At 40.7% G+C, this 72,089-nt stretch overlaps 2 protein-coding genes across 2 annotated transcripts; one reads left to right on the top strand and one right to left on the bottom strand.

Moving 5' to 3' along the window:
* The first annotated feature begins 32,175 nt into the window (after positions 1 to 32,175).
* Positions 32,176 to 33,048, top strand: LOC149256404 (uncharacterized). The gene has a single exon (XM_089455356.1). The coding sequence runs from the start codon at positions 32,176 to 32,178 to the stop codon at positions 33,046 to 33,048; it is 873 nt and encodes a 290-aa protein (XP_089311482.1).
* Positions 33,049 to 40,278: 7,230 nt separating this feature from the next.
* Positions 40,279 to 40,719, bottom strand: LOC149256403 (histone H3.2-like). The gene has a single exon (XM_089457417.1). The coding sequence runs from the start codon at positions 40,680 to 40,682 to the stop codon at positions 40,371 to 40,373; it is 312 nt and encodes a 103-aa protein (XP_089313543.1). The 5' UTR covers positions 40,683 to 40,719; the 3' UTR covers positions 40,279 to 40,370.
* Between the last annotated feature and the right edge of the window lie 31,370 nt (positions 40,720 to 72,089).

Here is a 72,089-nt window from a genome sequence, read left to right as displayed (position 1 = left end):
TAGAATGAAACAACAGGCAGATCAACATCGCAGTGAAAGAAGTTTTGATGTAGGTGATTGGGTATTCCTACGGCTACAACCATATAAGCAAATGTCCCTAAAGCAAGCTAAGAAGGATAATAAATTATCACCAAAGTATTATGGTCCGTACAAGGTGTTGGAAAAGATTGGTACTATGGCATACAAATTGGAGCTTCCTGCAGCTTCTCGATTGCACCCAGTTTTCCATGTTTCATGTTTAAAGAAGGTTATAGGCGACAAGCTCCCAGTTCAAACAATATTGCCAGAACTTGACGAGGAAGGAAAAATTATATTGGAACCGGAAGCAGTCACAGAAACAAGAACTCGACAGCTACGAAATCGATCAATTTCAGAGTATCTTATCAAGTGGAAGAACTTATCCGCTGAAGATTCCACATGGGAGGATGAGAATTTTATGCAGAAGTATCCAGAACTGCTCAAGCGTTGAGGACAACACTTTTTTGAAGGAGAGGGGCATGTTGGGTCCCTATAATACTAGTGATTACCCCATTACTATTGTAGTTATACCCCTTATTTATATTGTTGGGCCCCTATTACCCCCATATTGTTATTTTTGTGCCCCATAGAATCCCTCTATTGTTATTTTTGTGGCTTTATATTATTATTGTTAGGTCGGCTGGATTATATTGTGACTCCTTAGACTCCTATATATAGAAAGGAGGTTTTGTCATTTGTATCATCCAAGAATTGTTCATTTATGTAATGTAAAGGAGGTTTCCCCCTCGAAGAGGCTGAATTCTAAGGCGTGGATCTCTCTTTTCTATCTTTCTGTGAGCTGGTTTCATAACATCCCCCCCGTCATTATATCCTAGATCATGGGTTATATCTCTTCTGTCTCTTTCGCTATTCTAATTAATGGATCAGCCACTTCATCTTTCAATATAGACAGAGGAATCAGGCAGGGCTGCCCTCTATCACCACTCCTTTTCTTGCTAGTCATGGAAGGACTTAGCAGACTTATAGCAACTGCAAAAAGGAGCGGGGGTATCAGTGGGCTAAAGATCATGGAGCACTTTTATCTTACACATTTACTTTTCGTAGATGACATACTGATATTCTTGAATGGGAGTGTCCGGGACACCACCTCCCTGAATGAAATTCTGAGTCTTTTTTGTAGAGCTACAGGGATGGAAATAAACAGAGAAAAATCTACCATCTCCCTATCTGATTGCACGCCACAGGAATCTCTCCTTGCCAATCAAAAATTTATCTTCCAAGAAACAGACCTGTTGGAGGGAATCAAATACCTGGGATTCAGGCTCAAACCTGATGGATACAAGATTGCAAACTGGACCTGGCTTATCACAAAAGTGGAAAAAAGAATCAGCTGCTGGTGTCATAGACTACTTTCTAGAGCGGGCAGACTCATCCTGATTAAATCGGTTCTCGAAGCCACCCCGGTGTACTGGATGTCACTAGCCTGGATACCAAGAGGTATCCTCCACAGAATCCAACAAATCTGCTGCAAGTTCCTATGGAATGGAAAGAAGGAGGGCAAGACTTTTGCCTGGGTCAAATGGACCAAAATTGCTACTCCAAAGAAATGGGGAGGATGGGGACTTAAATTACTCCCAGCATTCGCACAAGCTTTGGCTGCCAAACAAGGATGGCTCCTTCTAAAGCAAAACAGTCTATGGGCGGAGGTTATTCATCACAAATATATCTGGCCACTGACCATCACTGACTGGATCAGAAAACCGAACTGGAGCAGAAAAGGTATATCGGGAATTTGGAGAGCCATACTCAATTCTATGTCCATTATAAAAGAAGGCTTACTTTGGCAAATTGGAAATGGCGCATCTGTGCGCATTGGCATCGACCCATGGTCGGGCTGTGGAAACTCACATTTATTACCAGAGGGGTTGGTACATCATCTAAATAACAGCGGCATAAAGTTTCTTGCTCAGATTGGAGACCAACAGAATTCTGACCTTTTTTCACAAGCCTGGTTGAGTGAACAACACTTGAATATCCCTATTGAATGGAGTGGCGCTTGGCAGAACTACATACAGGGCCTTATAGAATCACATGTCAGGTTAAGGATGGCAGAAGACGAACTTATATGGGCACTTTCTAAATCTGGTCAATATACACCGAAATTGGGTTATGACAAAATCATTGAAGATAAAAAACCTGCGGTCATCAAAGACTGGTGGGTGTCTCTATGGAAATTAAAAGCCCCTCCTCGCACTAGATTACTGATGTGGAACATTTTGGCAAACAAGATCCCTACCGCTGCCTATCTTAAAAAAAGGGCTTTCTCAGGACCATCCCGTTGTGTGCTATGCCTACAGGACGAGGAATCGACCCACCATCTCTTCCTCTCTTGTCCCACCACCAGGAATATCTGGTCACAGGTCATTCAAACTTTAAACTTGAATATGAACTGGCAGGGGGAGGATATTATCGCAGCTTGGGAACTCTGGTGGTGCACCTCGGCGGAGGAAAGACCCCGAAACCTTCCACTCCTTATCTCATGGCACATATGGATCAAGAGGAATTCTATCATTTTTGAAGATAGACAAGTCAACTGGAATCTACTCCATCCTATCATCTGCGCAGCCTATGCGGAACTACCAATTGAAAACAGACAGGACAAGCCTAGGATCATCCGACAGGAGCATATAAACAAGGAATTGTCGTGGGCCTATTTTGATGGAGCCACCCAACAGCAGGGTTGTGGGGGCGGCATTCTATTCCACCTATCGGAATCCCATTACTTTCAGATTAGCATGGGTCTAGGACTGGGTACAAACAACCATGCGGAGCTGATATCACTTCGACATCTTTTATATTTTGCCATTAACAAAAACTGCCGAAATTTGCAAATCTTTGGCGACTCAAAGAATGTTATTGATTGGTTTAACAACAATGCTGTCTGTTCTGCATACTCATTGAAGAATATCTTGGAAGAAATTGTTTTTTTCAAAACATTTTTTGATCAGATAACTGTTTCCCACATCTACAGGGAGAGGAATGGAACTGCTGACCGGCTATCGAAGGAAGCGACGCATCGTCCTCTAGGCGAGTGGATGATCTCTGAATTCTCCCCAGCAGGGACATACCAGTACTTTCACAGGCCCTACATTGATGGGGCAATCCAGTGAGGCAGCAGCCTCAATTGCACAGTTTTTGATCATGAACTTTTTGACTATGTTTATTGTATATAATCAGTAATTTTGCTTATATTAGGACATCTTCTGTATATAGCCGATACTATCTGAACTCTTATTTATCTTTTGATGGTCTCTGCACCAATACTGTACACCCTCTGGGTTATTTTCTGAACTGGTTACTAGACAGTGGACGAGTGCCACAGTTATCGCATATGCCTTCGGGCATCTACAGCATGTAATTTCTCCTTGAAATTATGAATTTTCTTTTTTGGAAAAAAAATTGACACCACTAAATTTGAGTTCAAATATAGTCTAAATCATTCAGATGAATTTTCCATTTCCATAATTCAAAAATAAAGGCACAACAAATATTTACATTATCACCATTTTTATATATATAGATAAACATTTCCATAAATTGCAAAATAAAATTTTTAATTGTTTTTAACAATCAGAAATTTCAAACTTTTAAATAAAATTCAAAATTGTTTTCAATGTCACGTTGTGTTATGACTAATAAATAAAATGTATTTTTCTCACTAGTTATATAGTTTCAAGTAAGATTGTGATTCTAGTTATTTAAAATACAATTTTTAATGCATAAATGAATTCAACATCTTAGTCCTCGGCTATTAGAATTTTCTAGATTGAACCTCTTAAACTCTAAGCTTTTTAAAATATCTATGAAATATTTCATCAAAATTGATAGAAAAAATATTTAGGAAAAAGTTATTTCATCCACTGGTTAGTGAGACTGTGCTATTTTTAATAGGTTAAAAGTTCTTTTTTTAAACACGGTATATATTTTTTTAAATCACTAATAATCTAAAACATTTACTACAAACTATCTTGAATAGTTTATTTTTTAATAAAAAATAGTAATTATTTAATATACATTAAATACTATTAATTAATAAAAGAAACTTTGTAAGTTTGGCAAGACTACATTTTCAATGTGTCCAATATATCACCCCGATAGGGTGGGGAATTGAACCAGTAACTTCACATCAAGGAGTGCCTTCACAAAGCATCAATCATCATTTATCCAAGAGCCCTTGAACAATAATTAATAACAATAATAGTTATTAATAATTATAATTAAATTTAAATTATCTTTATATCCATCATACTATTAAATCTATGAAACAGATTTAACTTAATAGTTGGGGTCGGCCAAATCTATTCAAAAAAGTTTTTTGTAACCTCACCGAGAGCCCTACTCCCAACTACTTGAATTGGTCGAGGGGTCGAGGGGTCGATGATGATTATTTTAAAAAGCATGATGAGTATTTCATTATTATTTTCTTCTTTCTATTTGACACTAATTTTAAAGCAATGTAGTATACATGAATAGGTAAAAATTAAAGTCTTATTATTTAATAAATAGTAATAACAAATATTAACACAATTAAATATGGATTAAACTTGATGGTCAAATATGTTATAATTTTACCCTTGATCGGGGTGGGTCCCCGAGGATGCAGGATAGATATGGTTGTTAGGACAACTAAAGGCCGGGTACAGCGCATCCCAGCCCACACGCTCATGGAGATGGGTGCGGTGGCCTCCTGCATGACAATGTAAAAAGGGGAACGGAGAAGTGGCAGCTAGTGCCAGGGTAGTGATGGAGGTGGGAAGGACATGACAGGAGGATGGATGGGAAAGAGAAGGAAGGAAGGGGATTATGAAGGAATGAAGGGTGATGGGGAGAGCATAGCTATGGAGGAGAGATGGAGAAACGACAAGAAATATCAGCCCAGAGACTTGCAATGACACCTTTGAAGCAACACCGGGTATGTTATCTGGCTCTACTCGTCTATTGCAATGTTTTCTGTGAGTTTCCATGGAGGGGGAATGAGGGATCAGACCAGAGAGGGGTGTAGGGAAATAGGTGGGAGAGACCTGGGCATGTTGGGAGGGAAGGGGACTGGGGTCAAACCTGTAAATGGAAAAGAGAGAGACCATCAGGGACGAGACCATGAGGAAACACCCGCAATTAAGCTGGCCTGCCAGATTACCAGTGAAGAAGGAGAGCAAGTAGATAAGCAAGTGCGAGGGAGGGTAATTGGGAGTGGCAGAGAGGAGCGGAAGATGCATGGGCCAGAGGGGCGAGGGAAGGGGAGGAAAATGGTTGTAGTGGCTATCTGGTTTGAGGGGAGGGTGGTCAGTGCTGTAAGTTTCATTTGAATTGGGCACCAGGACACTACCCCCGGGAGTAGAGCAGAGAGAGGCAAACACCAAAAAGGTGGAGAGGCTATTGCTTGGCAGGGGAGAGGCATTGATAATCCTGGTAGAGGAGAGGCACTACAGCCTTGGGCAGAGGGGCACCGGGGCAGAGACGAGTGTGGCAGGAAATGCGAGGAGAGGGGAAGCGGCAACATTGTGGAAAGTCTGGAACTTACTATCTGTGATCTAATCCGAAATGTATGTGAACAGGTTCGCACAGTAGGAGAAATGGCTAGACTAGCCCGTGGAAGAGGATGAGGCAGAAGGGGAAGGGAGCTGCCTCGTGCAGCTGACCCAGGCACCTCGGATCCCAGACATGGAAGAAAGCCAGTAGAAAGGCTTATCAATGAAGCGGCAACAACGTACAAGGTAGGGATGGATGCAGGCATCCAGAAGATCTTAGAAGATTGGGAGGCACAGATAAAAGAGGAGGCGGATTCAGAAGAGGAAATGGAGGCCTGGCGTGAGGTAATCCCAGACCCAGGGAACACTAGGGGAAGACTCACACAATTTAAGCAGACTCTATACTTGTATTGGCTCATGAAGAGCCTCATGGGGAAGGCAATGGAGCAATTATCAATGGGGATGGCAATGACCCTCCAGGACATGCCAAACTACAAGAAAGACATGCAGACCATCCAGTTCTAGTTGTGCAAGCAGGACATTCACCTAGATCGTATTCAAAGGCATATCCCTTGTATTATTGAGCTGGCAGATGCACCAAGAGACTCAGCTAAAGACCCGGCCCCGATTGACTCAGCCTCAAAGGATCAAAAGAAATAGTCAAGTTCCTAAATGTTTTTTGGTTTTTAGCAGATAGCATTTACTTTTACTAATGTATGCTTATGATAGACAGAAACTCAGACTCTTATCATGATATAGATGTATATATAGCTTGGGTAGATCACCTTAAACTATATTATTTTTGGATGGCTTATAACGAGGATAGGTGGCCAGCAAACTTGGTTTCCCATTGAGCAAGTTGAGGCTAGCTGTCTCATCTATGTGGTGTAAACTTGTCTTTTATAAATAGAAAATAGAAGGTCCTACCAAGCTTTACAAAAAAAAATATGTTATGATTTTAATTTTTAATACTTTGTCCCACAAACAAGGGGGTTTCATACACCAATTTGGTGTCTCGCTTGGCCATGACCTTAAAATTGGATAATAATAATAATTTTTAATATTATATCCTCCTTAACAATGAAAACTTTAAAGGTCTCATGTGATGGTAGATGGGGAAATGAAATTCGATGAGAGACCTAGTAGGGATCCATCTCATAGTTGGAGTTGATCTCTTCCTGTCAGTTGTCAAGTGAAACTCTTGGGTCGAGGCTGATCTCATAGCCGAAATAAAATTCCATTAGATACGTTTCCAAAACCTCTTTTGTCTAAGTCACAAGTGTTTAATATATTCCACTTACTAGTTATTGGATGCACTATTAGGTTATTAACACCCAGTAAATTTGATCTCAAATATAGTCTAAATCATTCATATGAATTTTCCATTTCCATAATTAAAAAATAAAGGCAAAACAAATATTTCACTATTACACTTTCTATATATTTCCAATTTAATTATATATATATAAACATTTTCATGGCCAAAAAGAGAGGTAAGAGTTAAATTATAATTTTAAATTGCAAAATAAAATTTTAAATTGTTTTTAACAATTAGAAATTTCAAACTTTTAAATAAAATTCAAAATTGTTTTTAATGGCACCGTATTTTATGACTAATAAATAAAATGCATTTTTTCACTAGTTATTAGGTTCCCCAATTTGATGTGTAATTTTGTCCATCCCTCATCAAAGTTGAAATTTTGTTCATGTCGGCCCAAATATAAATTTTAAAAAAAGTTAAAAATAAAAGAAAATTAAAGCATAAAAAAATTGCACGTGAAGAAATTGGATCCCTCTCGGCTCATGTTAGATCTGTATTTAAGATGGATCTATGCTGGTATAGTTTCAAGTAAGAGTGTGATTTCTCGTTATTTAAAATACAGTTTTTAATGCATAAATGAAGTCAGTACCTTAGACCTGGACTATTAGAATTTTCTAGATTGAACTTCATAAACTCTGTGCGAAATATTTTATCAAAATTGGTAGAAAGAATATTTAGAACAAAGTTATTTCATCCATTGGTTAGTTAGACTATGCTATTTTTAATTGATAAAAAATTATTTTTTTAAACACAATAATCTTTGAAAAAATTAACTAATAATTTAAAAATTTTACTACAAAATTATCTTGAATAGTTTATTTTTTATTTATAAATAATAGTAATTATTTAATATACATTCAATATATACATATATATATATATATATATATATATATATATATATATATATATATATATTTCATCCATTGGTTAGTTAGACTATGTTATTTTTAATTGATAAAAAAATCTTTTTTTTTGAACACAATAATCTTTGAAAAAATTAACTAATAATTTAAAAATTTTACTACAAATTTATCTTGAATACTTTATTTTTTATTATTATAAATAACAATGTGTGTGTGTGTGTATATATATATCTAAAAGTTTGGAAAAACTACATTTTCAACATGTCCAATATATCACTTTACATCAAGGAGTGCCTTCATAAAGTATTTGATCACCATCTATCCAAGATCCCGTGAACATTAATTATTAATCATTATAATTTAGTTTAATTATCTTTATATCTATCATACTATTAAATCTATGAAATATATTTAAATTAATAGTCGAGTCGGCCAAATCGATTCCAAAAAGTTTTGGTAAGCTCGCAGAGAGTCTACCTGAATTGGTCCAGTGGTCATGGATGATGATTATTTCATTATTGTTTTCCCTTTGGCACTAATTTTAAAAAAATGTATCATACATGAATATGTATATTAATTTCATAGCAATAAAATTTGAATGAGAGAGGAGATATAACATTATTTTACACAAGGAAAAAAATTAAAGTCTTACTATGGAGTAAATAGTAATAATAATTATTAACGCAATTAAATATGCATTAAACTTAATGGTGAAATATGTTATAATTTTAATTTTTAATACTATATCCTCTTTAACAATTAAAACTTTAAAGGTCTTATGGTAGATGGGGAGATGTCCTGACCTCTGACTACGGGTTGGGGCTGACCTCATAGTCAGGATAGAGTTCCATTAGATATGTTTATTCAATTTGTTTTTTCTAAGTCATAAGTGTTTGAAATATCCCTCTTACGAGTTATTGGATGCACTATTAAGTTATTGACACCCAGTGAATTTGATGTCAAATATAGTCTAAATCATTCTCATAAATTTTCAATTTACATAATTAAAAAATAAAGGCAAAACAAATATTTTCACTGTCACACTTTATATATATTTTCAATTTAACTATATATATATATAAACATTTTCATAGCCAAAAAGAGAGGTAAGAGTAAAATTATAATTTTAAATTGCAAAATAAAATTTTAAATTGTTTTTAACAATTAGAAATTTCAAACTTTTAAATAAAATTCAAAATTGTTTTTAGTGGCACGGTTTGTTATTACTAATAAATAAAATGTATTCTTTCACTGGTTATATAGTTTTAAGTAAGGTTGTGACAAGACTACGTTTTCAATGTGTCATCAAGGAGTAACTTCACAATAGCCGATCACCATCTATCCAAAACCCTCTAAACATTAGTTAATAACAGTTATAATTATTAATAATTATAATTATAATTATCTTTATATCTATCATACTATTAAATCTATGAAATAGCTTAAATTAGCAAAGTGAATTTCAAACAATTAAACTGAAGCAACGTGGACTTGTTTACTATGATTTATGTCCTCCAATATGTCACGCTTTAATCCTACTTTCTCGTGAATTTAAACAAACTCATTAAATAAAATTCCACCAAAATTATTAGACTAAGACTGTGATTTCTCATTATTTAAAACATAGTTTTTAATGCATAAATGAATTCAGCGGGCTATTACAATTTTCTAGATTGAACCTCTTAAACTCTAAGCTTTTAAAAATTGGTAGAAAATTTTGAAAACAACAAGAAGAAATGATAAAAATAGAATCCAAAAATTCCAGTTTAAATTAAAATCGAATTCTATTCTCATAGCACCTTGTAATAATTAACTAGAGTGAGTTGACTTAGTTAGCTTAGGAATTTGGAGTTGGAAATATTTTTGAAGGCATGTATATGTTCGATTGAATTCAGCAGGGATAGGTTGAGCTAGGGTTACAGGCTTTTGCAGAGTTTGTTCTCCATGGAAGGGCGCAAAGGAGGGAGCTCCACTCCCTCCTACAAGCAAGCGGTGGCCAGCAGAGGTAAAAAACCAATAGAATATGATAGAGGTCCTTCAGATGGAAGGCAAAGAAACAGCGAAGAGGAGCAAGATGGTTCAAAATCCAGGGAGAATAACAGCACTAGAGAAAATGAGGAAGCAGACAAGGACCAGGGAACAAAAGACAAAGCACAAAAGGGACCATGCAAACCCAAAACTACGATCACACCCAGAGTAGTTTTAAATGATCCTGCAATGCAGGCGCATAGGGACCACATGCAGACATATGCAATCATTTGTAAATTCATGGGTTTATGGCCCAATGAAAAGGCTTTACAAACTTGGATTAAATACCACTGGAAACCAAAAGGAGGCATAGACCTACATCTTGGGTCAAAGGGATTCTTTACTATGGTCTTTGCTAACATTGAAGATAAGGACAGAGTGTTTGAAGGAGGGCCCTACTTTTACGTAGCTACAGGCCTGTATATGCGACCTTGGGTTATGAATTTTGTCCTAGAATGTGGGACTTTAACCTCAGTCCCAGTTTGCGTTAGACTCTACTCTTTACCTCTGGACTATTGGCAAACGGAATCCTTATCTGCCATAGGAAACAAGTTAGGGTGTTTCGTCAAAGCTTCTGAGACCACTAGAAGGGGAAAATATACATCCTTTGCAATAATATGTGTGGAGATGGATCTTTCTGGAGCTCTACTGGATGAGGTAATCTTGGAAGTGTTTAATGAAGAATGGGTGCAAACAGTGGATTATGAACATATTCCATTCAGATGTCGTAAATGCCATGAGCATGGGCATCTATTTAGAGATTGTCCTCTCAGTAAAATAGAAAACAAGAGTAAAGATAACACCATGAAAGATACTGAAAGCTTTCACAAAGTGGTACAGAAAGGAAAAGGAAGCAAAAGGGGGCGAAGCTACATCAAACAGAAAGGCAACAGGCCAGTCAAAATAGGTTTCAAGTTCTAGAAGATGAAGAGGTGATAGCAAAAGCAGATCAGGCTAAGGGAGGAAGTACAGTGGAGGAGGAGAATGAAGAAGATGGTGAACAAACACAAAACATTAATAAACAGAAAGAAGAAATGATGAGTGACACAGAACTGGAAATGGACCAAGAAATGACCCAGAGTGAGATGGAGATGGAAGACCACGAACTACAGGAGATTCTTGATAAAGAGAATCTAGATCTAGAAGGATTCTTGAAACAAGGAACCAGGGAGGGGGTGGATTCGTTACCTCCAGAGGAGTTCAATAAAGTTTAGCAGCTGTTTATATGGAAAAATTAGACCATAGGGCTGGAGAAGCAAAGGAACAATGAAGGGCAGGGCAGCGAAGGTGTGAAAACTATGAAAACCACACCAAGTTTAACACCTAGAAACCCAGGAAAGAAAAGAGGAAGGAAAAAGCAGAATGAGCTTTTGATGGAATGTGGAAAGCTAATGATAGACTCAGGTAAGATGAAAGATCTAACCAACTACTCCTTTACAAATCTTTAATAATGAAGTTCACTTCTTGGAATATTAGGGGTCTAGGTAGTAAAAGAAAACAAAGATTACTTAGTAATAGAATGAAACAAGCAGCACCAGATGTGATCTTCATCCAGGAAACTAAATGTTCCATTCAAAAAATAAAAGAGATTCATGGCAAATGGCTCAATAGATTTGAGTTTCTGGAAGTCAAAACAGAGAATACTGCAGGTAACATTCTCACGCTTTGGAACCCCCAAAAAATTGGCATTATAGATGCAGTGGCATCTAGGGATTATTTATCAGTGGTCATTTAGCCTATGGGAGATAAGGAAACCTACCTGGTCACAAACGTGTATGGTCCCCAAAGAATGGATGGTAAACTCAAGTTTCTAGATTCTCTGGAGGATCTCAGAGATAGACATGCAGGAATACCTTGGATCTTGGGGGGTGATTTCAATATGATCAAATCACTTTTGGAGAAAAAAGGGGGAACCAAAACTCTAAATAAAGACTCTTGGGCATTTCAAACTTTCATAGATAATATGAAGCTAGTGGACATTGTAATGAGTAATGGTTTTTAATTGGAACAATAAAAGAGGAGGAGAGTCTCAGGTGGCCTCCAAATTAGATAGATTCATAATCTCAGAGGATCTTATGCTCAAGGACAAGGAAATAGTAGCAAGAGTTCTCCCCTTTGGAGGCTTCGATCACTGGCCAGTTCAACTGGAGATTCAGGGCATTGGTACCCCCAGGAATAGACCTTTTAGATTTGAAAATATCTGGCTCTCCCACCCAGATTTCATCAACAACATAGCCAACTAGTGGTAAGAAGATTTGAATATTTAGGGCACAAGAATGTTCCTTCTTCAAAAAATACTAAAACATATCAAGCTCAGACTCAAAGAGTGCAACAAGAATGAATATGGAAATATTTTTGAAGCAAAAAAATATGTTGAAGGAAAAATGTAGGAACTCAACCAAACCCTTATCACGAAGGGTTTTGATAAAGATAGAAGTGATCAAGCCACCAAATATCACCAAGAATGGGAGAACTTATGTAAACAAGAGGAGATATTTTGGAGACAAAAATCTAGAGTTCAATGGCTAAAAGAAGGAGAACGTAACACCAGATTTTTCCACAGATCCACTATGGCGAATAGAGCTCACAATAGGATTTCTTTGATCAAGGATGAGGAAGGTAACCTTCTCAATTCTCATGAAGAAATAGAGGCAGTGCTAATTTAGCACTTTCGTGGTATTGCAAAGGAAACCTGTTCAGATAGAGAACACTACATCAGGGATTTAACAAGACATATACCTAAGCTGGTATCCAGAGAGGACAATTTCAACCTCAATAGACCAGTGACTGAAGAGGAGGTTAGTGAGGTCCTAAAAGAAATGCAAAATGGTAAGGCACCAGGCCCGGATGGATTTAATGTAGATTTCTTTAAAGCTTGTTGGAATATAGTCAAACAGGACATTCTAAATGTAGTTGAAGATTCCAGGAGGGATAGAACCATTTTGAAGGTGCTTAATACCACCTTTATCTCCCTGATCCCTAAACAGGAATTGGCTCAAACTCCTGACAAGTTTATACCCATAGCCTTGTGCAATGTGGTCTACAAGATAATATCCAAAGTTGTGGCCAATAGACTCAAACCTCTTCTTCCTACCCTGGTGTCGGTGGAACAATCTGGATATGTGGAAGGTAGGAAAATCCTCAACAACATCATTCAAGCTCATGAGGTGGTGCACTCATTGACTATCAATAGGAAGGCTGGAATGATCATGCAATTGGATATAGCCAAAGCTTATGATAAGTTGAATTGGACTTATATCAGGAAAGTTCTCATTGCTTTTGGGTTTGATCACAACTGGATCAGATGGGTAATGGCCCTAGTTACTTCTCCCAGCTTTTCAATTCTTGTTAATGGTTCTCCCTCGGAGACTTTTATTCCTTCAAGAGGCCTCAGGCAGGGAGATCCACTCTCTCCCTTTCTCTTTATACTCATGATGGAAGGGTTGGGTCAATCTATCAAGCATTCTAAAGTAGTTGGTAAAGTCAAAGGTCTCCAACTTTCTGAAAATGGACATGCATTGACTCATCAACAATTTGTTGATGATACCATGCTGCAGGGAATCCCCATGGTCAAAGAAGCTCTTGCTTACAAACAAATCCTGAGAGACTTTGCCATGGCTTCAGGTATGGAAGTTAATCTCTCCAAATCTAAGATTTTTTTCTTTAATACTCATATTGCTATTTAGAGAAATATATCCAGAATTTTGGGCTTTCAAAGCGAGATCCTCCCTTCAAAATATTTGGGAGTTCCTCTAACTGCCAAACCTTCCCACAAGAGCATCTGGGAGCCAGTGATTAATAAATTACAAGATAATATTAGGAAATGGACTATTAGATCTTTAAACTTGGCTGGTAGGTTGGTGCTCACCAAGGTTGTCCTGCAATCAATCCCAATCTTCATGCTTTCAGCTCTCCCAACACCAAAAGGAGTCCTGAAACAATTCAGAACCATACAAAGAGACTTTCTTTGGGGCAAGGGGGGAGAAAGAAAGAAATGGGCCTTGGTAGCAAGGGAAAAAATCTACAAACCTAAAAACCATGGTGGGCATGGATTGGATTATCCTGGGATTATAAGCAAGGTTTTAGGAGCAAAATTATGGTGGCAATGGGTAAAAGACTCAGAGGCTCAATGGGCTATTATTTGGAAAGAAAAATATGCCAACACTTGGAAAAATAATGATCTCATAAGGATGTCTGGAAATATAAAGGGCTCACACATTTGGAATAAGGCCTGGGAGAACCGGGGCTTAATTCAAGAAAATAGCTTCTGGGAAATCAGAGAGGGAGACCTAGCTCTATTCTGGGAGGATAAATGGCAACAAGAACCTATATTGTTAAGAGAAGACTTGAGGGACCTCAAGGAAGAGACAGATACTAAAGGGTTATCTAAAGTAAAGGACTTTTGGGACCAAACCAACAGCATGGGAAAATGGAGAACCTGGAGGAACTTTGATTTTAGGGATGATAGCCCCCTGAAAGCTAAAGCAGAGACACTAATAAAAATGTTAGATCAAAGGAAGATTTTGATGTCAGAGGGGCAAGACCAACTGAGATGGGGCAACAATAATGAGGGTACCTTTAATCTTAAGGAGGAAAAACTCATTCTCCTTAACCTGATTTCCCAGGCTCCGGATAGGATTTGGCAAGACCTATGGAGACATCAAGGCTGGATAAAAATTAAACTCTTCATGTGGCTGGTTCAGCATAGGAAAATTCTGACCTGGGATAATATTAGGAAGAGGGGTGTCCTGGGGCCTTCCAGATGTCAGCTCTGTGAAGCCCAAGAGGAAACAATGGAGCACCTTCTCAACAATTTCACTTTCACCTCCAGACTGTGGGATTCTTTTGCCACCATTTTCCAACAGACTGATAGGGACAAAGGGAGTATCATCAACACCCTAAACAAATGGAGAAGAAACTTTTCAGATTATGAAGTTCTTGGCTCAGCATGGGCTATCACGCCAAGCTTCATTATTTGGAATGTCTGGAAAGAAAGGAACAATAGAATCTTCAAGAATGAAAAGAGGCCATCCCAATGCCTTTTTGAGCAGATCTTAAAACAGCTCAAGGAAATGGTCGGCACTATTGTGTGTAATCTCCCTAAGAACCCACCTTCTACAGCAGAATTGAGAATTCTCAGAGAGTTGGGTTTGCAGGGACTTATTCCTCAGGGACTGGATAGGAGGGTAATATCCATGGAATCTGAGCAAGATTTCTGGCATCCTCCCCCTAAGGGTTTTTTGAAATACAACATTGATGGGGCTTCAAAAGGCAACCCGGGCACTGCTGGTTATGGAGGGGTGTTAAGGGATGAGAATGGAAGTATCCTTTTCATCTTCTATTGTCATTTAGGAAGAGCCACCAACAACATGGTAGAATTGATGGCTATGGAGCAGTGTTTAGAATTACTGGTACAGAATAACCGCCAAAATGTGATTGTTGAAGCTGATTCTGAGTTAATCATCAAATCGGTTAAGAGAATCAGCTGGGGAACAAAGCCGGAAAAAGTCGCAAGAAATTGGAGGCTGATCCAGGGCTTTCAAAGGATTTAGCATCACCTCCAGAGCCTTCGCACAGTTAGTTTTAAACATGTACGAAGAACGGCCAATAAATTGGTGGATCTTCTGGCCAATCAAGGAGTGATCAGCACAGAGAATAGGGTTGCGATGAGCTGGCAAGAGCTGCCTCAGAGCAGGTTAAAGGCAAATTTTCATGACCAGGAAGATGAAGATAGGATCACATTTCGGAGCAGAGTCATGGTGACGGAGTCCAGTTGAATCAGATGCTTGATGTTTATCGGTTTTTCCAATATCAGGTCTTTAGTGGGTTGCAGGCCAATACCGAACTTTATTACCCGGGTTATTACTTTTTTAGCGGATCCTAGTGGTAGCCGATCGGGTGGCTCTGGTTCTTGGAAGAGAGGCAGGATGGCGGGAGTTTCTTCTTTCTTAGGTTATGGAGGAAAAGACACAGCGAAAGGTCGGAATCCAGGCACTCTCGGTGGCCTCGAAACCATGGGTTTTCTGGCTTTGATCAATTTACCGAGTTTGGGGCGGTTTTCCGGTGATCGGGGGCTTTGAAAGCGGAAATGGTTTTTCCGAATTTGAAGCGATTCCATTCAGCGGGCTACATGTGGCAGTGGGGTCGGCTAGAATACCACCCTCATCGCACGCTATTGTTTGGTGATGTTGGCCGGTGCGATATGATCCTCAGCCGTAGGATCAAGCGAGGCAGATCTATGGCTGGGATCGATCGAGCATGTTGGTGGTCCATGTGGGTAAGCGTCGCGCTTCTTAGTATTGCGAAACTGGCCACAGCCGTTGGATCGGGGGAGGAGGTTCAACGGTGGAGATTAAAGATGCAAGTCAGGAAGATGGCGGGAGACGCTAATGCCTTTTATTCTTGGCAGGATGCAAAAAGTTCTAGGCGGGATGCAAAATGTTTTGGGTCGCTCTGCAGATTCGCGGGTTTGTGGGTTTTTTCGGACTTGATTTCCGTATAGACCGGTACTTTTGTTCCTCTTCGGGTCCGTTGCCGGCTTCAACTTTGTCTTGTTTTTAAGAGTTTAGAGGTTTGGTTTGTAGGGGTAGGGGCTTTTGCCTCGGGCCCGTTTCCTGTTGGTTTTTGGGTTTCTTCCTTGGTCCACAGCTTCTCGTGGAATGATGTAAATTATGTATTTTATTAATGAAAAAGAAGGTCTGACTCTTGCATTAGCAAAAAAAAAGGCATGTATATGTTCTCCCTATATTATAGGAGTCCACGATGAGTTAATTGTGAGTTGTAATTTTACTGAGTTAAGTTTAGTTAAATTAGTTCCAAATTGTTTGGGGAACTAATAGTGAGTTAACATTTAGTTGGTGCACTAATGCATTAACTATTGCTACTCTAGTTAACTGAAGATTCCCTCATCAGAAACTCATGCATGTCGATTCTGAGAAAGACCCAGTTGATGTTGGAAATAATACTGAGAGGGGGGGGTGAATCAGTATTATTAGATCAATATAACTTTTTCTCTTTCCATATTAAGATTCATATCTGATGCAACAAGTATATATCCATTAAACATATGATTCAGTTAGTTGATCTCTAGTGAGTGCATCAGAACATTATTAACCATATGAGCAGTAAACTAGAGCAGTAAAATAGAACAGATCATCACACACAAGAAGCACACATGAACACCATGATGTAAGGTGGAAACCCAATGTGGGTGAAAACCACCTGCTGCAAGTCGTCTCAATCTTCTTTAATAAGAAATACCTTTTACAATAGTTCTTTACTGGTGCAGACTTATACCAGTACACAGGCTTCTACCTGCAGAAGGCTACAACCTTCTCTTGTTCTCCAGACTCTCCTGGAAGGGAGCTACAACCCCCTTTGCGCAGGCTGCTACTTGTTGAGATGCTCCAACCTTTACTTGTTTTCCAACTGCTACTAGAAGGGAGCTACCACCCCCTTGGCTCTTGTACTAGCTGATGTACTAGTACGTAGGTGCGGACCTACCGAAGGCTACAACCTTCTCTTTCTTCCTCCAGGTACCACGTTTCATACATTTTCATACTGGATACTCCTGAAGCACAACACATAATCTGAAAGGCCACGTTTCATCCAATTTTCATACTGGACCCATTAATATCATTGAAGCACATAATCAATCAATCTTCTGAATCACCCAAACACCAGATCAATACATATACAAGGATAATATATGTGTTAGCACCCAGATCTAGTCCATCAGATCACATAAATATGAGTCATTATGATCCTGATCCAATATTAGTTCTCATCCATCAATACTGAAGCTAAACCCAATCAACCAAACAGGATATGCAGAATACTGACACCTTTAAACTGTCATCAGAACCCATCAACAACTAGAACCACCCGTGACTTCAAATATCATAGCTCAAATTGTATACGCTACTACAATGAACCAAACCTGCATGTATACGCGCTTACACCGAAGCCAACCCACATACAGATCTATAAATATTCAAACATGACTTGCAGCGATTTCAAACTTAAGTTATACCCAGTTCAGATCATTTTCAATATACAGATCTAGAATAAGCATAATCAAATATATAGAGATAGTTCATTTCAAACCATTTGATCCCGATCTATCCTTAGATCTTGTTCTCCATCAACCGGTGAGATCCCTCTTTAGCTCAGATCCAGATCTGCACCATAACCCAATCACAGTATTCCAGATCTAGCACTTTATCAAATATTCAATAATTCAGATGATGCTTTGTCAAATGATCTCCTTCCTCTTTTATAGCCTTAGTCCTTTCTCAATACCACAGTCCAAAACCATAGGATCAAAAAACTGTTGGACTAATACCATGAACCAACCATGAAAGTGCGTGAGATCAACACTTTTGGATGCAATACCACGGGCCAAAACCATAGGATCAAAAACTGTCGAACTAATACCATGAACCAACCATGAAAGTGCGTGAGATCAACACTTTTGGATGCAATACCACGGGCCAAAACCATAGGATCAAAAACTATCGGACTAATACCATGAACCAACCATGAAAGTGCGTGAGATCAACACTTCTGACGAGGTACCATGGTCCAAAACCATAGGTTCAAATACCAAGGACTAACTACCATGGACCAAAGGTAAGTTCTCCAACATATACACGCTTTTCCTTGCATGAAAGTGCGTGAGATCAACACTTCTGACGAGGTACCATGGTCCAAAACCATAGGTTCAAATACCAAGGACTAACTACCATGGACCAAAGGTAAGTTCTCCAACATATACGTGCTTTTCCTTGCATGAAATACCAAGGACTAACTACCATGGACCAAAGGTAAGTTCTCCAACATATACACGCTTTTCCTTGCATGAAAGTGTGTGAGATCAACACTTCTGACGAGGTACCATGGTCCAAAACCATAGGTTCAAATACCAAGGACTAACTACCATGGACCAAAGGTAAGTTCTCCAACATATACGCGCTTTTCCTTGCATGAAAGTGCGTGAACTTTTTCTCTACATGAAATAAACTTTTCTCTGCATAAAAGTGCGTGAACTTTTCTCTACATGAAATAAACTTTCTAACTACCATGGACCAAAGGTAAGTTCTCCAACATATACGCGCTTTTCCTTGCATGAAAGTGCGTGAACTTTTTCTCTACATGAAATAAACTTTTCTCTGCATAAAAGTGCGTGAACTTTTCTCTACATGGAATAAACTTTTCTCTGCATAAAAGTGCGTGAACTTTTCTCTACATGGAATAAACTTTTCTCTGCATAAAAGTGTGTGAACTTTTCTCTACATGGAATAAACTTTTCTCTGCATAAAAGTGCGTGAACTTTTCTCTACATGAAGGAAACTTTGTTGCACTATAATTTATCAAATAAATTTGCTGCACTATAATTTATCATTTGTGTGATTTGCCATCAAGGACAACACTTGTCTCATAATGCCAACAATCTCCCCCTTTGGACTTGTCATACTGAGAATTGTCATCTGATATCTCTTCCGTAGATTCATCTAGATATATATAAGTGAGTTGATCTTCTATGAGTTGTTTGCCATCAAGTACAACACATGCATCATAATGCCAACAGTTGAGACTAAAGTGCAAGGATGATGTATTATCAGTTGTATAATTTTTTGAGTTGTACAGATGGTGCATGCAATCAGGAATTGAACCTTGAAGGGATTGTGCAGTTTTGGATGCACTGGTTTCCCTTTAAGATGGGCTAATCATTCATAGGAATTGTGCAAGGAAATAGGGACTTGGAGAGCTGTAGAATTGGCTAAGTGTTGGCCAAGAGCTTGCTTGTGAGTAGTGAGATTGATCATACTGAGTCTTGGGATTGTTCTTGTGAGGACAAGCATTGTATTATCATCTTGGATTTTTTATTTAATGCAATACAGATAGTGGGGTTTTGAGTTGTGTCCTTCCCTCGGAAAACTTATTATGTTATGTGTCATTGATTTGTCTTCCTCTTGTCGATCTCTGTTTTCATCGATCTATTAGCTTCCGCTGGTTGAAAGTAGAAGTAGATTCTTGTCCTGTGCTTTAGTAAATTTCATGAGCTTGTGAATCTACATGATTTTCTACATGGTATCGGAGCTGAGAACAATATACTAGAGGAGATTTCAAAGTTTTGAGTTCAGGATAACAAGTGAAATTTGAATTTGCAATACATACTTCAGGATCGACATATGGCGTTCTACGGTTTGCAGCTCGAGTATGCCTTGGATGGAAGTTCAAATTATATAGCCTAGAAGGATAAGATGGAGGCCATGTTGGAGGATAATGGCTTGAAGGAATTCATTTATTAGGACATTCCTAAGCCATCAGCATTAGATGCTCAGAATCTAGCCGAATGGAAGAAGTGTGTGGCAAGGGTGAGGCGGATAATCCTTGTGGGAGTTCGAGACCACATTTTCTCGAGTCTCCATCAGAAGGAAACTCTGCATGTTGTGTGGAAAGAATTGAAGGACCTTTTCCAGAACAACAGTGACCAAAGGAAGTCGGCACTGAAAGATAAACTTCAAAAAATCAAGATGGAGGCAAGTGACTCAATTCCAAATTACTTGACCAAGTTCACTCAATGCCATGATGAACTTGGAAGTGCTAGAATCATGGTTTCTAAGGATGATATGGTGAGTCTTGCTCTTCTAGGACTCCCAAAGAGTTGGCATAGTTATTAGGAATCTGTCAATGGTCTGGGGAAGCTGCCAGATTGGGAACGACTCTAGTCGGATTTGATGCAAGAGGAGATTAGGAGGAACACCAAAGATGGTACCTCTTCCAAGGAAGTGGAAGATGATTTTTCCTTAGCGAGTAAGGCAAAGAAGGCAAAGGGAAAGAAGTCCCAAGGTGAGGAGGGTGGAAAGAAGATGGACTTGATGAAAGTCAAGTGTTTTCACTGTCATGAGCACGGGCACTATGCCAAGAACTGCCCACAGAAGAAAGCAAGCAAGAAGGAGCCGACAATAGTGGTAGCAGGTGAAGCTCTAGCTTCACAATTCGAACTTGATTTCACTCTCATTGCATGCATGGTCAACAATGTCATGGGAGGCGTGTGGTATCTTGATAGTGGTGCCTCATTCCATATGACGGGGAATAGAGATATCTTTAGTGATTTTGAGGAGAAAGACCTCAAGAAGAGCATAGAGTTTGGAGATGAAGAGAGGTATAGAGCTACCAGGATCAGTACGGTTACCTTTCAGAGGGAATCTATCTCCCCTCTTAGGATCACAGATGTGATGTATGTTCCAGGACTAAAGAAGAATCTTGTTTCAGTCGCGATATTGGAAGACCGTGGCTATGATGTGGTTTTTAGTAAGGGAAAGGTTTTCCTTAGACACATCACCACGAGACAGGTGAAACATATTGATTCATGGGTCAAGAACTTGTATGCTCTTGAGGTTCAAGATGCATGTAAAGCATTGAGGAGCAAGGCAAAGGTTAGTGACTTGGTGGTTAAGAGGGAGAGTAAATTACCTCTTAACATGCATCCCTATATGAAGCTTATGAAGTAGCTTCAGGAAGTTGTGGAGCAGCCACAACTAGAGAATCTGAGAGGATACCAAGTGGACAGTTCCACTCAAGTAGAGAAGAAGTGGTCTCAGAAAATTGTGGAGTAGCCACAAGTGGAGAAGCAGAGATGAGACCGAGTGGAGGCATCCACTTATGTAGAGACCCCCAATAGGGGGGAATTTCAAGCTAGGTAGGTAGAGGGATCACATACATCCATACCTCCGGGTGTGAGGTGGTGCAATGTGAAGTGATAGTCCCAAGAGGGCTGAAATTGGGCAGGATCCATTGAGAGGTTTCATCTCATGGATCGTACCTTTCTATGGGAGCCCAAAGTACATAGTAGCGGGAGGAATCAGTGGGATTGATGCAGTCAAAGATTAAAGTGACAGAGGCTAGAGCAGTCAGATATTAAAGAGCGTTGAGAAGGGTTGACAACAGTGCAGAAAAGCAGAGTCAACAAAAGCATAGAGTTTTCAGTTGACAAAGGCAACAGTAGTCAGAGACTTTGATGACAAAGGCATCATTTTGATTCAGTTTGGAAGTCTTTTTTGTTTCTGGAGTTGCTGGAGCAACAACACTAGAGAGAAGTGTTGCATGCAAAACATTCCAAAGGTTCAAGATCGGGATTGAGTTGAATTCCCTTCCTGTTGAGAGGGAGTGTTGAAAATAGCAACAAGAAATGATAAAAATAGAATCCAAAAATTCTAGTTTAATTTGTCCTTGAATTAAACTGAGAATTAAAATCGAATTCTATTCTCATAGCAACTTGTAATAGTTAAATACAGTGAGTTGACTTAGTTAGCTTAGGAATTCGAGTTAGAAGTATTTCTGAAGTCATATATATGTTCTCCCTATATTATAGGGGTTCAGGATGAGTTAATTGTGAGTTGTAATTAGATAACTCAGTTTACTGAGTTAATTTCAATTAAATTAGTTCCAAATATTTTGAGGAACTAATAGTGAGTTAACAGTCAGTTGGTGCAGTAATGCATTAACTAGTGCTACTCTAGTTAATTGAATATTCCCTCATTGGAAACACATGCATGTCAATTCTGAGAAACACACAGTTGAGACTAGAGTGCAGGGACAGTGTACTATTAGTTGTATAATTTTCTGAGTTGTACAAACACTGCATGCAATCAGGAACTGAACCTTGAAGGGATTGCGTAGTTTTGGATGCACTAGTTTCCCATTAAAATGGGTTAATCATCCATAGGAATTGTGCAAGGAAATAGGGACTTAGAGAGCTGCAGAATTGGCTAATTGTTGGCCAAGAGCTTGCTTGTGAGCACGAAGATTGATCATACTGAGTGTTGGGATTGTTCTTGTGAGGACAAGCATTGTATTATCATCTTGGATTTATGATTTAATGCAATACAGATAGTGGGGTTTTGAGCTGTGGTTTTCCTCGGAAAAACTTATTGTGTTATGTGCCATTGATTTGCCTTCCTCTTGTCAATTACTATTTTCATCGATCTATTGGCTTCTGTTGGTTGAAAGTAGAAGTAGATTCTTGTCTTGTGCTTTAGTAAATTGCACGAGCTTGTGAATCTATATGATTTTCTACAGAAAAAAATATTTAGGACAAAGTTATTTAATCCATTGGTTAGTTAGACTATGCTATTTTTAATTGATAAAAAATTCTTTTTTTTAAACACGGTAACCTTGAAAAAATTAACTAAATCTTAAAAACTTACTATAAAATTATCTTTAATAGTTTATTTTTTTATAAATAAGAGCAATTATTTAATATACATTAAATTATATATATATATATATATATATTTCCCATGGGAAAATCATAATTTTCATTGATATATAAAATTACACATTGAATATGTTTGATAGCATATGAAATATCTATGGTCTGGCCACTATCTGTATTGTTTTGTCTCAAAAATATGTGTCAATCCCATCTAAGGGAGACAACTATGAATAAGTACATATGTAATGTTCATATATATATATATATAGACATAGACATATATATATGTCTATATCTATATAGACATAGACATATATATATATGTCTATGTCTATATAGATATAGACATATATATATGTCTATGTCTATATATATATAGACATAGACATATATATATATATATAATTCAAATATTTACATCAAAATTGTGCCATAAAATACTCATAAATCAGGGCCCCTAGCCCTGTCAAAATTGCTCATCCATGAATGGGTGATGGTAGTAGTTGTAAGAGTCCAAATCCTGTTGTTCTTGGATCAACCAGACCCCCCTTGGCAAGTGCGAGGCTTCCTTGGATAGCATGTCAGAAACTTGGTTGCGCTCCCTGTATATATGATGACAAGAAGAAGTGTCAAAATATGATCTCAGTCTCAATGCATCATCCAATATGTGACAGAGTGTGTGTGTGTGACAAACAGTTTGTTGATTAAACCATTTAATAATGATATGTGAGTCTCCAAATATCTGCAATTTGTTACATCCTTTGACAAGAGCAAAGTATAATAAATGTCAGAGGGATATAAGTTCTGCAAAGTTATTTGTCCCCCCCCCCAATCCCATTTGAATCTTGTAAAAGTGGGAGTGTGTGATATGAAGGAGTATGCCTCCACCACAACCATGTTGTTGTGCCGAGCCATCAAAATAAGCCCATGGGGTATCATAATCTATGTTTTCAACAAGGATGTTGCGAGCAGGTGGTTCTCGGGTTTCCTCCGGTAAGCATTGGAAAGTTGTGATGAGGTGAGAAATGGCAAGGGCCCAACATGGTGCACTGTCTATGAATATTATCTTGTTCCGTTGTAACCAGATGCACCAACTGATCATAACAGGTAGGTTCCGACACCTGTGAGAGTGTGTATTTGACCACCAGCAGTGCCATGCCTCCCAAATGTCTGGCCCCTGCCAATTGTTCTGTATCTGTAGTTGAGCAGTGACCTCAATCCAAATGGAAATAGTGGTAGTGAAATTTAGGAATAGATGATCACATGTTTCCATATCCTCTTTGCATAATACGCACCATGATGGGCCATGAAAGGTACGTTTTTGTAAATTGTCTGCAGTAGGAACCTTATTCCGGAGGATGCACCACATAAACAGTTTAGCCCTAGGAGTGGCCTTCAGCTTCCAAAGTACATCCCACCACCATTCCATAGCGAGGGGTCTGTGATCTGCATTAATATGGAGGTATCCGTATTTGGGGGAGTATTTCCCATTTGGTGAGTAAGACCAATTAAGTTCATCCTCCCTCTCAGTTACCTGAACATGTGATTCCTTTAATGCTATAATATAATTCTGCCAATTGTCCTGCCAGCGTGGGGGAATGCCCAGTGTGTTGGTATTTTTCCATGCCTGTCGGAACATATCAGTATGCTCCAGGTCTGCGATATGTGCCAGGTTGGTGTATCTTGTATCCGAAAGATGTTGTATCAACCCTTGTGGTAGTAGATGAGCATTCCCACATCCTATCCAAGGGTCCATTCCTATCCGAACTGAACTTCCATTGCCGATCTTCCAAGTCAATCCATCCCTAACGTAGTCCAATGTATTGAGGACCGCCCTCCAGACTGTTGATATGTTGGTCCTGTCCCATGTAGGAAGCCTAATCCAGTCATGTAGATGTAGGGGAGAGATGTATTTCTGATAAATAACATCTGCCCAAAGATTCTTTGATGATAGAACATTCCATCCCATCTTTGCTGCCAGAGCACATGCAAAGGAATCTAGATTTTTCAATCCCCATCCCCCCCATTTCTTTGGAAGTGCGATTTTGTCCCAGCTGGCCCAGGAAAATAAGTGACCTGCTTGTTTTCCCCTCCAAAGAAATCTACAACATAGTTGTTGTATTCTTCTAATAATACCCTTCGGGATCCAGGCCAGTGACATCCAGTAAACCGGGGTGGCCTCCAGGACTGATTTGATGAGTATCAGTCTCCCCGCCCTGGAAAACCACCTGTGATGCCATATATTTAATCTTCTTTCAATTTTGGCAACTAACCATACCCAGTCTGCAATCCGATAGTTGGATGGTTTTAACCTGTATCCCAGGTATTTGAGTCCCTCCTCAATCTGTAAAGTGATAAATGGGAAATACTGTAGTGCCATATGAATCTCATAAGGGTTACAACCAAAGGCGGATAGAGTGGATTTATGGTTGTTGCATTGCATACCAGTAGCGAAACAGAATAATCGAAATGCAGCTGCAAAGGTAGTGGAATCCCCCAATGTTCCATTCAGAAATATGAGAATGTCATCCACGAATAGAAAGTGTGTGAGGGTGCAATTGTTTATGATCTTGATACCCCTCTGTCTGCCTTGCATTCGTTCCACCGAGATGAGCTTGCTCAAACCTTCCATGATCAATAGAAATAGTAGGGGGGAAAGGGGGCATCCTTGTCTCAGACCTCTTTCTACATGGAAAAAGGAAGATGTCGATCCATTGATCAATACACTATAGGATACATTGGATATGCAGCACATAATCCATTGGATGAAAGATAGAGGAAATCCAAGATGGGTCAATAGCATTCGAATGTAGAGCCAGTTGGTTCGATCAAAAGCTTTTGCCAAGTCAATCTTGAGAATCATGCCTTTGAGGTTCTTGGATTTGATGGAATGGAGGGCCTCTTGTGTTGTGCCCACTGCTTCATGAATTTGACGATGATCAAGGAATGCAAATTGCTCTGATGATATATGTTCAGATAATATGGGCTTAAGACAGTTTGCAATAATCTTGGCTATAATCTTGTATATACAATTACAGAGGGATATGGGTCTGTAATCATTGAAGGTATGAGGGTCATCAGCCTTGGGTATAAGAGCAATAAATGTAGAGTTGAATGCATCATACATCCACCCACTAGTCCGGCACTCTTCAATGATCTGGAGGAGCTCCTGCCCAATTATGTCAAAAAAGGCTATGTAAAATTCAATCGACCATCCATCTGGTCCAGGGCTCTTGTCCCTCTTGAACCACTTTATAGTGGCCTCTAATTCCCCCATGGTTATTGGAGTAAGTAATCCATCTCCAGTATCTTGGTCCACAAATCTGGGGAAGTGTCCTGCTACCCTGATGATCTCAGCAAGGTTAGCCTCCAGAGGAGCACTGAATAATCTTCCAAAATGAGAAATACCAAGGTTGGCCAATTGATGGAATGTCTTAGCATGAGTTCCATCATCATCTGCAAGTTTCCAGATGGTATTAATATCCCGTCGCCCATTAGCTACATTGTGGTAAAACTTGGTGTTCTCATCCCCTTCCTTTAACTAGGTAGCCCTGCTGCAGAGTCGCCATGTTTCCTCCCTGTCTTTCAAGATCCTATTCCGCTCAATCTCGAGTCTGAAAAATATTTCTTTAGCATCAACAGAAATAAAACCTCAACTTTCCTTGCCACCCAAGTGTTCAATTTCCAGTTCTGTGTTCCTTAGGATCTGCTCATCTTTTATCCTCTTGTCCTTTGCCCAATCAATTGATTTTTGTTTCAGGGATAGCATTTTATATGCAAATTCAGTAGAGGCCGATTGTCCTTGTTGTGCATTACAGGTCTTCCAATGCTTAGTGACCATCTGTATATAACTATCATCTTTAAGCCAAGTAGAATTAAACTTAAATGGTGCCTTGGGCTTACGTTCTCCGCCTGCAATCTCAAGGTAGATGGGCATGTGATCTGACAAACCCCCTGATCCCACCCATTGTCGATAAAGGGGCAATTGATCCAATAAGGTCTCCTTAACCAGAAAACGATCCAATCTTCTAGCAAGTGTAGCATCACCGATCCTCTGATTTCACCAGGTGGGTTTTAGGCAGGGCATGGGTATATCAATCAGATGATGATCCTCCAATAGAGTCAGGATCCCATCCGATAGAGAGTCAATCTGAGCATTCATGCCCCAGGATTCAACATGTCCAAGGGAGAAATTGAGATCCCCCCATAATAATGTTCTCTGCTTGAAAGTAGTCATAATCAAGTAACTTATGCCAGAAAGTGATCCTGTTGATACAAGGCCCATAGACATTAATAATCCTCAGCTCCCTTCCAATTTCTGTTGAGTAAATATCAGCACCTATGAACCCTTCCCTCCCCAGGAGTTCAGTAATCTTATGGACCTGGGATCATATCCCAAAATCAAACCACCAGATCGCCCACGTGCATCCAGTGCAATGAAAAGCCATCCAAGAGAGATGGCTTCGAGGATGGGAATAATTTGTGAATCGGCTGCAAGTGTCTCCTGTAGAAATATAATGTTAACCGATTCCAATTCCATCATCCGACAGAAGGCTAATTTCTTAGCAGGGCTAGCCAAATCCTGACAGTTGTAGGAGATCCACTTCATGGGGGACCAGGGGGAAGGGAGGTCAATGCTCTAAGGACCTTGTCAATGGGTTGTTGCCGACCTTGTGCCACATCCAGTCCAGCCTAGAAAATGGCTTTAGACATGTTGGATTGTCTACCCCTGGAAGACTTGGAATGCAAAGGCAAGGGTGTAATACCTATTCCACTACCATCCCCCGGTGTTATGCGGGTCAAAGACCAAAGATTATAACTGTGACCCTTACTAGATTCAGAGGAAGGCTCCGCAGGAGAGAGTGGATCCGGTATTCCAGTGATGGTAGGAGGAGTGGGGGAAAAAATGGGTGCAGATGGGGCCAATGTGAAAACAATAGAGGGGGAACAATGCACAGGAACAACATTACAAAACGAAGAGCAAGGAAAAAAAGCAGATGATAATAAAGGGAGAGATGGAGGGTTAGTGAGGGTACCCGCAATAGAGGCAGTCATCATCGCAGCTGCACGAGATCTGGTGATATGTGGGGATGGGGGACGAATATGCTCCTTGCGAGTGCCATGAGCTGCCTGTGAGTCCATAAGCGGATTCCCCTCGAGATGAATAGGTGCCTTCCCATGCTGATCAGAATTTGGGTTAACAGTCGCTTGTTCAGGCCGAGCAACCAAAGCAGAGCTTGATGCAAGTAGAGGGAAATATTTATATAGATGTCCAATCTTATGACACCTCCTGCAACGATAAGGCACCCCCTCATAGTCCAATATTTGTACCCTGTAGGTGTCCCTCCAATGTAGTTGCATATTTTCCTCCAGACCCTCCCTGGTGTCAAGATGTACAAGAATACGAGCCATGGACATATTCCCTGTTAACATATAAGTCTTGTCATAATCCATGTATCTACCAAGGGAATTCCCAATCCGCTTGAAAACATCTTCCGACCAGAAGTGTAGGGGTAAACCAGGCAATCTAACCCAGATGGGCCCAGCCCCAAGGTGTTCTCTCTCGGGATCAAAGAGGGGACTCCATTGTTTGAGTAGTACCGGAGCCATTTCGATGTGCCAGTGCTTTGAGAGTACCCATGGAATAAATTTAGGCCACTGAAATCGAAGAGCGAACCATCCACGAGAAAGAGTGACAACCAACGACAATTCGGTGAGGACCTGCCCCCAAATCTCCAAGACCCACTGTCTCAAGCGCGCAGCCGAATATGCCCTACCCCTGACTCGGCCCACCAAAACACGGTCAGAGGTATCGATAACATCCCCCATTTGTATGTCATCTCCAAAAGTGAGAGAGATCTTCTTTGTACCTGCCTTCACCCCTTTGAATCTCTTGGATGGACGCCATGGTCGATTAGGGGGTGGTCTGCTCTGTGGAATGGTAGAAGGAATCGCGTCCGCCTCCGAATGGGGAATCTCGGTTAATCCTGGGTGTGGAGGGGATGTATCCGCAAAACAACTGGAGGTGGGAGGGATGGGAGAGAGCGGAGGGGGAATGGGTGCTACGGGGTCCCGTGAATGGGACGGGTAGATATGTGATGCCGTAGGGAGAGGGATGTGTGAAGTAGCTGGGGGAAAAGCTGGAGGGGGATTCATAGGGTTCAGTGGAGCAGGAGGATCTAGGCAGGAAGAAATAAACTATAAGGAAGCAAGGGAGAGCGGGGGTAGGTCGGGTCAGGATGATTTTAGACCATTTTCGGGAAGCCAGGAAACGAAAGCAAGGTTGAAGAAAAATCGAACAAAAGGTGAGGCTAATGTGTAAGATTTGTGAAGGCTGGGTAGTCCAGCATCATGTAAACCCCGGGAGCACCGACTAGGTTTGCGGGGATGTCTAGAGAAATGTTCGTGGAGGAGACCGGAAATTACGGAGAGAAAATTGACCAGTTGGGGTCCAGTTCAAATGGATCCTCAGAATAATCAACAATGTCACCCTCCATGCTAACCGACAACAAATGGTAACCGTCCCAAGATAACCCTCAGTTGACAGATGCCGAGTCAGATAGGTGTATAGTGCAAGTCACCGATAACGGACCGACTGGGTGAGAACAGAGCAGGGTGGGCGAAGTGCGGGAGGGTATCGCCCGAGAAGAGGGAATGAGAGAGTGGTTACTTCACCAAACCAGGCCGATGCGCTAGCCACCATCGCCAAATCTCCAAAAACCTCATATATATATTTCACGTGGGGAAATTGAACTAATAACTTCACACCAAGGAGTCCCTTCTTAGAGCACCCGATCACCATCTATCCAAGGCCCTGTGAACATTAATTAATAATAATTATACTTATTAATAATTATAATTAAATTTAAATTATATTTATATTTATATCTATCATACTAGTAAACCTATGAAATATGTTTAAATAAATAGTCGGGGTCGGCCAAATCCATTCCAAAAAGTTTTAATAAGCTCGCAGAGTTACAAAGTCCAACTGCCGACTACCTGAATTATTCCAGGGGTTGATGATGATTATTTCATTATTATTTTCTATTTGACGCTAATTTTAAAGCAATGTATCATACATGAATATGTATATTAATTTCATAGCAATAAAGTTTGAATGAGGGTGGATATATAACATTATTTTAAACAAGGAAAAGATTAAAGTCTTATTACTGAGTAAATGGTAAAAATAAATATTAGCACAATTAAATATGTATTAAACAATATTAACACAATTAAATATGGATTAAACTTAACGGTGAAATATGTTATAATTTTAATTTTTAATACTATATCCTCTTTAACAATGAAAACTTTAAAGGTCCCATGTGATGGCAAGTGAGCGGGCAAGGTGTGTTTATATTCCTCCCTATAACTATTGCAAGAATTGCTGGCATGATCTGCACGTATGCCCATGAGCTTATATATATCGTTGGTCTCATTTGCACTGCTCATTACTATTAATATTTGCTTCTATGTGAAAATTGATCGAAAGCACGAGCGCGGCGCAGCGTCCTAGGGTTTCTGCAACCTCTGCAATGGCAGACCTTTTCAGACATCTGTAGACCTGCCCACAACGACAACAATACGTCCATTTGACTCCAACAGAGCAGTCTCGAACATCATGAATTCCCCCCAGGGGGAGGACACAATGCCTCCCCCCAATGAAAATGAAGAGCAGCAAAAGAATGGGGATGTCGACAAACCAGGGGATCAAAATGAGGATAGCACGGATCTAAACTCACAACAAACCAAAAAAGATGATACAGAACATCCCAAAGTCACCTCGACCACATGCAAGCCAGTGGCAACCGAACGTCCGAAGGTAGAACTCCCAAGTCACCGAATCAATGCTCAGATACAGTATATGAAAGACCATGCACTGATAGGCAAGTTCATAGGACTATGGCTGACTGAGAAAGCGTTGCGTGGCTGGATAGCAGCTAAATGGAACCCAAAAGGACACATCACCCTACAGCTGGGACCTAAAGGGTTCTTCACAACCATTTTTAACTGCTTAGAGGACCGGAACAGGGTTCTGGATGGAGGGCCGTATTTTTTCAATGCTGTCGGCCTGTATCTCAGGGGATGGGTAGAGCGTTTCAACCCTGATAAAGAGGACCTCAGCTGGGCTCCAGTCTGGATCCGTCTTTACTCGCTGCCCATGGAATACTGGGAAGAAGCTTCTCTTCAAGAAATTGGGAATGTACTGGGCGAATTCATCAAAACTGCAGAGGAAACAAAACTCCGAAGATACACCTCTTACGCACGAATCTGTGTCTACATGCACCTCAGCAAGGCACTTCCGGATGCGGTAAGTATATTCCATGATGATGTTGAATGGGTTCAGTTAATTGACTATGAACATGTACCGTTTAGATGCAGAAGATGTCATGCCTTGGGTCACTTATTTAGGGACTGTCCTTTAAATCAAAAACCCTCATCCCCATCTGCACCAGATAAGCCTGAGTCTGATGGCTTCACCAAAGTAGCCAGTCGTAGGAAAAATCACAAGAAACCGGCTTCAAATCCTAAGATGCCTCAAGCCAGCTCTTCCAAGCCTTCCACGAGCAACAACTTTGAAGCATTGGCCCGACAAAATGATCTTAACTCTGATAATCCCGCTTCCCCAGGGAGGGAGGCAAAGAAGGACAAGCAATCTGCTCATGAAGACCCCAAGACACTCCAAGAAGATCCCCTGCTCAAAGATCCTTTCCCCTCAGCTAAGCATAAAGTCCCAGCATGGAATATTCAAGGAATGGAGGTAGACAATATACAATCTGAGTCCAGAATAGCAACAGAAACAACTGATGAATTAAATGAATCTCAGCACATGGAAGAGGAACCAGAAAGTATAGATATTGGGGATCTAGACATTCCAGGCCTAGAGCAGGCATGTAAAACAAAAACTTATGACAAAATTCCAGAACGACAACTAGAGAATCTGGAGGTGATCCTCGCAAGGGCACAAAGACAAAAATCACTAGGTATTCAGACTGGCAGCCTTTGGGATGGAAAACCTATTACCAAAGATAACAAAAAACGTGGAAGGAAAACAGATCTCCAACGAACAATCCGAATTGGAGAAATGTTAGTGGAGTCAGGCAGGTACTCCAAGCTTACAAAGTACTATAACTCCCTCCACAACACTTCCCAATGAAGTTAATATCATGGAATATCAGAGGGCTCAATGGCCCAGGGAAAGGTAGATTACTCAAAAATATGATAATGCAAGAAAGACCACAAATCCTATTCCTGCAAGAAACCAAATGCAATTCAATCGCTTTGGAAAGAATTGCCGCAAAAGCCTGGCCAGGATGTCTCACAGCAGTAGTGGATGTCGCTGGGGCGTCTGGAGGCTTAGCAGTTATATGGGACGCTCGTACCATTATGCTCAATAACATCCATGCTAGCAAGAATTTCATTCAAGCAACGTTTCATATCACAGGGACCAATATACATGGGCATCTAACCAATGTGTATTTTCCCCAGGAGGCCATGCACAAGATAGAAATCCTGAACACCCTTTCAGCAATCAACACTGATAGGCTGCATCCTCTGTGGATTACTGGGGGCGATTTCAACATGATCACCAGGTTGGAAGAAAAAAGGGGAGGCAGGAACAGATGGGATAAGGAAGGGAATAACCTAAAAGATTTTATTCAGAACAACTGGCTTATTGACATGCCATTCAATAATGGACTTTTTACCTGGAATAACAAAAGAGCAGGGTTGCATCAGATTGCATCTCGTCTGGACAGATTTTTACTATCAGACAACGCAATACATATAGGAGGAGACTTTTCCGCTTCTATCTTGCCGCTCTCAGGGTCAGATCACTGGCCAATCTCTCTTCAATGGACTCGTCCTGGCAACACAATCCGAAGACCATTTCGCTTTGAGGCTTTCTGGATGTCTCATCCGGATTTCAACAACCTAATCAACACAGAATGGAACAATTTTTCTCCTCCAAATGGTACAAAAATGTTTCAATTTCAGCAGAAGCTTAAGCACCTCAAGGGCAAGATCAAACAATGGAACCATTCTTCTTTTGGCAATATTTTCCAGGCTCAGAGTACCCTCGATCAAGATATGAAATGACTGCAGCAGAGGATTATAATAGAAGGCCGTTCAGATGACCTGTCAGAACAGGAAAAGCATCTTGAGTCGCAGATCTTAGAGAGGGAAAAACAGGCAGAAACACTATGGAGGCAAAAATCGAGAATAAGATGGCTTAAGGATGGAGAAAAAAACACAAAATTTTTTCACAGAACCACCATCCAACGTAGAATGAATAACAACATCACTCATATTCAAAATGAGCAGGGGGTAAAGGTGGAAACTCATGAAGAAATTGAAAGCGAACTTCTAAACTATTTCAAGCAAGCTCATCATGAGCCACAAATAGACAGATCGCATGCCATAGAAAAAATTACAAGGAATATCCCTAAAGTTATTACAGAGGAGCATAACCAACTACTTCTCAGGCCTGTCGACTTATAGGAGGTGGAAACGATAGTTCGTCAACTGAAGGATGGGAAGGCGCCTAGCCCGGACGGATTCACCTCAAATTTTTTCCACAATTTTTGGGAGCTGATTAAAATGGAAGTCTGGCAGGTTGTTGAGGAATCAAGAACCTTGAGATGGATGTTTCCAGGAATGAATGCTACATTCATTGCCCTTATTCCCAAGGAAGCTCAACCCAGCACCCCTGACAAATATAGGCCTATTGCCCTGTGCAACATAATCTACAAGATTGTCTCCAAAATCATTGCCTCCAGACTCAAACTGCTACTCCCTCTCATCATTTCGCCTGAGCAATCTGGATATGTCGAAGGCAGGCAGATTACGGATGGCATCATCCTAACTCATGAAATTATCCACTCCCTGAAGCACTCCAAAAAGTCAGGTATGCTCCTTAAAATAGATCTTTCTAAAGCATTTGATAGCTTAAGCTGGCAATACATCAAAAATACTCTTATTGCTTTTGGTTTTGCCCCTCCCTGGGTAAGGTGGGTCATGAGTCTTATATCCTCCTTCTTTTCTGTACTGATCAATGGCATTCCCTCCTCCCCCTTTCATCCTTCTCAGGGAATTAGACAGGGAGACCCTCTCTCCCCCTTTCTTTTCGTTATTATGGCAGAAGGGTTGGGCCGCAGCATTAAAAAAGCTCAACAATCACAGCTCCTAAGAGGTTTGTCTTTTCATAACTCTTCCGCCTTTACTCACCAGCAATTTGTTGATGACAACATGCTTTTTGGTCATCCATCCGTCCAGGAAGCTCGCCAACTCAAAATGTTACTGACGGATTTCTCGAAAGCATTAGGTGCCTCTATCAACAAAGCCAAATCCCAAATCTTCTTTTTTCATACCCCTGTGACTACCCAAGCAGCCATAGCCCGCATTCTTGGATTTTCTATTGCTGTCCTCCCTTCCAAATATTTAGGAGCTCCCTTGAATGCCTCGGCCTTGAAGCACTCCTCCCTCTATCAAAAAATCCAAATCCCAAATCTTCTTTTTTCATACCCCTGTGACTACCCAAGCAGCCATAGCAACATATTATTGCCCATCCTAAAATCTTTGTCACTTTCATATAAGTGCCAACATCCGCCACTTCCAGGCTAGTGTCGAGTGAGTGCTCAACCACAAACCCTGTACCTAAAAAATCTTAAGACCAGGCTTGAGAGCTTCCTTGAAAGACTTAAACGTAGTAACATAAGTAGCCGCTCTCTTCGCTCCCCCTTTCAGCTCTACAATGAGGGATATTGAAGCCTCATGCCATAATTACTTAGAGATAATTCCTCTCTTAGTATCATGCTTTTGTGTAAATGTGTTAGAAAACTTGCATAGATGAATCTAGCTAGTAAAGGTTGAACACACAGCTTTGCAGAGCAAAAACACTAAAAGAAAATCGAAAGAACAAAAAGAATGATTCAATTAGAAAATAGGTTACAATTCTCATGATATAGCATTACTGGGTGAAGATCCCAAGGTAATGCACCATAGTGGTGATCAGTGAGAAGACTCAACACCTACAACAAGTTCCGGAGAGAACTAGCCAGTTGCAGAGTGAAAGGAGAAGCAAATCATTGAGTAAATCACGCAGAAGAACTAGCTAGTTGCGAAGTTAAAAAAGGAGCAAATCAGGGAGTAAATCATGAAGAAGAACTAGCCAGTTGCGGAGTTAAAGAAGGAACAAATCAGGGAGTAAATCATGCAGAAAGGATCTTGCATGTAGTCCCATGCTCTAACTAAGTGTCTGCATGTGCTAGTAATGAAGGTCCTAGGTGTGTAGTACCTCCAACACCCCCCCTGAACACCATTATGGGGAAAAATAGAAAATGGGCCCTGGAAACTAAGGCCAAAGGTCACCCAAAATACAGTGCAACTTGTACTAAAATTGAGAAAAGAGGGAAAACCACGTGGGACAACCCCCCCCCCCCCCTCAAAATACAATGTAATAAAAAAAAAAGAGGAAGAAAAGACAGTTGCTAAGCAATTGTGTCCTTCACTCCAAGACGATCGCACAGAGAGCGAAACTTCTGCTTAGTGAATGTCTTGGTGAAGATGTCTGCAGTCTGTTCTACTGAAGGACAAAATTGCAAATCAATGACTCGATCATGTACTAAGTCTCTGATGTAGTGCATATGGATCTCTATGTGCTTCGTCCGCTGCCGCTGTACTAGATCCCTGCAAAATTTGAGAGTGCTCTAGTTGTCACACCAGATGACAGTGGGTTGGTGGAACTAGATGCCCAACTCAGTGAGGAAGTGTTGTAGCCACACAACCTGAATGGTGATGTTGACTACTCCTCTGTACTCGGGCTCAGCTGAAGAGAGAGCAATAACAACCTACTTCTTGCTCGACAAACAGATAGGGCCAGACCCTAGACTGAGTGAATATCCGTAGGTGGACTTGCGATCAATGTTGTCGCCCACCCAATCAGAATCTGTGAAGCCAAGGAGATTCAATGCAGTGCCTGTTGCATAGTGAATCCCGAAGGTGATGGTGCCCTGCACATATTGGAGGATGCACTTGGCAGCATTCCAGTGTAGCTCATGCGGCTCCTGCATGTATCTGGAAATTGCCCCTACAGCATATGAGAGATTTGGTCTGGAGTGGGTGAGGTACAGTGAGCTCCCCACTAGTTGTCGGTAGAGAATACTGTCAACTAATGGAGTGTCACCTCCATCCTCAAGGCAGACCCTAGACAGAAAAGGAGTCGGTGCTGGCTTGCAGTTAGTCATGTGTAATCATTTGAGGAGATCCCGTGCATACTTAGCCTGAGACAGTTTGATACCTGTGACATCTTGGCTGATCTCAAGACCAAGAAAGAAGTGTAATGGACCCATGTCCGTCATCAAGAACCTATCGTGCAAGGCCCTCTTGACTGCAGCAATGGCTGAAGCCGAGCTGCTGATGATTAGGAGATCATCTACATACAGAACTAAGATAAGAAGAGAATCATGTGTCTTAAGCATGCAAACATTCGGATCAGACTTACATCTTTTGAAGTTTTGTGATAAGAGAAAAGAATCCATCTTCGCATACCAAGCTCTCGGGGCCTGCTTAAGGCTGTAGAGCGACTTCTTTAGTCTGCAGACCAAAGATGAATCCTAAATGAAACCATGTGGTTGTTCCATGTAGATCTCCTCAGATAGGTTTCCATGAAGAAAGGCATTTTTCACATCCATCTGATGTACTTCCCACCCCTGAGCAGCCGTAATGGCAAGTGCAAGGCGTATGGAATCCATCTTTGCTACTAGAGTAAAGGTCTCATCATAATCAATGCCATGCACTTGCTGGAAGCCTTTGGCTACAAGCCTAGCTTTCTGTCTGGTGATTTTCCCATCTGCAGCACTCTTGGTCCTGTAGACCCATTTACATCGGACAAGTTTCCTTCCTGAAGGAAGGGGGACCAGATCCCAGGTCTGGTTCTCGAGGAGGGAGTTATACTCCTCCATGGCGAACTCCCAAGAGGGATGCCTAGCAGCCTCAACATAAGACTGCAGATCAGAAGACTGAACCAAATGACAATGCCAGGATGGCGTTGGTTCAGTGGTAGTGAGGGCAAGAGGAGGCTCAATAAACTTTGAGCTAGTCCTCCACGGATCATAATTATCCCCCACAAGACCATTTCTAGCAGCTGGGTGGTCTTGTGCATATATCTCACGTAAGCTCCTTGTTCTCTGATTTATGACAGGGGAAGTTGATTCATTATTGGAAGCCCGATCTGGGCTTGGATGTGGATCATCATATGCATGCACTAGATTTGTATCTGAAGACTCTGTCTCTGCATCTGCATGCTCTACCTCGGCATCTGCATGCTCTGTATCTGCATCTGAGTGTACTGAGTCATCATCTCGGACATGAGGTAGATAAAAGGTGTCTGCATGTGGCGATTGAGGTGCATGCGAGAGACTTTCCTCAAATTTGACACTTTTCTCAATGATGAGCTTGTCCGTAGAGGAAATCAGGAGTCGGTATCCCTTCACACCATCAGGGTATCCAACAAAGATGCACTCAATGCTCTGTGGATCAAGAGCTTTCCTCTTTTCAGAGGGGATCCTGGCCCATGCTCGGGAGCCGAAAACACGGAAGTGGGTGACCTCCGGTTTAATGCCGCTCCAAGCCTCAAAGGGAGTCTGATCCTTGACAGACCTATGAGGAGATCTGTTCTGGATGTAATTAGCACAATTAAGTGCTTCAGCCCATAGCTTATGAGGCAGTGACTTAGCATGCAGCATGCAGGAAGCCATCTCTTTGAGAGATCAGTTCTTTCTCTTAACAACTCCGTTCTTCTGCGAAGTGTATGGAACTATGTACTACAACTATATGTCGGACTCAAGGCAAAGGTTCTAAAGTGCTGTGTTAACATATTCCCCCCCATTGTCTGTACGGAGGGCTTTCATCTTTCTCTCTGACTGTGTCTCAGCTAGTGCTTTGAAATCTTCAAAGTGCGCAAAAACTTCAGATTTGTTCCTGAGAAGATACACCCAAGTATACCGTGAAAAATCATCAATAAATGTAAGCACATACCTTGCTTTGTTGATGGAAGGATGAGGAAAAGGCCCCGTGAGATCACTATGGATCAAATCTAGAGGAGAGGATGCTCTATGAGTCTTGCCAGTGTCAAACTTTTCTCTAGGATGTTTGCCAAGGACACACCCTTCACAAACTCCTTTGGAGAAACTGATATTTGGCAAGCCTTCCACCATCTCATGCTTGCTTAGCTGCTGCATATCCCTGTAATCTAAGTGACCAAACCTCTCGTGCCAAAGCCTACTATTATCAGCAACATGTGTAAGCAATAAGGAGGATTCAGATTCAATAAATTCAAAAAATGTATACAGTCTAGTTCCATTGTTTACCTCGTCGGTTGCAATTTTGGAGCTGCTATGTCGATCATATATGTTCACTACATCTCGAGTGAATTCCACTCTCTTTCCGGTGCTGGAATGAGTGATTTGATAAACTGAAAGCAGGTTTACCGAAAGTTTTGGAACATGAAGCACATCTTCAAAGCTTCCGTGTAAAAGTTCCACTCTACCTTTTCCGGTGACCTCAATAGGTGAGTCATCTACCATGAGGATGGGAGGTTCTTTGCATGCATCCAAAGAGGAATAGACTTCCTTTGCAGCAGCCATATGATGTGATGCACCAGAATCTATAATCCATGCATCAAGGAAAGAATTAATTGCAACTAAAGCATGAAAATTGTTACCTTTCCCGTGTGGCGGATCCTCAGTTTTCTTCTTGGCGCCTTGAGGGATGTGGTCCCCAAGGTTGTGCTTCTGAAGGAATTTTGCCATTTGGTCAATTTGTTTCTTCATGCAGGAGGATTCCGGATGGAATCCTCGGTGACAGTAAGTGCATTTGTCTCCTTTCTTCCTTTTCTCATTTCTGGAGCCGGAGGAGTCATTGAAGGGCTTGGTGTACCCTTCCTTCTTTGGATGGGATGCGCTTTTCCCTTGTCTTTTTGCTGCTGATTTTTCTGATTTGAATCAGATTTGTGATTTTTATTGTGGCTGTCATCATGCACAGCGAGTGCATGCGCTTTTGGAGGTTTGATTTTCCCCATGCCAAGGAATTTATCTTGCTCAAAAGTAAGGGACTCCATGAACTCTTTGAGAGAAGGCATAGTGTAGGATTTACCTGTTGCGAGCCTAATTGAATGAAATGTAGACACAAAGACGGAGTATTTTGGTCTGAACTTTGACATAATAAAGAGAACTTGGCGACTCTCCTCCTTGGATTTGTCAATTCCACAACCCTTGAGTTGCAACAATAGATCATTATATTTGGTGAAGAAGTCTTGAATTCTGTCATAGTTCTGTGGATCCAATGACAGCAACTCCACTTCAAGTAGATATTCTTTCATCTCATCCTGTTTCCCGTAGAGTTCTTCAACCTTTTTCCAAATCTCATTGGGAGTATTGCAGGCAAATAGATGAAACTGCAATTCTGGGGAAATGCACATGCATATGGATCCGTAGGTCTCATCCATGCGGTTGAGGTATTTGGATTTCTCTATGGCTGAAGTGGGTTCCACTTCTGCAGCCATGGTAATCCTGTACAACCCTTTCTGACGAAGGTATCGAGCCATTTGGTCCTTCCATTCGTGATAGTTGTACGGTGTTAGGATCGATGCTTTGGCAAACTCCATTTTTCTGTCGATCTTCAATCTCTAAGCAGTAATACCTGCAAAATAAAGCACTGGTGTGCCTTTTATCTAGCAACCTGTGGGTTCTGATACCATGTAAATGTGTTAGAAAACCTGCACAGATGAATCTAGCTAGTAAAGGTTGAACACACAGCTTTGCAGAGCAAAGTACACTAAAAGAAAATTGAAAGAACAAAAAAAATTATTCAATTAAAAAAATGTTACAATGCTCATGATATAGCATTACTGGATGAAGATCCCAAGGTAATGCACCATAGTGGTGATCAATGAGAGGACTCAACACCTACAACAAGTTCCGAAGAGAATTACCCAGTGGTAGAGTGAAAGGAGAAGCAAATCATGGAGTAAATCATGCAGAAGAATTAGTCAGTTGTGGAGTTAAAGAAGGAGCAAATCAGAAAGTAAATCATAAAGAAGAACTAACTACTTGCAGAGTTAAAGAAGGAGCAAATCAGAGAATAAATCATACAAAAAAGATCTTGCATGTAGTCCCATGCTCTAACTAAGTGTAGTACCGGTAATGAAGGTCCTAAGTGTGTAGTACCTCCAACACTTTGTACAAAAGCCTTAAAAGCGCAGCAGGAATTCCTATGTGGTCCTAGAGTTTGGTACCAAGCTTTGCTACCGAGTGACAGATGCATGCCTATCGTCTTCATCATCATGGTGAATTTTTTTTACAAACATATTGCAAACGTCCACATATCGTTCAGACATTAGCAACCAAAGAACCCTGGATGCCTCATAGGTTTGTGTCTTCAAACAACCCATCAGGGTATGCCTCAGCCGCTTCCTGCAGAGCCGCCACAGCAGATGATGGGAATCTCAAAACCGTCTTGAATTCGTGAGCGCCTTGGTAAGACGCCAGAGTGCTCTTATGATATGTTCGAATCTCACGGAGGGCAACAGAATCCCACCTAAATCTGTGGGGTTTTTTCACTCCGCTAGTCGCAGCTTCCCGCAGAAGCTTTTCTGTACGCTCAAATCCAAGTTTCCAATCATTGCAGGCGGTGTTCGAACTGTCATTGTTAAAACCTCGTCCTTCTACTCGCATTAACGTTTTTACTCTATACAGAGATTTGGACAAGCCCTATTTTCGAACAACGTATTCAACCTAGTCGCACTTCAATGGCATTTAAAACTTCATTTTAAAAATAAATGCTTTCTAAATATGAGTTGTCATGCGTGTCCTTTCATTTCCTAATTTTAATCATGGTTATTTGAGTTGTGGGCATGTTTCTAGACAAACGTTTATTGTATCACGTTGTTAAATGGAAAATTAAAAAATTATAAACAATTAATTTTTTAAACTTATATAAAATAATAAATTTGATTTTGGAATAACAAAATGGTTTTCGTTTATAACAAAATTATCATTTTATTTTAATTTTTAAGGGAGGTTTTCTTTTTTATAATAAAAATATCTTTTAGGTTAATTTTTAAGGGAGAAGTTTCAAAAAATTCAAATTTTGAAAATTTATTATTAGTTATTAACCAACCATTTAAAGTTGTATATTGCTTTCTACGTTTTAGATTTAAGTAGTTTAATTTAAGTTTCTTAATTTAGGATGATTTTTTAGTTTAATTTAGGATGATATAGTTTTGAATGATGAGGTTCAAACCAGAAGTGCTTGGGTTATATTGGTTTTAAGAATAAATGTTGAAAAAAACTTAATTTATTTAGAGGTTGAATGATTAAATTAATAAGATTTAAAAATGAAATAATAAATTTAATGTATGAAAGTATATTTTACTTTTTGTTTGTTGACTAGGTTATGTGAGTCTTAAGATGATTGGCATGCTTAATCTATGGTCTGAGTAGCCAAAACCTAGGGGCATCTAAGCCACCAAAATCACTTGGGGGTATTACTGGCCCTTAGCATGGTTGTATTTTTGCCCATGAAATTTCAAATCGGTGACTTTTACACCATAAAGTGCCTTCACAAAACACCCTATCACCATCAGCTCCATGCCCCGTGGGTGAAAGAAAATTTCACCTTAAAAATATTTTGTGTTGCAACTTTTATCTCTAGATATTAAGAATATGAAAATAGTTTTTGCTCAACTCTCCTTTGCTCATGTCTATAACGTAAAAACAGAGGTAGATGGACTTTTTTTTTTTTTTTTTTTTTTTAACCACATGGTGAATCGGTAACTATCAAGTTTAATCCACGGGAGACCCAGGATCAAACCTCATTGCTGCCACTATAACACCAAGAGCATAACCAACCACTTGCTCATGTCTATAACGTAAAAACAGAGGTAGATGGACTTTTTTTTTTATTTTTTATTTTTTTTTTAACCACATGGTGGATCGGTAACTATCAAGTTTAATCCACGGGAGACCCAGGATGAAACCTCATTGCTGCCACTATAACACCAAGAGCATAACCAACCACCTGCAAGTCAGGTATACTAAGATCCTATGGTTTTAGCAAGAGCACACCCACGGTAGGGGGGTCCGCCCCTCTAGCCGCCACCACAGCAGGTCACTGTACTCAATGAGATTTGAACTTCAGACCTCCCGGGCTTCGCCCATGTGTCTTACCGTTAAACCACACATCACTGTACATATGGACTTACTAAAGAAGAATTGGAGTTGTATAGGGAATTCATGAAATCATTGAGCCCTCTCAAGGACAATCTCTTTTTATCTTCATGAACATCAACCTTCATTTTTTTGGCTAAGTTATGTAAGTACTAAGCTGATTGACATGCCTAACCAGTGACTTGAGTAGTTACGACCTAGGGGCATCTACGCTGTTAAAATCACCTAGGGATTGCACCTAGCCTACGCCATACTAGCCCTTAGCATGGTTGGATTTTTGCCCACAAAGTTTTGAACCAGTAACCTTTACACCACATAGTGCCTTAATAGAACACCCTGCCACCATCTGCTCTATGCGCCATGGGCCTCAATCTTCTTATCTTTATGAATACCTGTTTTATTTTTTTTACTTATCTATGAAATTATGGATTAATAATTTGAACCGTAGCAATTTTTTAAACATTTTTTTCGAGAATTATATGTTTACATCTAAAGAATTTTAAGGTTGAGTTTTTTTTTCTAAAAAGACTATTATATAATAATAATAATAGATACCAAAGTAGACAAACTTTCTAAAGAAGTACTAGAACTATATAGCGAATTTGGGAAATTCTTAAGCTTTCTTCTTATTTTTATGAACCTCAATGCTATTATATCAATATCGTTAAATTTCTTCATGTATAGCCTTTTGAGGTAGTATTGAATACCCTCAACATGTTACTTGTGGGAATTGAACCCAAATGGGGAGGATAACAATCATTCTTCCTCATCACTTGAGCTACACCCAATTAATCTCTCTATATGTTCAAAACTCTTTCTAAATTTGGTAAGAGTTTTGTTAAAAATTATAGTTTAATGTAATTGATAAAAAGTTAGACCATAAAATTTTGCCCTTATAGGTTTACGCCCATTTTAAGATAGCTATTAGAATTTTGCCCATTTTAAGATAGCTATTAGAATTTTGAAAAGAAAAGAAAAAAAAAAATGAAGTCTTAACTTTGCTTTTTCCAAAAAAACTCATGAAAGATGTTGACATTGTCTAACATTTAACTCGTATGTACATGAGTGTTAACCAACATTAAATTGTATAGCATTTGAGCTAACTAACATTAAATTAATGGTTTGACTCTTTAAACAATCATTTGTGAGTTTGTTATAATGCTATTTTTAAGTTAACCCATTATTTTTAGTGCAGTTTAAATGTTTTATGTTTTGTTTTTTCTTATAAATTAGTAGTTTGACTCTTTCAACAATCATTTGTGAGTTGGTTATAATACTATTTTTAAGTGAACCTATTATTTTTAGTGCAGTTTAAATGTTCTATGTTTTTTCTTATTATAGGCATATATTCAGATGAGTTTTGGTTGAAATTTAGACAAAAATTATTGGAATTAAATAAAGTTTCAAAGTTTTTCAAGGCTATAAAACCATTTACACATACAAAAATGAATTTGAAATAACTAGAAAAGTAGTGATCCTACCAAAAATTCTATTGTCTTAAAAAAAACAAAAACATAAAAAAATTAAACTGGGCAATTAATTTAAATAAATCTATACTATAATCAAGTAAATCTACACTATAATGGAAATATAGTTAATATCATAACAAATAAACACTATTTCCCACCACAACTTTAATCCAATTGTTATAGAAATTTTAAACATAAACAAAATTTTGGCATTTTGTAGATTCTATACATAATATAACACTATCCTTGGGAAAATTTAAATCAATTAAAATAATTAGAAATTTAAATGAATTAAAATTGAGTAACATTTTTATAATTTATTTGTTTATAATTTTATCGGGGGAGGCAAGTCTCCACGAGGCTAATGGAGTCTTTAGTTTTGGAGAAGAAGTTAAAGGATAGTATGCATCACAATTAGGAGTTGTTTTCAACAATTTAGCAGAGGCATATGTTTTTTTGTAAAGCATTATCTTAGTTCATACATGTCCAAAAAATGAATTGCAAGATTGAAAAGTTTGACTTGAAATATCATACAAACAAAATGACGGACTCTTAGTCAATCTGGCTACCCAACTAGAAAAAATGTTTGTTTTTAATTTATGAGCAACTTGTTAACCAACCAATTCCCTAATTCTAAGGGTTCCAATATTTTTTTATCTACTAAATCTATGTATGCATCTCTATAATTATGAGGTCCCAATCTTTCCCAATCATTTTGTATGTGGTAAATCCCTATTACTACACCTCTAATTCTTTTGTATGGTAAACATGTGGATGAATGAGTACTTTGGGTGGTTCTGTAATTGTAAATCATGAATAACAATAACAAGTTGTTGCACCTCCATAATTGAGGCAGTCCCATTCTTTTTATATCTAGTAAATTTTATATAAATAGGTATTTTAAGTAGTTTTGAAATTGTAAATCACAAATAACAAGTTATTACAACTTTTTTTTTTTTTTTTCCGAAGGTGGTAAAACCTATCAACTCAGGTGTCAAACCAACAGTGAGGACAGCCATCTCTGGCTGCTATCCGCGAATGCTGGGTTTGACTCATCACTGTTAAATAGGGAAACCACGCCACCTGGCTTGACTCATCACTGTTAAATAGGGAAACCACGCCACCTGGCATAACCCTGCTGGTGGTCCGTAATCGGGAGCAGGCTCTCACTCCTGCCAGATGCCTCTGGGTCTTGGGCCGTTAACCTGTTTCCTTACGTCCGAGGAAGACGAGCTCTTAGCCAAGCAGAAGCAGAACATGTTATTACAACTTCTTTTTTTTTTTTTTTTTTCAAAAGGTGGAAAAACCTATCAAACTCAGTTTGTCAAACCAACAGTGAGGACAGCCATCTCTGGCTGCTATCCGCAAATGTAACTCACAATTTTATATAAATAAAATTCACTAATTGACAACTTATTGACATTACAAGAATTATTTATTTATGTAACTCACAATTTTATATAAATAAAATTCACTAATTTCTATTAAAAAATATAGATATATATATTTTTCCTCACTTTTAAATTAATTAAACCTCTTAAAATAATTAATTAAAAATTATAACAAAACTGATCAAAACTAATCAACATTTTTTTAGTTTATTTGTCCAATAAAACACCACTATAATAATATTTTCCGAATAAAATGGAATTCTACCGATCTAATTAAAAATAGTCATCATAAAATATACCTAGCTTATTTTAATTACACACGTAGATAGCAGTAGTGAAGAAGAATATTTGAAGTGTAACGAAATCGGAAGAGTAGAAGCATTCGATTCCGTATGTAATTTGATTGGAATATAAATAAAAAATTTATCTGATTCTGTGTGTAATTTGAGCGGAATAAATAAAATCAGTGTGGAAAACTATAAAATTCAACACAAAACCAGGTTGGGAAATTATAAAATTCAACTGTATACGAATACACGTCATCTACAGACAGACGCCACAGAATGTCTCGAACCCAAACAGTCAATCTCACTATTTATAGAATACCCGTCTATCTATTGGTTGGAGGCGAGCAGATTAAGTCAATGTAGAGAAATCCAGAACACCAGTGGCTCAGCAAACCAGGGAACCTCCTCCTCCCTCCAATTTTCGCGCTTCGACATATCCTGCGGTGGCAGCTTCTCTTCGGAGTCGAGGAAGAGCGGCCTATATTTGGCTCTGTTACAGATGGCTTCACTGCTGAGACGCAGAAAGGCATCAGAGCCAGACCATTCGGGAAATACTAGCAGTACAGAGCATCATGCCCAGGAGGAGGAGAAGGGAAAGGAGAAAATTGAAGCAAAAGGCAAAGACAAAGTCAAGGAAACTGGGAAGGAGAAGAAGAGGAATGGCAGCAGATGGTGGTGTCTGGACAATTGCTGTTGGTTCATAGGTTGGATAGTTTCAATCTGGTGGCTCTTGACAGTTCTTTATAATGCTCTTCCACAGTTTGTGACGGACGCCATCACTGGCCCTCTGCCAGACCCTCCCGGCCTCAAGTTAAAGAAGGAAGGCCTGACGGTGCACCATCCTGTTGTTTTCGTGCCCGGGATCGTCACCGGAGGACTCGAACTCTGGGAGGGACGCCCTTGTGCTGATGGCCTCTTCAGGAAGCGCCTCTGGGGTGGGACCTTCGGCGAAGTCTACAAGAGGTCTGTATGCATCTTGCTATAAGCTAAATATATTTCGAATAACCAATGAGATAGGTACTGCAGGAAATTTCATGGAATCTGGTTTTTGGTTTGATCTTTTCCCTTTTTGGCAAGGAACTTCTATATGGTCTTCAATGCCGCAGCGAACTCTGTTCATCACATTAACCTAACACCATATTTTTGAGGGCTTTGAAGCCGGATTTGAGCACTGAAAGTGTTTTTGAACCAACTACTTGACCACAACCAACTTGGCTAATTCCATCTAATAATTGGCCTCAACCCACTTGGCCAATGCCATCTAACAATCGGATTCAACCCACTTGGCGAATCCCATCTAAAATTCGGCTTTAGCCCAGTTGGCGAGGTCCGCCTAACAGTTGGCCTCAACCCACTTGGCCAATTCCATCTAATAATTGGCTTCACACACCTGGCGAATCCAATCTCAGACACAAAAAATTTCCAATTACAGGACTCTGTATTTTGCTTTTGAATAATATGTCTCATCTTAACAGAAATATATTTACAAAAGACAATAAATAATGGAAGGGTATATACAACAATGAATGATATCATCTTCCTCAGCACTATGAGGGCAGAAATCAAATCAGAATAAGCTGAAAGCATCCAGTTTCAAAAGACAAAATAAAAATGGAAGGGTATATACAACAATTATCATCTTCCTCAGCCCTATGAGGGCAGAAATAAAATCAGAAGAAGCTAAAGCATCCAATACTTTAGCATGTTTGATCAGAAGATATGCTTTATGTAACAATTGCAGACATGCTTGTTTCTGCCAAACATGACCAAAATATTGAAATGAATGCACCTCATTGGAAAAAATATGCTTGCATCTAAACCTCCAAATAGTGAACAAAACAGTGTTTCGAAGCCAATGCCAGAATCCTGAGAAAGCATAAAGCACTAGGTAGCGAGAGTCTCGAAAAAGTGCTGCTCACCAACGTAGCTTCCCTTGAAACAGGACTCTTTTTGATTCGGCAAGCACTCTTGTGTTGAAACTTGACTTTGCTCTCCGAGCCGGTGAGCTAGGTCAAAACTCCATCAAGACTTCTTGTCAAAGTCTGCGAAATTCGGTTTGGTCCATATGTTTGACTAGTTTTGCCAATTTTGTTTTTGAGATTTTTTTAAGTGTATGCTGGTTACTTTTGAATAAGCTAAACTTTTTTGAAGAATCATCTAAGCTGCTTGGAAAGAAGGTTTCTGTCATGACTTGACATATGTGGGCATTTGCTGATGAGAAGTGTAAGCACTGTTGAACTGTTGAAGGAGAAATGTGCAACCTGAGTTATTTGAAGACGCTCAAATCTAGAAGAATATGGGAAATACAATGTTTTTGTCAAAGAAGAAATGTGAAACTCAAGTTAGCCAGAGATGCTCAACCATAGAAGAATATGGGAAACGTAATGTTTTCAAAAGACATGTTTTTCTAATGCACTCTGAAGGAAATAGAAGAAATTTGTGAGGGAAGTGTGTCCACTATTTGCCCATTGTTAGAAAGAACAATGTCTAGAGGAGATAAGAACATTTGCATTGGTCTGTGAGCTGACCCTTGCAAAAGGAGAAAAACACGGAAATCAGTTCTAAGCAAGCAAAATAAATTTCTACTTTCATACTTGTAGATGGATCGGACAGTAGAAGCCCTTGTAGAATTTCAAAAAAAGAGGACTCAACAGTTCAAGGACATTAACTATGTTGTTTTACCCTAATTCTCCTCATGGTTTGCTGCAAACATACCCTCCCCGTGTGAGTGATGCTAAGTGAGAATGCCACCGTTCACCCATACAAAAAACCCCCTAATGCATAGAGATAGGAGCTGAGAAATAGCAGATCCAGCACATCGTTAGTGTTAGTAATTGAAGAAATTGACCTGTAAGTGATTCAAGAAATCCTATCTGCAAGAAAGGCAGTGGTATTTTTATCATTGTGAAATATTTATTCTTCTCATCCAGTGTTGATGCCCAGAATAATGGCCAGAAGAACCATAACCAGCAAAGCATGTACATAGATATCTACAGCGCATCTTCAATAGTTTCACCAATGTTTACAGAGGTATTTCTTAAAATGAATATAGAGCCCTTAACTTGGCTGGGCTCTGGTTATCACTGTGCCTTCAAAGAGCTTCCCATGACTAAAGCTTCTAGGATCCATGATCCAAGCTCTTGCCTGTTTGTCTAAGTCAAAGAGATTAGACTGGAGTTCTTGGAAGATTTCATGACCTTCTTGCACTCCATCTTTGACCTTTCTCATTGGAGAGCTTCTCCTTCAAGTGAAAGGCTTGTCAGGTTCGAAGTTGTATGTATGCCATTCCCTGCCAATAGATTCACCACTCCAGCATTGTTATTGAATGTTGCAAGCTAGGCATCCATCTCTCATATATTGTTGGGATAATTTATGTCCTTAACCTTTTTATGTCCCGAATATTTCGTCTTCTCTTGGTTCATTGCGAATTAATGGGGTGAGCTGGTTCACTACCCAATTTAGTTGGTAAAATGTCCACTTAGAAAGAGTTAGTGAAATACCTACTACTTGAAGTTGATCATCCTCCCATCCCTACTGCAATCTTCTTTTTCCACCTTTGGCAGAGAGGGACCATGTTGTAGGTAGAGTGCTGAATATCAGGGAAAATCTCATTCTCCTGCCCCCTCGGATAGTAAGTTTGTTCTCACATACAAAAAGTGGCTCCTTGGACTTGTTTGGAGCTATCTATCATGACAAGCAGTAACCTTGCTAACTCATCCTGATTGTTGAATCAATGTTCAATTAAAACAAAGGTATTATAAATGAAACGCAAACATTTTTAAATTTCAACAATAAACAAATATCATAGATGTAGATGTATTAATTTGTCTTTAATTGAAGTTCTGTCTGAAGTTTTTTCTTAGGCATAGAATCTTGGATTCCCATGATTTATTCAGAATTGTGATAAAACTAAAGAGGTTATATTTATATTTTACCAATGTATATGAGCACACAAACAGAGTGGATATAGTGAAACAAGTGTTTTCTCCAATGAAACAAAAGGGGCCACAAGTGAAGATCATGATAACAATTTTGAATGCTTTTTTTCTATAGTGGTTGAATTTCCAAAACAGTAAGGGAATCAAAGAAGGTTTAACTTAGCATGGATTGTTGTCCAAGTGATTCAAGAATGCAGGAACTGCTCTGAATCTGGAGTTTGGGAATTCGAGGATAGTACCCATATGAGGGTGATGAGACAGCTTGATGGAGTGCCTGCATGATTTCGAATTGTGGAGGACTGAATTTACTTTAGAATTATTTTTCATTTTACATTTTTGTTGCCACTCTGTATTGTAGTGTTAAGAGGGGTTTGCTGGAATATTGAGGGACTGTTGCAGCCTTAAGAGGGGGTGTTGTAGTAGTTAAGTATACTGCTTCAATAGCATATACAATCTAATGTAAAAGTCACGTTAACACAAGTGACTAAGAAAAAGATAGAGATAAGTTAATCAAATACTAGTAAATGAGGCTGTATGTATAATGCTTCAATAGTATATACAATCTAATGTAAAAGTCACGTTAATACAAGTGACTAAGAAAAAGATAGAGATAAGTTAATCAACTACTAGTCAATGAGGCTGTATGGACAACACAACTATCTAGCAAATGAAACAAAAGGGTATAAACACAATCGTATCAAATGAATTTATTGTAATAAGTGAATACATAGATATTTGAAAAATATGGCTTAGATTTGCAAAAAAAAAAATATTTTCAAATAGTAGAGAAAAAAGTGGAAGGCTATGTAGTATAGACAATGGCCACTATAATCTCTTTCGTAATGCTACTAAAATTGAGATACAGCCAGATTAAGTGATGGTATCTTAAGATTGGGCATATTTAATCAATAGCACCCTTGGCTAGGCGCTGATGGCATACATTATCCTTTCACATTGTACAAAAGTAGACAATGAGCTAACCTCGTGGTTACAAACAAAGTTATAGATTATCTTCCATGGAATGAATAAATCTGAAATCCGTAATCATTGCCATGTCTTAAAGAAGGCGACACCAATTAGAGAATGACAATCTCCAAATAATGTATCACACTAATGAACCTTACCCTGATGTAGAATTGAATACTATGCCTTGAAATATTTCCTACAGTGCTTGGAAAACTAGCACTCCCAAAGGATGTGCTTCATAGTCTTTGAGTGATGATAGACATAACACATACCATCAAAAAGCTCACTCCTGGTCAATCAAGCCTTGGATGGGATCCTTGGGTACATCACTAACCAAGAAAAAACCGTTAAGCTTATTAGAAAACCAAACATACGAAACATTGTGAAGTATGCACGTCCATCTTGTTGAATTTTATGGAGTCCTCTATACAGATGATTACTTCTAATGATTTTGACTTTTCCACATTCTTATTTATTACTCATTATTCCATCATTAAGAAATTATACAGAAGACATCAACAATATATGATATTAGGATCATGAAGAGACAACCACATAAAGAACACAAGAGTTTACCTTGGGAAAATCCACATGGGGGAAAACCCAGCAATCCTTCCTTATAGAATCAATTCAACAAGAGACATCAAAGTCATAGACAAACTGACCAACATAGAAGCAATATGACCATCCACCAAGAGCCAAGCCAACCCTCCACAAATTCCAAGACAAGTGTCCTCAAATCTGTCCACAAGATCTCTGCAACAAGGTCTGCTTCAAGTCTACAAGAGGGCCGAAATTCGGCCTGCAATTCGTCCTCAGATTTCTCACTATACCACAGAAAGTATGCCACAGAAACTCATCCAGAACTCAGCCACTTTTCTCTACTAGAGCGAGGGAAGATAAAGTGAATTTCTTCCTTCTGTTTTCGACCTTTATACTCCTTGTCTTCTTCGCTTAGAATAGAGATATGATGATAATCTGAAGTAGTTTTGGAAGGAGATCGAATGGGCTACTTATAGCCTTCAAGTGATGTGAATGGGTGTCTCTTTGGGCAGGCCGACATGATGGCTTGGAGGGATGACTTGGTCACTTGTGGAGGCAAAAATACAAATTGAAAATTGAAATTTTCTTTTACAAACTGTTGAGAAATCTAGGGCAGCTAGATTGAAATATTTCTCTTACTTTGATAACTGTTTTTGATGTTTAGCTTCTTCTTTCACTTGATTATTATTGTGTTTTCTATCATCAAACAACTAATAAACAATGAAGATCAAAGAGACAAGAGGAAACAAAGACTGCTAGCCAGGTCCAAAACCTCTCCTCTTGAGAGGAAAACCCACAAGAATTCTTCTCTTCTTATAGAACCTTCAAATGATGAATTCCAAGACCGAAGACCCTTGATAAAAACCCCTCCAAGACCAAGTCAACCTTTCTCCTTGATGGGCTCTCTTTCCAGCAATTTTGATCCCAACAACTTCTTCAGTAACTTCGACCCCAACAATTTCTTCTGCAACTTCGACCCAACAATTTCCTCTGCTACTTCGACCCCAACAACTTTCTAGCAATTTCGATTTGCCCAACAACATTCCAGCACTTCGACTTGCCCAACAATTTTCCAGCACTTCAACTTGCCCAACAACATTCCAACACTTTGACTTGCCCAACAACATTCCAACACTTCGACTTGCCAAACAACTTTCCAACACTTTGACTTGCCCAATAACTTTAGAAACCCTAACACCAGAGAGAGAGAGAGATCCAAAATTTGATCATGCTTTTCTTCTTCTTATCCTAGATTTTCGTCCTTTTCCAGTGTCTTTCTTGAGGAGATCGAACTTCCTTGTTGTGTGACCAAATGAGGTCGAGTTCCTTCTTATATATAGGCTTTCCAGGGGTACGAATTGCTTCCTTGAGGTCGACTTGCTTGAGGCACCATGACAAGGTCTTGGAGGGCCTTGGACTTTAATTTGACTCAATTTTTTTTTTCTTTATAATAGGTAACATGCCCAAAAGGGTCTTCCATACATGACAATGACTCTTATGACTTGTTGACTCAAAGACAAGCCCTAGAAGCACTCAATGGGTGCTTGACCTATACAAATAAATTTCCCTTGAGCATGAAACCCATGCCTCAAGAATGACAATAATAAATTTATTTTTCTCTTTTCATTAAATACATAAAATTATGATTACATGTGTCATTATGAAGACTGAACCTAGTTACATTTTTCAACACTCCCTCTTAACTAGGGAGGTATTCATAATCCATACATGGTACTTGGACATTCTCAAACTGAAGAATTCTCATAATAAGAGTCGGATTGGTAGGCCATCTCATAAGCTACTTCCTTTGTTTATGCTAGAGCATCTCATCATACCAACCAACATTGTCACATAGCAAGGCCTTAACTAACAACTCTATCTCTCCACAAAATCAGAGCACAATGCTGGCGAGACCAATGACTGACAGACACCATCATCATTGTCTCTCAAGGCACATACCCCACCCGAGTGTTCACAAGGTATGTCCTTTTAGGACAATTCCTATCTTGGAATAACACATCCTCAAGGAATTTCCTCTTCGACTACTCTTACCTATTGGATGCCCTACCACATCCTCAAATAGTATCATAATCAATCTCAGATGCTTACCCAGTCCTCCATTCTTTCTTCATATGAGGACATGAATGATGTGTCTATCTCTCCCTCTCAACTAGGGAAGATATACTCATTCCTATAAAAGGAATATACCCAAGCTCCCTCTTAACCAGGGACTTGTTTCCAACAACAACTATCTGCTCTTTGGTGGAGATCATGTTACTATCAGTGGCTTGTAGGGCTCCTCTTTTCGATGTCATGAATTTCAACTTCTTCATCATGGAGCTTTCATCTTCCAGATCTTCTTTGTAGGGCATCGACCATCTTCTTTATCACTTTCCTTTCAACGAACCATAGTCATGTCATCCTTCTTTGCATCGGAAAGTGATCTTACAGTCCACATCTAGGTTTTCTTTACATAACTACCTCTTCCAAGCCATGTTTCTTTCAAGATATTCCATCCAATCACATGAGTACTAGTTGTAGGTGACATCTACAAGTTTCTTTCGGTAGCCCTGTTTCAACCCAATCATATGTTCAAAAATAAAAAATGAACATCAAATCAAAGTTACCTTTTATGATAGCGTTTTATCATGACATATGCTTCTTGCAACATCAACATTCTACACATTTGCAAACACATCTCCAAGACTTTCAATGTCAAGGGTCTCCTTCTGTTGATGGTGCTGGAAATCCGTCAACCAACGGGTTCTCCCCAATGTGAAGTCCCAATTAGACCTCACACCGTTTGGAATAAAATCCCCATGTGGGATATTGACCAACTGCCATGTATTCTTATAGGTTTGCCTTGGCTACAAACATTTAGCACAAGAGAGTTATGCATAGGTGAGTATGCCTGGTGAGTGTTCGGTTGTATGTGTGTCAAGATTCTTCTACTGCAAAGGGAAAAAAAAGTGAGCCTCTAGGAGAGAGGTAATAGTACCACCCTAGTAGAGACACACAGAGAAATATCTGTCTAACATCCAACAGAATAGTCCACAAAGATGCGATGGTCATTGCAACCATTATAAACAAGAAAGATCTGTCTAATATCCAGCGGAATAGTCCACAAGGATGCCACAATTATAACGACCATTACAACACACTCTCAATATGATAAGCACTAAAATAACCGAAATAGTTCAACTACTTTAGCACATATGAAAGCAAACATGAATTACAAACATCCACAAAATAGTCTTACAAGTATTCATAATCCATGCAAGAAGAACGTGCTGGCCATGAGGCTTCTGCTATTAAGTAAAAGTCACAAGGCACATGTGTACAACGAACACCACTAGCACCAATAGTGGAGCGTTGGAGCCACTCCTTGCTCCCCAAAAGAACTAGCTTGTCTCTCTAATGCCTTGCGGAAGGAGCCAAGGTGAAAAGTCTATTGCTTGTACAATTGGGGTGTATATATAACAAATGGGGTGATCCTTCACCTCCCTTGTGACCCTTGGACTACCCTCATGAATGTTTGACTTCTCTATAACCTTTTGACTTCTTACATGACTTTTCACATTACATGAATGACTCTTAGAGTTCCACTTTACATTATATTTCTCCTATATTTCTCCAATATTGAATTACATATTCCACAAAATGATGTGGCACATGATGACTCATGACATGAGATGACATGACACTGATGACATGAACTACATGATGAAATGGCAATGTCAAGTCACGTTTTGCTGCTGCTTTCTTTGTGTCTTCTAAAAGAGGGGTCATGGTTTTCTTCTTTGCCCTCCAAATCGTTTAGAGATGAGGAGTCTTCAGTGGAACTTGATCTCCAACTGCTGTCTCAATTTGATTTCCCTTTGCTTTCTCTTATTTGATTAGCTTGTCTTTGCAGCTAATAAAGTGTCTTTTGGCATGGCCTCCTTCTCCATCTCCTTCTTCATCATCTTGCCATAGCATGATAGAGTACTAGCATCCAAAATCCACTCATGACAAGACAACATCAGTGCGATAAACCCCTAGTCTCAGATGCTGTATGATGATCCACTGACTGAGTTGGAACTAGGTGACATGCTGAGGGAGGGGCTCAGTGATTGCGCAGTTGCGCAACTCAGGTAGTTAGGGGTGAAGCTTGAGCCTTGAGACTATGCAATGCGTAGTTCAGGGTGGACTGGGCAAGCAAATTACGTAGTTTTGGGAGTTAGTGAGCTGGGTTGAGGGGTTTTGCACTGTTTCAGCCAACTGCACAGTTGTGGAAGGCAGGGGAGGCCAGGTGACTACACAATTGCACAACTCAGGAGCTCAAGGGCTGGGCTTGAGGTCTGAAATTGCACAATACGCTGTGCTGGCTTGGTTGGAGAGAAAGAATGCGTAGTTCTGGGACTCGGGGGTTGGGCTTGAGCATTGAGGTTGCGAAATGCACAGTTCTGGGAGGCAGAGACTGCGCATTGCGCAGTGCCAAGAGACAAGGTTGCTACTTGAGGACTGAGACTATGCAGTGCGCAATTCAGGAGCGCTGGATGAGGCTGAGTGGCCTGGTCGAGAGTTTTTCCGATTTTGACTAAGTGTTGGATCAATGAGAGGAAGATGAGCAAGAGAGAGACTCTGAGCATGATCACACACTTAGATCACTTGATGAAACGACAAGGAACACTCAGAACATATGAACACATACATTCCTCAATGCAACAACTTTGCGACGAATCTTACCAAGTGCGACACAAAAAGTACACTTTGCGACAAAAGTGGCGACACTTGTGCGACAGTGCTTGAAACTTTGGAAATGAGTGCGAAACATGTCTACATGATAGGAACAACTCATTATCACAAAGATTCCCCTTGAAACAAGCCAAAACTCAACTTTATGCGATAAACGACAGTTCCCACGCCCAAAGACGACACTTGCGATATGACAAGAAAAGTGCGAACAACACTTGCGAAATGCAAACGAAAATGAAAGCAACACATGCCAGGGAGAAGATAACATGAAAACGATACTAATTAGAGTGAGAGCACACAAAAGTGACAATCAAAAGCATGAAAACGACACTTGCAACCGCAAGGGTGCGCATAAGCAACAATTTGCAAAACTCACCGAAATAGAAGTACAAACGCAGCTAGAAGTGAGAAATTGTCAATGTCAGTGCGCACTCACTGTCGACATGGATTGATCATAGCACAAGCACTGTCTTGATAGACTGTGCTAGGCTTATTCAAGCTTGCGTGTAGGAGTGCGCTCATGAATTCATTGCGGATTGGGCATGTGCGAGATGGTGACTTCGATACTTGCAATCCAAAAGGGGGCTCAAAGACTTAACAAAGCTAGAAGTGACTACAGAAAGGTCGATCGCAAGATCCACGGTAGGCTCCAAAATTCAAGTATAGGTGAAATTTTGGAGGGTGTTTGTCGCAGCGACAACACCTTCCTTTGCAGAGTTTATCAAGGTCATCATACCTTCTCTATGGAAATGTCACAAGTAATTCTTCTAGTTATCGAATGTTGATCTTACGTGACTATAGTTGCATCTTTCTCGACTTTTCCTTCCTTTCTTCATATATTGCTCTCCAGGAATTCCTATACTTAATTCCTTCATCTTTTCAACCACCTCATATTCCATATGAAGACATATTATGTTGATTTCAACTTATCAATATGTGAACTAGTTCAAGGTATATGCCTTCATGCATCTTACCAAAGGAAGAGATTCTTTTTCTCCGATCATGCACATGAGATAGAGCATTTACCCATGCTATCTAAAACTATATGATGACATGACTTAATTTATTAAACATATACATACCTCTTTTCCTCCCTTTGGTCATCTAGACTTCCTTTGACAGCTTCCTTTCCTTGCTTGAAAGTACTTCAACTATCTTGACATGCTGCACTCCTTTGTCATCGTACCATCATCCTTCTAAATAATGGATCCCACACAAGGTAGAATGATCAACGAGACACTTGCTTCTTCCAAGTAGAGGTGAACCTTCTAATGAAGATTCCAATGGAGGATCTTGATTATCCTCATCCTGCAAGTGCTCATTTCTAATGATTTTGATGTATGATGAATTCTTTTTATCATGCTAGATGACTTTCTTTCAACCATATATACTAATGCTTTCAATGAGGTAACCAAGAGCTACTTCCTTTCTGTGATGACTGCTACAACCATGTAGATTTCTACTTTAGCTATTCTTTCAATCTTCTATAATGAGCTCTTGCTTCAATCGTATGCTTCTAATATGATGCCATCTCCTAATGTGATGCATCCTATCATACTTAGAATGCTTTCTACCATGATAGCTATCTTTCACAAACACTGAAAAGAACTAAGTGAAGGAGATTATCTCAGTGATAGTAGAGATCTTTCACCTCCTCCTCCTTTGATTTATTCTTCTCAGGTTCTTCCACTTCTTCGGTGACATGGGCTTCATTCCTTTCTTTCTTTTTTTTGTTGTCCTTCTTGAGTTTTGGAAATCTTTCTTGAAATGCCCATGTTTCTGACAACCATAGCATTGGATTTTTGATATATCGATCTTCTTCTTTTTCTGGGGACCAAACTGAAGAAATTTCAACCCCCAATCCAGTTATCAGTTTTCCTTATCACTCCATGCATTTAGTTTTAAATCCAAGCATAATAAAAATTCAAAAATCTGGAAATGACAATATTTTCTGAAAACACAAATTTAGAGATTTCACAACTGCTGAAATTGCAGAAATAAAACACAACAAAATTATGACAGCAAAATACAAAAAATAACACAGTGATTTTTGGTCAATGTGACCCTGGAAAAACCCCCTACAACTCTTGGGGAAAACCAGTTTGAGAGCTCTTCTTTATTTCTGAAAATGCTTTTACAAAGAAACTAAAATACACGGTAAAAATTCTAGCAACCACAAATTACAACTTATCTCGATTGCCGTGCTTGAACTCCACCTCAAAAATCGTGCCAATCAGCGATTAGCCAAAACATAAATTTTTACAGCAATAAAACAACATTAAATGCTGTACGGCCAACCTTGAAAAACGTGCCCAAAATTTGTTGTATGGACTGTACGGATCATATGAATTTCAGCAGTACGTCTACCTCGAAATTCGTGCCTAAATATGCCTCGAACTTTGTGCCCTTGTTGTTGTCCCTCTTCCTTGATTTCTATGCCTTTCTCTTGTTGTACGGTTTTGCCTTGGGATGCATGCCAATAAATGTTGCTGCCCAGATTTGCTGAAATGTTTTCTTGTTGCTCTCCTTCATTTCCTCACTGCTCAGAAATATTCTCCTTGCTTTCTCTTCTCTTTCTCTCAAATGCTCATGAAAGAATGAATTGATTTTTTCCTCTTCTCTTCTCCCTTTATTCTCTAAATGACCTCTTGGGTTACCCTAAGATCTAATGGCTAAGATTCATTTAGATCTAGGGATGAGAATAAATGTGCATTTAATTCTCACTTTTTATTTTTTAACTCATCCACTTAAATAAAGAGCCACTTAGCCTTTTATTTCCATAGTCACTTTTTCACTTTCTAATTCTTCATTGACTTTAATAAAGTCACCTTTAAATTAGAATGTAACATTACAACTTATAAAGTCACTTTTAAATTAGAATGTAACTTTACCACTTATAAAGTCACTTGACTTTACCACTTATAAAGTCACTTTAGGAGAAATGTACAAATAAATTTGGACACATTTCCCTAGGCCAAAGATCAAAGCCTTAGGGAACCACTTGTCATTTGGTACCCAAATTTTAACACTTCCTCTTACCGAGGAAAGTGTTCCTCACCACTCCCATCTTGTCTCTGAAGTAGACATGCTTGCCCCGTGGTAAGGCTTTGGTGAAAATGTCCGCTACTTGCTCATTTGTGGAAATGTACTCAAGCTTAACAACTCCCTTTTGGACATAGTTTCTAATGAAGTGATACTTGATCTCAATATGTTTTGACCTGTCATGAAAAACTGGATTCTCAATGAGTTTTATGCAACTCTGATTATTACAGTAAATTACTGAAGGTCTCAATGCCTGACCAAATAGACCAAACAACATCTTGGGAAGCCATATGGCCTCACAACTAGCCAAACTAGCAGCCATATACTCTGCCTCAACTGAGCTCAATGCCACTGACTGTTGTTTCCGCCTGATCCACGACACCATGAATCGTGTCAAGAACTTCGCCTTGAAGGTTATAGCTATCCCAGTCGACCCCAATGATAACGACAAGTATGAAGAGGCAATGGCAAGGGCCAAGTGCATTATCCTTGACGGGGTCAAGGATCATGTGGTACCACATATAGCCGAGAAAGAAATGACAGTTGAGATGTGGGGGCTCTCAAGAACCTGTACTAGCATACTTTTGTGCAAAGAAGAATGCTGCTAGAGAACCAGATGAGGTCGTATCATATGAAGAAGGGTTAATCGATTGACACCTTCCTCGGAGGACTGAATGAGATCCGAGACTAGTTGACTGCTATAGGAGCGACACTGGATCAGGAGCTTATGGTGAGGACAACCTTGAATGCTGTCTTAGAAGATTGGGAAGTGTTTGTCCAGAGTATCCTGGGCAGAGGGACTCTCCCACCTTGGGACGAGATGTGGGAAGCTCTTTGCCAGGAAGAGATCAGACGGCAGTCGAAGACAGGTAGCAACAACAAAGGGATCAAGGTCAAGCAGGAGGAGGAGGATGTGGCCCTAACATCTGAGGGAAAGTAGGAGAAGCAAAAGAAGAAAGATCTCTCCAAGATCAAGTGCTTCCACTGTGGGGAGATGGGTCATTATGCGACCTAGTGCCCAAGGAAGAAGAGTAAGGGAGAGTCTTCTGAGACTAAGGCAGCGCCAGCACGGGCAGAGAAGGAAGTTTTGACAGACGATGATTATGCCATGAGTGCACACACGCCACTTGAGTGGAAGTGGGGAGACATCGAGCTATAGTCAGGTGGACTACAAGTGATGAGGGGCAGGATCCTCGAGGTACCCAGCCTCTTGGATTAGACCTTGCTATGGGAGCCTCGACGAGGAGTAGCAAGATTGGCTGGGTGGGTAGAGACGGATGTGGATGGAGCGGCAGAGGGAGTTACAGTGCAGGAGTCTTGAGACATCGCAGAGCTAGCAGGATGCAATAGTGCGAGAGGCACAGGAGTGTTGCACCAGTGCAGGAAGGCACGAGGTGTGCAACGGTGCAAGATGCAGGGAGTTGTTGCAACAGCGCAGAGGTCAGAGCGGGAGCACTTGTCAGTGGCAGAGGGAGCTTCAACATCAGAGGGTGTTTCTAGCCCAACAGGGAGGTCAGTTCGGAGATCAGTTACTTACTTCTCAGTTATTGAGTTGCAGTGCAACAGTGGGTAGCACGATGCAACATGATGAGAGGTGCAGTGAGGATGCAATGCTAGGAGAAAGGACCAGCAGCAACATGGATGCAGAGGGAGCTGTCGTACAGATGTAGCAATGGCAGTAACAGAACCATGGGCCGCGGTACATGAGGCAGCAGTGCAAAGGATGTTGGGCACGAAGGCCTAGCATCAGCATAGGTACCGATGCTAGATGATCAGAGTAATACTCAGTGAGAAGTATTGCTAGAGCACAATCCTCGCTAAGAAGGAGTGTTGATTGGGGTAGCATTGGATGTGCTCCAGCCATGAAATTTGGTGGAGAGGTTGGGGCACATGAGATCTCCAATACCCAGAAAGGGTTTGGGCAGATTCTAAACAGATTAGGAGATATTAAAATAATTAATATTTTTAATGGAGTCCCTAAGTCTAAACTTAGGGAAAATAAAATATTAATGTGTATTAATATGAATCTGTGTTAGAATGGTCCAAAAGACATGGATCAAGCCAGATCTAATCTTAGCCGTTTATTAGGGACTTAATCTCGGTCGTTGAGATGTCAACAGGAAAAGTATAAGAGGAGGCTTGAGGGTCACTTGGAGAAGACAACAGATGATCAGTCATTCTATTCTCTAGAGCGGGGTTTGTTAAGAGAGATAGAATCAGTGATCGGGAGAGTAGTTGAGGGGCATTGAGTACAGAGGAACAGAAAGGGCAAATATTGTGCCGAGAGAGCAACGCAACAGCCAAGGAGGGTGATGCAGAGCCAGCAGGGGCTCACGCAGGGCCACGCAGAGGCAGCGAAGTGCTGCGCAGTGCACCAGAAGGGCCAGCGTAGCTGACGCAGAGGCTCCTAGAGCTGACGCAGGGCCTCCTGGGGTTGACGCAGGGCCAGCGTGAGACAGAGTTGGGTTGACGCAATCCAGATTGGGCAGAGGCTGGGGTTGCAGGAGCAGTATTGTGCTGAGGAGCTATCAGAAGGGTTTTCCGGGGTTTCAGCCAGGAGATTTCTCTCAAACTGTGAGGTATAGTTGCTAAGGAAATTCTCTGTTGGGTAGGCCAGTTACGACACCCAGATTTTACTCTGATATTGCTTAATAAGAAAACCCTCAGATAGCTGCACCAGTTTTTTCGCATTGGGTTTTTCGGGGACATTGGTCCAAAAGTAATGGTGTCATGTGGTGTGTTTGTTCTTGTTTCTTTTAGTTGTTGATTTGTAATATGTTGAGCATGCACTGGTGTTTATTTTCAGTATTTACTTTGTAAATAACTTGTTAAAGAAAAATAACAAGTAGGTAGGAATAAATCATAAAAAGTGCATGAAGAGTTTCTAACTAAGGAAAATTAGAAACTTCAACATGGTATCGGAGCATGATTGCAAATCACAGGAGGACTAAAAGACATCAGTCGAGTGGAGCAATAGCAGCAGAAAACAGCTGTCCCAAGGTGACAAAAGTTGTTTCTAGCAGCGCAGAAGCCAAGGAAGTGTGACGCAGAGCCAGCCAGAGCCACGCAGAAGAAGCCGGGAACTGCGCAGAGCCTCAAAGAGGCCAGCGTTGCTGACGCAGAGGGCCAGAGGGCTGACGCAGGGCATCCCAGGGCTGACGCAGGGCATCCTAGAGCTGACGCAGACCCATCCAGGGTGACGTAGAGGTAGCGTGAGGTAGAGGGGCTGATGCAGTTCACAGAGAGGCAGTTGTTGGGGTCTAGAAGGCTGCAGGAATATTGCAGAGTGGAGCTAGTGAGGTACTGTAGTCAGAACAATACTTGACAGAGCAAGGCCAGAGGAGTTGTTACCGAGGGTTTCTAGCCGAGGAACCCAGATCAGCAGTGCAGTTGCACAAGACGATCAGAGTAGGGGGCATCTCGACAAGCAGCAGAAGGATTTCCAGGAGGGAAATCAAGACTCAGAGGGAGTCTAGAAGAGAACTTCCAAACGGGAAGTAGAGACTTAGAGGAGTCGAACAGAGAACTTCGAGGAGGGAAGTAAAGGGGCGTCATGGCACTACACAGGGTAAGAGACCAGGATAGACTGGACAGAGCATCGAACTTCGCAGTCTGGAAGGCCAGAATCTTATCAGTGCTTGACAGGGATCGTGTTAAGAACTTTGCCTTAAAGGTTATAGCTATCCTAGTGGACCCTAATGATAACGACAAGTACGAAGAGGCGATGGTGAGGGCCAAGTGCATTATCCTTGACGGAGTCAAGGATCATGTGGTACCACATATAGCCAAGAAGGAAATGACGGTTGAGATGTGGGAGGCTCTCAAGAACCTGTACCAGATGGTTCTTTCTGATCTCATTCTGAATGCAATCATCCCACAACCTCTCCCAATCGGGAAGGTTTTCCGTGCAACAATGCCATCCACAAAATTCTCCCAAGTCTTGGGAAGACCATTCAAAGCAATCCTCACCAACTCAGTGGGTGCAATGATCTCACCTACGGTTGCCAACTCATCTCTCATTGAAGTGATCTTTTTGAGGTATGCTGTAGCACTGTCAGTCTTAGTCATTTTAATGGCCTTCAGTTTCTCCTTTAGGACCATTTTTCTGTTTTCATTTGAGCTCTGGTAAACACTGGTCAAGGTTGTCCACATCTCATGTGCATAAGTCTTTCCTCTCACATGAGGAATGGCATGGTCTTTGATTCCTTCCAGAATCAATTTTTTTGCCTTAGCATTCTTTTTGTTAAACTCTGCCAACTGTACAGGGTCAGCGAGTACTACTACTAGGTTTTGTGTGGTATTTACCATAATGCCCGACTTCTGCTTCCTCAAAGATGCTCTGGATTCTTTCCTTCCATGCACTGTAGTTGTTCTGCCCATCCAACCTGTCTTCCACTCTCAAACCCAAAGATATGTTTTACTGCCCTATCAAACTGAAATTTTCAAATCTGTGGTAAAGGTTTCTGTTTTCTGTGTAAAAATCAGCTTGCTGTAATTTTCACTTTGCTGTCCCAAACTGCACTTTTCAGCCAACCAGGCTCTGATACCATGAAGAAGTTTCAACCTCCACTCCGGTTATCAGTTTTCCTTATCACTCCATGCATTTAGTTTTAAATCCAAGCATGATAAAAATTCTAAAATCTAGAAATGACAATATTTTCTGAAAACACAAATTTAGAGATTTCACAACTGCTAAAATTGCAGAAATAAAACACAGCAAAATTATGGCAGCCACACAGAAAATAACACAGTGATTTTTGGTCAATGTGACCTTGGAAAAACCCCCTACAACTCTTGGGGAAAACCAGTTTGAGAGCTCTTCTTTATTTCTGAAAATGCTTTTATAGAGAAACTGAAATACACAGTAAAAATTCCAGCAACCACAAATTACAACTTATCTTGATTTCCGTGCTTGAACTCCACCTCGAAAATCGTGCCAATTAGCAAACAACCAAAACATAATTTTTTATAGCAATAAAATAACATTAAATGCTATACGACCAGCCTCAAAAAGCGTGCCCAGAACTTGTTGTATGGACTGTATGAATTTTAGTAGTACAACTGCCTCGAAATTTGTGCCCTTGTTGCTGTCCCTCTTCCTCGATTTCTGTGCCTTTCTCCTGCTATACGATTTTGCCTTGGGATGCATGCCAATAAATGTTGCTGCCCAGATTTGCTGAAATGTCTTCTTGCTGCTCTCCTTCACTTCTTCACTGCTTAGAAATTTTCTCTTTGCTCTCTCTTCTCTTTCTCTCAAATGCTCATGAAAGAATGAATTGATCTTTTCCTCTTCTCTTCTCTTTTTATTTTCTAAATGACCTCTTGGGTTACCTTAAGATCTAATGATTGAGATTCATTTAGATCTAGGGATGAGAATAAATGTGCATTTAATTCTTAGTTTCTTTTTTTTAACTCACCCACTTAAATAAAGACCCACTTAGGCTTTTATTTCCATAATCACTTTTTCACTTTTTAATTCTTCATTGACTTTAATAAAGTCACCTTTAAATTAGAATGCAACTTTACAACTTATAAAATCACTTTTAAATTAGAATGTAACTTTACCACTTATAAAGTCACTTCTAAATTAGAATGTAACTTTACCACTTATAAAGTCACTTTTAAATTAAATTGACTTTACCACTTATAAAGTCACTTTAGGAGAAAAGTACAAATAAATTTGGACACTTTTCCCTAGGCCAAAGATCAAAGCCTTAGGGAACTACTTGTCCTCTGGTACCCAAATTTTAACACAAACTTCCCAAACTTACCTTTTCTCCTAGCCATGGCAGCAAATGCTTGAACTTGTTCGCTTGGTCCTACTTCGCTTTTTGCTTTCAACCTGGTTTCTTCAACATTACACAATGACCAGAGTTCACTGAATGGGGTGGCTTCCTTCTTTCCATAGATGCTTAACACAAAGTTGCCCCATTCATCAGGTAGTGCATTGAGCACCACAGTGGTCATCTCTTTTCCGGACATTATTTCCGCCAACCCTTGCAGATGGTCTCGTATTTGTGACAGCCTCATAAGATATGAAGCTATTCCTTCTTCCTTTGATACCTTCATCTTGTATAACTCGGTTCTCAAAGATATTACTTCTCCTCCAGTGCTTACGGAGAACAATTCTACTAGCTTATCATAGATGTCTTTTGACTTCTCCAATTTTGCTACATAAGGGACGAGAAAATCCTTGATTGATTCTATAAGGATTCGTTGAGCCCTTATCTCCCTTTTCATATACTTTATTAAAGCTTGAGCTTCTTGTTTTGGTGGTTCGACAATTGAACCCTTAACATGTCTAATGACTTCATTTTCTATGAGGATCAAATCTGTCCTCTTCTTCTATGCAAGGAAATTTGATGACCCAACCAACTTATTGCTCTCCTTGCAGAATGAAGTCATTTTGATAGTAGATTCAGTCATAGATACAAGGATACTTACTTTTCAAGTGAAGATGCTCCTTTGATTGTGATATCTTCAACTTGATGCCTTTTTTATTTTGATGATGATGTTTTCTTCCTTGAAGATGACCATGCTCCTTAGAGAGGTCCTTCTTTAAATGTGCTTGTGATGTGATCCTTTCTTCATAGAGAGGGTGATCACCTTGATTCTTTTGATGACGATGGCAATGCTTCTTCTTTGATGTAGAGACTTCAAGATGCTTAAATATGTAGTTCTTCTTTCATTGAGTGGAGCTGGGATCCTTGAGATCTTCTTCTCCTTGAGTTGATGACTGTAAAATGTGTGAGCTTCCCAAGAATGCTTCAAGTGTAGAATGCTTCTTTGAATGAGCTAGGGTGTTGTGGTCTTCTTAGTTCCATCCTGCAAGGTGATGAGAGGATTAGTCCTTCTTGATGAATTCCTTGTGCTTGACCCTTATGTGTCCTTTAATAATGATCTTTAAGTTGCCTTTTCTTCTTGACGTAGTCACCTTAGCTTTGATACCATGTTGAGAAATCTAGGGCAACTAGATTAAAAGATTTCTCTTACTTTGAGAATTGCTTGTGATGTCTTTTTACTTAACTTGATTAACTTCTTCTTTAACTTGATTATTATTGTGTTTTCTATTATCAAACAACTACCAAACAATGAAGATCAAATAGACAAGATGACACAAAATGTAGGCTGCTAGCTAGGGCCAAAACCTCTTCTCTTGAGAGGAACACAGGGGCACGAGGGCAGGGAGCCGAAGGTCTGAACACGATATCACGAGTGCACGGGATTTTCATGGGAGCACGGGATTCTCACGGGAGCACCGACGCCCTGCTACTCCGCCGTCCAGCTTTCAGCCTTTCTCCCTCTGATGCCTCGGCAGTGCTTTCCTCTTCGGCATCGGGGCAATTGTCTGGCTCGACTGCTCTCTGTTCCAGGCTCGGCCATTGTCGGTCTCGCCCAGGCTGTATTCTCGACAATCTGGTGGAGAATTTTGACGAGTTCTTTGAGTTACTGCAAATGGAACTCCTGTCTTGCTAACAAGGTTTCCAAATCGAGTAGTTTCTGATTTGAGGTTTCCGCCAAATCTTGATTTCGCGAAAGCCCGAATTCTATGCATCTTGATTTTTGTATGTGCATCAATGGCTGAGGATCTTGAGAGGTAGGCTATCGAGGCTTTAAGGAAGACGAGTTCGAATAGGCCGTTGATTTGTATACGCAGGCCATACGCTTGGAGCCTTCCAATGCCAGGTCTTATGTTGACAGGGCCTGGGCGAACATTAAGCTCGAGAATTATATAGACGCTGTGGTTGATGCAAACCGGGCAATAGAATTGGATCCCTCTCTAGCAAAGGCATATCTCCGTAAGGGTTTTGCTTGCTTTTCTATGGAGGAATATCAAACAGCTATGGCTGCTTTTAAGGCAGGATCTGTTCTTGATGCCAACAACCCAAAGTTTAAGACTTGGATCGATAAATGCGATGCACAGTTAGTTGAGCAACAACACAACAAGGACCCCGGGGAAGTCAAAACGCCACTGTCCAAAGATTTCAACAACAGAGGTCCGTTGAAGTACTTACAGCAGTGCCACAATAAAGATGAGAATGTATACAACCCCACTGATATTGCATTAGAAATAGATTTTGCTTTCTGGACATCCCAAATTAGACAAATTATGAGGAAAATGGAACACCTAGAGGTGGAAAATCGCGGGCTGCAAGCCGTCATCAACACTTTGTCAAACAGAGTTCTATCGGTAGAGGGAGACAACGCATCTATCAGAAAAACACTACAGGAATACTGAGAACGAAGTGCGGGGCAGAATTCCGACGAGATTTTACAGGGGGAGATCAGAGATTTTAAAAGCAAACAAGAGGAAATCAGATCCCAACAAATGTCCTTTAAACAGGAAACAGAGTCGCATATCAGCACATGGGCACAGGTGGTCAAAGGAAAGGACAAGGCCTCTCTGCTCATAGCGGTGGAGGAAGTAGTGCAGGCAAAGCTCGTGGAGGAAAGAACCCAACGACAAGAGAATTAAATCTTAAGGTAAGAGGACTCCCTACACCTCCCCCCTCAATGGACCCAATGGAACTGGGGAACAGGTTTCTATGCGACACTCTCGACATACCAGACATAACCTTGGACAAAGCCTAGATAGGACTCTACCGTCTTCCTCAGGTTTTGTGACTCCTCGGATAGACTTCGGGTACTCCGAGCCAAGCGGAAGCTATTCTCTCTTCCAAATAAAGTGTTTTTGGATGAAGACCTCACAAGAGCTCAAGTAGCTGAATTGAAACAGGTCACGGAACAAGTTGCAGTAGGAAGACAGGCAGGGAAATGGGCAGTGATTAGAAACCTTCGGGCAGTTATTCGGGACACCTTCCCCTCGGGATGGGCATCTCGTTCAGGTAGCACCAAATGACGGGCCCGAGCGGAGAGGAGGCGGGGCACGGATCTCTCGGTTCACTACTGGAATGGCAATGGCTCCTTCTGGTCTTCACCAGGCCTACTTTATGAAGCCCTTAGCTCAGTAGACATCCTCTTGGTTACCAAGACTCATGCGAGCCCAGTCCCACCTCTCCCTGACATTACAGGATACTAGTGGACCGCAGTTTGCAGACAGGAGACATGGAGTTCAGGAGGTGTCAGGGGATCAGGGGGTGTTGCTTGCCTCGTCCGTGATAGCCTCAGGAGCAGAGTTTCAGTAGTCGCGGCCGATGAGTATGCTAGATTCATGTGGATTCAAATCAGAGCCAGAACATCACCTTCGAGAGACATTTATGTCGCCGTCTGTTACTTCCCACCTATCTCGTCTTCCTATGCTATTCACAATAGCTTAGACGGAGACCCTTTTACAGACCTGTACTCTTACATCACCAGGTTTTCGGCAGTAGGGGATGTCATTCTCACGGGGGACTTCAATGCCCGGACCAAGACCTCTAGACTCCTATGCACGACCGGACAAAGGATATATTTTGCACTCGGGGATTGACCCGACCACGATCGGAATGCACCGGACCTCCGAGGATCACTTGGGACCCACCACAGCCTATGGGAGATATCTGCTACAATTGGGAGAATCTCATGAGCTGGTAATTCTGAATGGCCTACCATGTTTCCCATCCTCGCACTTCTTTACCTATAGACCTTTTGGAGGCGAGGCAAGTGTGGTTGACTATGCCATTGCAAACCCAGATCTCCTCCCTTACATCAAAAATTTCTCGATCACCCCCATCGCTCTCGCAGATCATGCACTTCTCTCACTCTCTCTGCAGTTTGACCTCTCGAATCCATCTCCTATTCTTCCTCGCAGCCCTCCTAGGACCACCTTCCGATTTGAGGAGGGTGACCCTGATCTCTTCTCCTCTATCCTCAAACAGACACTCCCATCGGAGTCCCAGTTCACCTCTCTTAGCTCTGCCAAGGACAAATACCAGTGCCTTTCATATGCAATCTGGCAAGCTGCACTTCAATCCTTCCCCCATTCTACCCGTACCACCACCACCTCCTGCAAACTGGGAAATTTCCCTATGAATAAATGGTATGACCAGGAATGCAAGTCTATGCATCAGGACCTCCGAATGCATTCCAGAACTCCTTACCAACATACCCAGACATTTGTTCAACCTACCGTCGCTTCCTTCGCCGCAAGAAGTGCCTTTTCATTGCCTATAGGAGAGAGGTTCTTTCTACTCTCCTCCTTTGCTCCCCTAAAGATTTCTGGGGGACCATCCTTTCTCGGTGCTCACCTACCCCAGTCGACCTTGATCCTGCCTCAATGTTCTCTCACACCTTCCAGTTGTATGACATTCCTAGGCAGCCTCTGATTCAGGTTACTTCCCCCCCCCCCCACCTCCTGCCACCTTTTCTCCGACAAAGATGTCAGAGAGGCAATATGGACAATGAATAGCAGCAGGGCGGCAGACGAAGAAGGCTTCCAGGCAAAATTCTTCAAGCATGGACTTTGCCCCCTAGTAAGATATCTGGTGGACCTTTTCAACTAGGTGGTTTGGGATGGATTTCCGAATGGTTGGTCACACCACATTATCTACCCGATCCACAAGTCAGGGCCTACTTCCGACCCCAACAACTACAGGACAATCATGGTTGGGCACACATTCTCCAAGCTATATGCTACAACACTCCACAAGACACTCTCCCATTTCCTTGAGCAGAGACAACTCAGGGCCAAGGGCCAAGCAGGATTCCGCCTAGACCACCAGACGATTGACCACATCTTTACTCTTTGTGCGGTGATCAAAGAGGCTAGGCATTGATCCTCTAAAGTGTATTGCTGCTTTGTAGATTTCCGGAAGGCCTTTGACTCAGTCCTGAGGGAAGATCTTTTCCAGAGGCTAAGAGAGATTGGCATTTCCTCGACTCTCCTGACAGCTATCATGCGCCTCTATGAGGTCGTCCTTGGCCGTCTCCGCACAGTTGGAGGAATGTCGGATTTCATCTGAAGCACCATTGGAGTCAAGCAAGGATGCCCCCTTTCTCCTACTTTATTTGCCATCTATATTGATGAGCTTGAGTCCTTCCTCCGGGAGCATATCCAGGATACAGATGGGTGTCTTCTTCACCAAGTCCTGATTTCCATCCTTCTCTTTGCATAAGATATTGCCCTTATTGCCTCCTCCCAAGAAGGCCTTCAGAGACAGCTGGATGCTCTCGCAACTTTTTGTGACCGGAGGCATCTAACTGTGAACTTGGGTAAAACCAAAGTGATTATCTTCAATGGAGTCAAGAAAACCTCGGACTTCCACTTCCTATTTAAAGGAGAAGAGATCGAGATTGTCAACACCTATACATATTTGGGAGTTCAGTTTTCAAGGCCTCGCTTCAGCCTGCGGCCAGCCCTTCAGCCTCGGATCAACAAAGGGTATGGCTCCCTAGCCCTTCTGGAGAGGCAATGTTTCCGGCACCATTTCCAGGACATCTCGTCCAAAATGAGCATCCTGGACACTTTGATTCGCCCCACAGTGCTTTATGGCTCAAAGATTTGGGGTCCCTCTCTCCTAGAGTCAGATTGGGCTTCAGCGGAGCGGGTCCAGACCCTCCTTTTGTGCCGTTTCATTAGGTGCAAGCAGACAGTTCCTCAGCACATCATTCTAGCAGAGTTCGGGGCTCAACCTTTCCGCCTAGAGGTGATATTCAGGTTAGTGTCGCTCTTGCACAGGCTTCGTGGTTTGGCAGAGGCGAGGAAGGGTCGTGACAGATACCCATATTTAGTATATTGCTCCTCGGAGAACATCGCCTGTATGCAGACAGGCCAATCCAAATGTTGGTACACCGGTGTGACAGAGCTTCTGGAGGCTTCAAGAATCCAGATCGACCATCTCCCTCCTTTTCAGTACTCTCTGAATGCTCCAGGCCACCTCCTTCCCAATCAGCAAGAGCTGAATAAAATCATTAAGGAGGATATTTACAGACGATACATTCAGACTACATGGACCAATCCTCCCAATGGGTTGCGTCCAAAAATGGCCTTCTACGCGGAACATTGCCTGGAGATCAGGGATGGGCTCATCATCAGACCCCAATACACGTTCCAGCATTGGATGCATGCCCTTAGAATCCCCCTCGGGCAGCTCAGAGTTGGGTCTCACAGACTTCGGGTGGAGACAAATCACCACATCGATAGGGTAGATAGGATTTGCCAGCTCTGTCACTTACAGGAGATAGAGACAGAGACACATTTCATCTTTGGATGCCTTGTTTACTGCGAGATTCGAGGTCGTTTCCATTGTCTCTTCAGGTCTTCTCAGACTTTGACCAACTTCCTCAGATATGTTGATCAGAGATGCCTTGCACTTTATCTCCAGGAGGCCTTCAGATTTCGGGCCCGTTTTCTTCAGCCCCCCACTAGATCGGACACCACGCAGAAGATCACGAACTTCTTTAGGGCGCTACCTTCAGCGCGGGGCACCAAAAGAACCATTGACCGACCCACAGACATTGAGACCAGATTAGTGCGGTCCCGGGGGGCCGACCCACCAGACTGCACCAACGCTCCAGGATTGGATCCACCCTTAGGAGGCGCCCTAGAATCTCTAGGCGATAGCAGCGACAACCCAGTATGCCCATAGGACAACAGACTTTGACAAGCTTCTCTCAGTTTTCTTCTCTCGACCTCGGATGTTAGGAGTAGGAACTGGACAGGAGACTCCTTCCCCCCTTCCTCTTCTTCTTCTCCTTCTCTGCTTCATCGCAGTGCTTTGTTTCGAAGCTGAGAGCTTCTAGCTTCTACATTTACATTTACTTAGATTATAGATGTATTTTCTGCTTTTTAAAAGAAATGTTAAAGGGGACCGTTTGGTCCACCGGCTTGGCGTGATGTAAGCATTGTAACCGACAGTCCCATTGACCTATTATGGTCATTTGTTGGACATTAATTAAATTATCTTATCTTCTTATAGAATCTTCAAATGACGAATTCCAAGACTTAAGGCCCTTGACAAAGACCCCTCGAAGACCAAGTCAACCTTTCTCCTTGATGAGCTTTCTTTCTAGCAATTTTGACCCCAACAACTTCTTTAGCAAATTCGATCCTAGCAGTTTCTTTTGCACCTTCGACCCAACAATTTTATCTGCGACTTCAACCCAGTAGTGTCTTCTACGACTTTGACCCAACAGTTTCTTCTGCAACTTCGACCCCAACAACTTTCCAACAATTTCGACTTGCCCAACAACTTTCCTGCACTTCCACTTGCCCAACAACTTTCCTGCACTTCGACTTGCCCAACAATTTTCCAGCACTTCAACTTGCCCAACAACATTCTAGCACTTCGACTTGCCCAACAACTTTCCAGCACTTCGACTTGCCTAACAACTTTAGAAACCCTAACACAAGAGAGAGAGAGAGAGAGAGATCCAAAACTTTGATCTTGCTTTTCTTCTTCTTATCCTTGATTTTCGTCCTTTTCCAACTTCTTTCTTGAGGAAATCGAACTTGCTTGTTGTGTGTCCAAATGAGGTTGAGTTCCTTCTTATCTATAGGTTTTCCAGGATTTGAATTGCTTCCTTGAGGCCGACTTGATCTTTCATGTAGGCCAACTTGCTTGAGGCACCATGACAAGGTCTTGGAGGGTCTTTGACTCTA

This window comes from Pinus tabuliformis, chromosome 7 (assembly GCF_031772625.1).
Source record: "Pinus tabuliformis cultivar Carrire ecotype Pingquan chromosome 7, CPIR1, whole genome shotgun sequence".
NCBI lineage: Eukaryota > Viridiplantae > Streptophyta > Pinopsida > Pinales > Pinaceae > Pinus > Pinus tabuliformis.
Note: the sequence above shows the minus strand (reverse complement) of the source record. Positions and strands in the feature narration are given on the sequence as shown.

Excerpts from the sequence above, each read along its gene's own strand:
- LOC149256404 (XM_089455356.1), top strand. The coding sequence starts at position 32,176 with ATGCAAGAAAGACCACAAATCCTATTCCTGCAAGAAACCAAATGCAAT.
- LOC149256403 (XM_089457417.1), bottom strand. The coding sequence starts at position 40,682 with ATGCGAGTAGAAGGACGAGGTTTTAACAATGACAGTTCGAACACCGCC.